This window comes from Gossypium arboreum, chromosome 13 (assembly GCF_025698485.1).
Source record: "Gossypium arboreum isolate Shixiya-1 chromosome 13, ASM2569848v2, whole genome shotgun sequence".
In the NCBI taxonomy this organism is placed as follows: Eukaryota; Viridiplantae; Streptophyta; class Magnoliopsida; order Malvales; family Malvaceae; genus Gossypium; species Gossypium arboreum.
In genome coordinates this window covers 101,134,150-101,206,238 of record NC_069082.1, presented here as the reverse complement: position 1 = coordinate 101,206,238, position 72,089 = coordinate 101,134,150, and the positions used below count along the sequence as shown (strand labels likewise).

The 72,089-nt window shown below is 35.9% G+C and overlaps 3 protein-coding genes and 1 long non-coding RNA gene across 4 annotated transcripts; 1 reads left to right on the top strand and 3 right to left on the bottom strand.

Annotated features, from left to right (window-relative positions):
- Positions 1 to 11,863: 11,863 nt before the first annotated feature.
- LOC108462059 (uncharacterized) lies at positions 11,864 to 13,144 on the bottom strand. The gene is made up of 5 exons (XM_053024567.1): positions 12,863 to 13,144; positions 12,526 to 12,664; positions 12,345 to 12,432; positions 12,122 to 12,236; positions 11,864 to 12,031 (listed from the first exon to the last, which is right to left on the bottom strand). Exons 1-5 carry the CDS (start codon positions 13,142 to 13,144, stop codon positions 11,864 to 11,866), a joined length of 792 nt encoding a protein of 263 aa, XP_052880527.1.
- Positions 13,145 to 33,531: 20,387 nt separating this feature from the next.
- LOC108463117 (uncharacterized) lies at positions 33,532 to 34,122 on the top strand. Its single transcript, XM_017763068.2, has one exon. It carries the CDS (start codon positions 33,532 to 33,534, stop codon positions 34,120 to 34,122), a length of 591 nt encoding a protein of 196 aa, XP_017618557.1.
- Positions 34,123 to 43,864: 9,742 nt separating this feature from the next.
- LOC128286665 (uncharacterized) lies at positions 43,865 to 44,841 on the bottom strand. The gene is made up of 3 exons (XR_008277285.1): positions 44,785 to 44,841; positions 44,650 to 44,700; positions 43,865 to 43,964 (listed from the first exon to the last, which is right to left on the bottom strand). It is a non-coding gene; the product is annotated as an uncharacterized LOC128286665 (long non-coding RNA).
- An 84-nt stretch (positions 44,842 to 44,925) lies between these two features.
- On the bottom strand, positions 44,926 to 48,064 carry LOC108468700 (homeobox-leucine zipper protein ATHB-8-like). The gene is made up of 7 exons (XM_053024566.1): positions 48,030 to 48,064; positions 47,770 to 47,920; positions 47,482 to 47,579; positions 47,248 to 47,320; positions 46,553 to 46,626; positions 46,322 to 46,435; positions 44,926 to 44,938 (listed from the first exon to the last, which is right to left on the bottom strand). The coding sequence occupies exons 1-7, from the start codon at positions 48,062 to 48,064 to the stop codon at positions 44,926 to 44,928; spliced, it is 558 nt and encodes a 185-aa protein (XP_052880526.1).
- Between the last annotated feature and the right edge of the window lie 24,025 nt (positions 48,065 to 72,089).

Below are 72,089 nucleotides of genomic sequence, written 5' to 3'. Positions count from 1 at the left end.
AAAATGTTCATTTTATTATTAATTTAAGGTCTACAGTATGATTGAATAATTGTGTGAAAATTTCATTAAGAAATTTTATCGATAGAGTGTCCAATTTGACTAATAGAACTAAATTGCAATAGGTGAAAAATATGTGTTCTAGAAGTTAGAGGTGTCTAATTGCTATGAAATTTTATATTGGAGGCCCTTAAATGGTAATTAGACCATTATACTTTACGTTGGACAAAAATGGACATGGCTAGGTGAAATTTCAAAGTTTGGAATTAAGGGCATTTTGGTCATTTGGCTAATAAAGACAAAATAAAACAAATAAAAGATGTCATCTTCTCAATTTCATCCTCCTTGTGCCGAAAATTGAAGAATCTCTATAGCAACGATTTTGGCCAAGCTTCCAAGCTCGATGGTAAGTCCGTCTTTGTCCCGTTTTTAATGATTTTTATGTTTTTGAAGTTGTCTCAACCTAATCTAGCTATTTCAAGGACTTATTTGAAAGAAAATTAAAATTTTAAATTTTACCCATGTTGAATATTTTTGTATTTTGATGTTTAATGGCAGGAAATGCATGTTTGGTATTAGGTAAACAACATTTACCAAGTAATTTTTAAAGAAAATGTCAAACAGGGACCTATTTGTAAAAGTTGTAAAATGTGTGTAAAAATGTAGATAAATGAAAAATGTGGGATGTTATTAGCAAGGAATAGGTTAGGCTAGGATTGGGTGTGATGAAATTGAATGAAAATCATTTTACGAACCTAGGGACTAAAATGTAAAAAGCTAAAAAGTTAGGGACAAAAATGTAATTTTTACCATAAGGTGTTTTTGGGATTAACTTGAATAAGGTCATAATTGAATGAGTTAAATGTGGTATTATAGATGAAGAAAAACGAGGTTCTGACTTAGACCGGGGAAAGAACAAGGTTGTGAACTAAATTGAACTATTAGCCATTTTGTACCGAGGTAAGTCCGTACTTTAGAATAATTGTTTTTAAATGCTTTAATATTGCATGAACTGTATGTTTGATTATGTGAATGAGTATAATTCTACGAACGAAATGAGTATAATTCTACGAACGAGTTTGACAACAACTCGACAAGCAAGAAATCTCGTTGAACCTTAGGAATAGGTTAGGATACAAGTGACATGTCACTAGGGTCATTATGTGTTATGTGATCATGTGGTCCGGGTGCTGGTCTTGTACATCCTACCGGTGGCTGAGTATACAAGCATATGTTGATGATACTTGACAGCTTGTGTGAGTAGCATCGTATAGCTATGTCTTGACTAACAGCTTGTGTGAGCAGACCCATTAATAGCTTGAGAGCGAGCAACTATGTGATATGAGATTGAGGTAGCATTGGCTACATATGTGGCACTTAGTGTGCAAATTTCCCGAGTATCCGACATTATTATTCCGAGTGGTTCACGGGTAGGTCAAAGATGAGAATATGTGTAAGTTCATTTCGAGATGGTTCAGGTATGTACGTAAAGCTCATGTTTATTAAATGCTTGAAATGATGAGAATGAGGTAATTTTTGTGATGAAATGAATTATGATACTATGGTAAATTTACATTTAATGATGTTATATTCTCTGAATGTTATATGCATGGTAAGGTTGCTTATTTCTTGCATACGAGCTTACTACGCTATATTGCTTACTCCTATTATTTTCCATATTTTTATAGTGTCGCCAAGCTAGCTCAGAATCAGAGATGCTGAAGACTCGAATCACACTATCAAACTTTCATTTTGGGTATTGATGATCTTAGTATTTTTAAAGTATGGCATGTATAGGGACTTGGTCATTTTGTTATATGTGTCATTATGATTTTAACCAATGTATTGGCTTGTAATTTGTCAAGGGCTTGATTTGATATTTGGCCATGTAAATTGGCTTATTTTGGTTAACATGGTTGTAAGCCTAAGTATATTCATATATGTGCCAATGGCTTTGGTAATATGGTCATGGTATGCTTGGTGAATGATGGAATGTGATTCATAGCATGAATGTGAAATATTTGGAAGTGTGATCCATTAATGAGATGATAAATTTGTGCACAAATAGGTGTCTTGAAGGTAGTTAATTATACCTAGTATATGTGAAATTTGCATGATTGATTTAGGGCATAATAAATGTTGTGAGTATGATAGATGCTGCTATTGTATTGGCATGTGTTGGTCATATTTTTGGATGTTTTGGTTGCCTAAGTATAATAGGTTTTGTGCCATTGAATTTGTGTATGTGTATTTTTGAATAAGGGTGGCAAATGGCTTGGTAAATAGCCTTTTATTTTGTCCACACGAGTGTGTGACACACAGTCTGCCCCATGGGCATGTGTTCTAGCCGTGTGTCCCTTGCACCTTAATTTTGAGAAATAGAATGATCAGAATTGAGCACACGGACAGAGACACGGGTGTGTGTCTCAGCCGTGTGGATGACACGGCCTCAAGCATGGGCATATGTCCTGGGCATGTGAAGTTTGCACCTATTTTGTGAAAATTTAATTATCCACACGGCCTAGCACACGGGCGTGTGACTTGGCCGTCTGACATCAATTTGTTCACGTGTTGCAAAACAGAGAGTTACACGGGGTAGGGACGCGAGCGTGTGTAGCCACACGGCCTGCCCACACGGGCGTGTCCCATATCTACACTGGCGTGTGACCCTTGTTTAGCGGAAAATTTTTCTAAGTTTTGTAAAAATTTCTAAAGTTCTTGGTTTAGTCTCGGACCACTTTCGAAACATGTTTTGGGCCTCGTAGGCTCGTGCTAGGGACTTTATACTTGAATATGAATGGTTTTAATTTGGACGAATATTTATAGCTCGAAGTTGTATGATTGTTTGTATGGTAAGTCCGGTAATGCCTCGTACCCTATTCCAGTGTCGAATATGAGTAAGAAGTGTTACATTTAGTGGTATCAGAGCTATGGTTTAGTCAATTCTCGAACTAACATAGTGTGTGTAAGAGTCTAGCTATACATGCCATATATAAATTTTAATAGTGTGACGACTCCTGACAATTTAAATTGTGTTTTCCTCTAGTAAATAGATCTCGACTGAGAAGTGACTGATGAGTTAAGAGTAATGTGTCGGCTCCTGCCCAAGGGATAGTACCATCTGAAAGTAGACCAGTGACAATTAGTCAAGAGGGAAAGGCTAAAGAAGCCTTCTTCCAAAGGATGAATGAGTGGTTTGCCAAGTTTGTTCAAACAAATTCAGCTACCCAACATCCTTCACCCCCACCTAACCCTCAATTGGTTCCCGTAGCTCCCCAAGGTGTGGAATTAGATTGAACAAGCCTCCAGTCGATCGGGAACAAGGGGCTGAAGAATTTAGAGCAAATGTCGATGATGATCCTGAAAGAGCAGAATTATGGCTTGAGAATTTTATCCGAGTGTTTGATGAACTTTCTTGCACACCGGAGGAGTGCTTGAAATGTGCTATATCACTTCTGAGGGATACGACATATCAGTGGTGGAACACTCTTATATCCGTGGAACCGAGGGAAAGAGTCACTTAGGATTTCTTCCAAGAGGAATTCAGAAAGAAGTACATCAGTCAATGGTTTATTGATCAGAAACGTAAAGATTTCTTGGAGTTGAAACAAGATCAAATAACTGTGATTGAATATGAGCTAGAGTTTGTTAAACTTAGTAAGTATGCTCAGGAAAGTGTTTCAACAGAGGCTATTCTGTGTAAGAGATTCGAAGATGGGCTGAATGAGGACATTAGGCTCTTAGTTGGGATTTTAGAGCTGAAAGAATTTGTCGTGCTAGTCGAACAAGCTTGTAAAGCCGAAGAGTTGAGTAAGAAAAAGAGAAAAGCTGAGTTTGAGGGTAGAGATTCGAGAAAGAGGCCAATGAATAAGTCGTTCAATATTCATCAAAGAAATTGAGGGGTTTATATACTCGATCGAATGCTTCAGCTGGGTATCCCAGCAAAGATCGTGGGAAGCAATATTCGGGTCTTAAGGCCCAAACTATGTAACATCCCTATTTTGGGCCTAGTCAGAATAGTGGTTTTGAGACCACAAATCTGAGTAGAAATAATTGTTTTATGAATGTGTTGAGGTCTATGATATGTTTGCATGATTGTATGAAAGTTTCGTTAAGAAATTTTGTTGATAGAGTGTCCAATTTGATTTTTAGGACTAAATTGCAAAAGTTGCAAAATGTGTGATTCTAGAAGCTTTAAGCATGAAATAGCTATGGATTATTAATTAGAGGTCCTTAAATAGCAAATTGACCAATTTCTATTCTTATGGACAAAAATGGGCATGAATAAGTAAAAATTAAAAGTTTACTAAAAAGGGTTTTTGGTCATTTAGTAATTAAAAGAATAAAAAGGGAAAATCAAGTCAAAATTTGCTCATCTTCTCCATGCCATAGCCGAAATTATCAAGACACCATATCTAGGGTTTTGTTCAACTTTCAAACTTGATGGTAAGTGCATCCTAGCCCCGTTTTTAATGTTCTTTACATTTTTGAAGTTGTTATCAACCGGTCTAGCTATTTCTACCATTTATTTGAGTTAAAGTTGATGCCTAGGGTTTCACCCATGTGTGACATGCATGTATTTTGATGTTTCATGGTAGATTATGAATGTTTGATGTGTGATAAACATCTTTTACTAAGTGATTTTTTATGAAAACACCTAAAAAAGGCTTATTTGTAGAAGTTATAAAAATGGATAGTAGAAATGTGATTTGATGAAAAAGGTGGGCTGGTATAAGCATGATATAGGCTCAACTAGGCTTGGGTAACAAAAAAAATGAATACATTTAATTTTACAAGCCTAAGGACTAATTTGTAAATATGTGAATGTTTAGGGGCAAAACTATAATTTTTCCAAAGTATGGTTTTTGGACTGATTTGAACAATGTGATAATTAAATGAGCTAAATTTTCTATTATAGATCGAGAAAACAAAGTCCGGACCTAGACCGGGGAAAGAATAAAGTTGTGGACTAAATCAAATTAGTTAGCCATATTTTGAATCGAGGTAAGTTTGTGTGTAAATAATGCAACTTATGTTATGTATTTAATATTTTGTTATTGCTTGACTTGTACAATTATCATTATGGATTCGTGTGGCAAAGATTTGATACAGCGAAATTCCCGGTTGAACCTTAGGAATAGTTAGGATACAAATGTCATGACATTAGGGTTATGAGTTTATGTTTAAGACCATATTTGAGATATGGCATTGTTATGAGATTACGTGTAAGACCATATATGGGATATGGCATTGTTATGAGATTTCGTGTAGGACCATGTCTGGGACATGACATCGATATGAGAATCGTGTAAGACCATAGCCGGGCTATTGGCATTGATATGAGATCCCATGTAAGACCATATCTGGGATATGGCATTGGTATGATTCTATGTGTATGTAATTCTCGAGTATCCTTTAGTATTCCAAGTGGTTCAACGGGCAATTTAAAGATCATCTCAAAGATGTGAAAGGTTATGATTATGTTATGAAGTGGTACAAGTACGCACACAAAACTCATGAGAAATGATCTCGGTTAAAGTTGCATTATTGGTAAGGATGCAAATGAGTAAGATATGTCTATGATCACTCGATGATTTTGTGCTAATTTTACATGATGTTATGTGTAAGTTATTGTATGTTTAAAGTTGATTTTTATTTACATGCTAACTTACTAAGCTTAAAGCTTACCCCTTTCCTTTTCATTTCTTATAGTGTCTCCAAGCTAGCTAGGGAATCGGAAGTTGTCAGAGCATCGATCACACTATCAATTTGGTCATTTGGGTATAATTGATTTTGATATTTTGAATATGGCATGTATAAGGGACTTGGTCATTTGTTATGTGTCATTTGATTTGGCCAAATATATTGGCTTATGATAATATTATGATTTATTTTGTATATGGCCATGAGATATGGCTCATCTTGATTATTGGGATGTAAACCTATTCATATATGCATGCATGTGCCAAGATCATACATGATGTAGTTAAAATTGTTTGGCATGGATGAATTGTGAATAACTGGCATGATAATAACTAAGACAAGAATTAAGCCAATTAAGCCATGAAAGTTTCTTTCTCTCTCCTAGGGTTTGTATGTATTTTATGTTGAAGATGACATAAAAATAAGATGATATCTTTTATCATCTTTTAATTAATTAAATTATTTTAAATTTCAATTTAGTCATTGCCCTTTTTCTAAATTTTCATGGATAAGTCACTAAAATATCTAAGTACTTTTCTTTAATGGTCTAATTACCATATAAGAACCTCTAGTTTTGAATTCCATAGCTATTTAATCCTTGTAGCTACTAGAATTTAACTTTTTTCTTTTTATGCGATTTAGTCCTTCTCGTAATTAAGCACATAATCAATAAAATTTTTTTATTGGGATTTTCACATGACTTTTCCAACATATTACGGACCATGTAATAAAATAAAAATAAATTTTATTTTGGGATCAGAATTGTGGTCCCAGAACCACTGTTCCGATTTCACTAAAAATTGGGCTGTTACAACTAGTAAGTGTGTTATTTTCATAAACTCTAAAACCTAAACAAGTTTAGTTCTCATATTTATTTACATAAAAATTTTAAATTTTCCTTGGTGGTGATTCTTTTGAGAGTTGAATGTTTCTTCCCATGTCACTGTTATATTGGCATTTCAACTTTTGCAGGCATTGACTTATGAACGAACTTAACAATTGAATGTAGAAAAACCAGATGCTTCAACTAAGGAGAAAATAATTTGTGAGAATATTGAAAATGTGGATACCTACAATTCTCCAAAGACTGGAATGCCTATTCCCGAAGAACAATGTCACACGATAGAACCTTGCAATAATATGTACATGCCTAATCCTACTATTGCTTCTGCACCAAAAGGTATCTCTTTCTACTCATTTTTAAGCATGGTCTACCACTAACTCCAACTTTTCAATTTTCATAAAGTACACATATTGAATACCTATATCTACTACCTACCCCTCACTATATATATATATATATATATATATATATATTCCTTAAAAAGTATTAATTTTCTTAATCATAGTGTAAACCACCCATAAAACATTGTACCCATGAATACTCCTTCCCATTTACACTTTAAATTCTTAAAGCCAATATCATATCTTACCCTTAAGAACTTCACCTAATAATAATAAAGTTTATAAGTAAGATTATATACATGACACATTTACCTACCTATGCCTTGCTCAATCCTCATAATCTCAGAAATGATAACCTCATCGAATCAACTAAACTTTAGCCTAAGAGCTTTTCTCGTATGCCAAGTTTCTTCTACCTCACGATATAAGACTCACTTCTGTTCAAGAAATCTAAGTCCATTAAGGAATCTTTAGAGCTATCTCTGACGTAGGGAAAAAGCCCTCCACCTGGCTATTATATATATAGATTGATGTTGTAGCCTTTACACCCAATGTAGAAATTATTCCCTTCAGCTAACTTTGCAAATCTAACTAGGTATTGCATCTTGTCGCAGTTGAGATGAATCATATTACCAATCTTTTTAAGTTGGTTTCCACTGATGAGCATTATTGTTTTCCTTAAATCTTAAAATTTGAGACAGTTACTTTCCATAGACAGAAGATTACCCCATGCTCGAGCAATGTTCTAGAATGTTTTGTAGTTCCAAGATTCTAAGGGAATACCACAAGTCACTACCCATGTAGTTCTATAACAACACCAATAATCTATCTCAACGAACCAATCCTTCAAATTCCATCAGGAACAGTCTCCCTGGCATTTTCTTAACATTAATGTCAAAGATTCCATTCTCCTTAACCTTTCATAATCCCCACCAAGCACCTATTCAATTGGCCAACAACCATCATCATCCTTGATGGCTTCAATATCCTCCATATTAAATTTATGAACAACACATGGGTTTTCAATCTCCTTATAGTCATAAATAGTCATCGCTTGAGTCCATTTTCCATTCATCTTCATAATATGCTTTACTCTTTCTCCAAAACTTTTTTTGTTGTTGAACCTTGTAAATCCCACAAATAACTTGCACCTATAAAGCCAAAAGTTTATTTTAAGAAATACAAGTTTTCTTTTAAGTTGTAAATTTGACTATGCCTGGCTTTAAACTGTTTCTGTTTTTTAATCGAGACTTTTTGCTCTTAGGTAGGTTTTTTTTATTTTTTTTATATTTTGTTTTATTTGGAGCTACTTTTTCTTTTTTAGAAATAAGCTATTTCTATCTTGTTATGCTAAGATTTAGTGAATGTTGTTTTATTTTCTTCATTTTATAATAATTAATATTTCAATTAAAAAGGATATAGGATTGAATTTCTTTCTTTGGTTTGGTCCACATAACCATAACACAGTTGAACAAAACCTAGCTTAATTGAAGTTACATTTAAGAATAAAATAAAACTTTCTCCTTAATTGAAGTTACATTTAAGAATAAAAATAAAACTTTCTCCAAATGAAATATATGTACCTATTAAATACAAGATATTGTGATTATAGTTAAGTCACATCAATATGTTTCATATAAACTCCCATGAATTAAGTCCATAAGATCAAAACTAAAAGAAAGAGAGGAAGAATGAGAACTTGAGTCATGCACAAGCAATCAAAATAAGAGAATACATATTTCTATTCAACACCACCAATGTTCCTCCTACCAACATTACCAAGAAAGAAGCCTATTATATATATAAATATATATTTTAGCTAAGTTGCACCACCTGAAAGCATTTTGAATAAAGTAAATTAACAATGCCCCAATAATATAAATAAGAGTGAGAGAAAAATAGATCCATTAAGTTTAACACTAAATTTTCCTACATCAATTTATAATTTTTAAAAATAAAAATGGTAAAATTTATTTCATACAAATAGTGAAAACGATTTTAGTTTTCCAAAAAATTATTTTTGAAGTAAGTGCACACTTACAATTTTATTTTTGGATGGTAGTTTAAGGTTTAAAAATATTTTATGAAAATTGTTCAACGTAAGGTTTTTAATATTAAACTCTTTCCACATATGTTATGTCTAGTTTAGATACCCTAAGGTTTTTTTAGGTAGATTGCCATATTCATTTTGTACTTCTTTCATTTCAAAAGGTTAACTATTTATCATTGTGTTTGTTTTATATAAACTATATTAGTTTATTATATATAGTAGAACAAAGTTATTGTCCTGAAAAAAATTACTAAATGGTTTGAAATTGGTAGTCACAAAAACAACTGGCTATATAATAGAGGCAACCCCTATCTCTACACTGCCTGCTGAAGCTCAAGCTCCTACTGTGAAGAGAGGATACAACAAGGTATCTTCATGAGAATATGAACATGTCAATCTTACTGCTTCAGCTTCAACTGCACCAAAGAGTATCTTTCTCTTTCTACTCACTTTTTAAGCATATTCTAACCCTAACTCCAACTTTCCAACTTTCATGAAATACCCATTTCTACTGTGTATTCTACAATACCCCAAACTCGACATGGAGGTTATGGCTGAATCTGGCGATGTCACATGGAATGGAAGTTAAAAATGAGTTTATCGAGTTAAAATCGTTCCAGTTACTTAGCTTTATCTTAATACAAAGTAAAACGCATATTCTTCGTTACATTTGAAATCATAGCTTTTTAGTAGCAGCTTTTGGAAATGTTTATTTTTGGAAAACTGTTCGTGTTGAAAGAAACCTTTGTTTTTATCAAAATCGAGTTTTTACCATTTAGTCGTTCTAAAACCGTAAAGTAATTAAGAATCCAAAGTAAAAATCCAGAACAATCCAGAGTCCCAAAATTTACATCAAACCCCAAATAAGTAATAAAATCTAAAAATTTACGAGAATAGTCTAAAATTTACGTGTGGCACCGTTGAGTCCTCCGCTACGCTGATCCATCAAGTCTGGGGATTACCTGTACAGATTAAACAGAAAGGGTGAGTTTTCGTAAACTCAGTGTGTAATCCCCACAAAAGTCATGCAGACAAATATACATTAGAATACAGTTATTTACAGTCCGGGCCTGAGCCCATTACAGAATCAATTTGGGCCTTAGCCCATTCAGATACAACCTCAGAATTATATTAGGGCCTTGGCCCATATCAGATATAGAATGCAGATACAGCAAATCAGAATCCTACCCACCAGCCTCTACACACCATCTCTGTCCAGCCCAACACCCTATGTGGGGATTAAATCAATCCACATATCTTTACACACCATGCTGTACCGAAATGTGGCACATAATCAAAAAGTTGCAGCTGAGCTACCAGATAACAGGCTTAAGAGCCTTTCAGATACTTCCCCCAGATATTATCAACCCACCCCGATACAATGCAACATACCATAAATGACATGCATATATGCTAATAACAGAACACACATTCCGTTCAGTACAGATATCATGCTCAGTCAGACACCTTCCAATCAGATCACATAATTAGGGGTTCTAAGTAGAGCTTACCAACCCGACAATAGGTCCACAGTCAACTAGGGCGACCCGTGCAACCTTACAAAACATTTTAGAAAGATGGGCTCACACGCCCATGTGGCCTTCCCATGTGGGTCCACACAACCGTGTGTCCCACACGAACCAGATTGGTCTTGGCTGTATGGATCACACGGCCTGACCTAGAATTCTACACGCCCATGTGGCCTACACGACCCAAATTAGTGTAGCCCGTGTCTCACACACGGCCTACCAGGCCATCACACAGCCGTGTCATGCGCGCATGGCCTGGCTCGTCGATCACACGCCCGTATTCTGTCACACGGCTTACCACACGACCTACCACACGGCCGTGTGGCATCGACAGAATGGTTTTTGGCTTTCGCTAAAACTTTATTTTCTGCATTTTCGAGTACACACCTGTATCGTTTTTGATGTAGAAACACTCTCGAGATATCTAGCACCTATAATTAACCAGTATGTTCCCAATTTAGTCATTTAAATCGTTATTCGATAGAAAACTTGACAAGGTATTCCCACTTAAAACCATTAAAATCCCTTACCTTTGAAAGATCACCAGCGAGTTCGCACTTCCACAACACCAATTGAAAACTCTAGACTTTTTTAATTCACCCTTAAACACAAAAAAACCTCTATTAGCAAAGATTCAACCATCTATCACGAAAACTATACTCACAAAACTTACCGAACGAACAGAACAATGCTGCACACCAACTGATAACAGAGAATGAATCATAAAGAAAAGAAACGAAAGGAGGGAAAACCAAAACTTTCGACTGAAGAGGAAAAAAAAAAGAAAATAAATAGACAAGAGAGTTGGAGAGAAAATCGTCAATTTTTTTTTTTTTGCAGGAGAGAGTTTTGGGAAAAATCGATTACCCACATCCCACTAATTCTCATCCTAACCACCCACAACTCAGAATTCCACTACCACTGGAACTCTAACGCAGAGCCAAGCAAAAATAAAGCTTCCTTGCCTACGTAGGGAATCGAACACAAAACCTTCATCACACCAACACGCATCTTAACCTCTAGACCAGCAGACCCATTTTGATATGATTTTACAAATAACTAAATATAAGCCCATTGAACGGAGATAGGGCTTAATTCCAAAAATAATCAAAATTTTCCAAAGATAGGGCTTGAACTTGGGACCTCTCACACACACCCAGAACACTTAACCACTGAAGCAGATACACAGTTGTGTCACAGTTTAACAAAAATAAAAATAAGAATTTTGGGGCGTTACAACTCTACCCCCTAAAAGAAAATTTATGCCTCGAAATTTACTTGATTAGAACAGATGAGGATACTGTTGACCCATTGAATCCTCCGGCTCTCACGTGGCCTCTTCAATGCTATGATTCTGCCACAGCACCTTCACTAAGGAGATAAATTTCCTTCGTAGAACCTAAATGTCACTATCTAAAATCTGAATCGGCTCCTCCTCGAAGGTCAAATCTAGCCTAACCTCAATCTCCTCAACCGGAACAATATGCATGGGATCAGAGCTGTAGCGTCTTAACATCGAAACATGGAATACATCATGTATGCAATCCAACTCAAAAGGTAGCTCCAACTGATAAGCAACTGGTCCCACTCATTTCAGAATTCAGCATGGCCCAATCAACCTAGGGCTCAACTTGCCCTTACGATCGATCCTCAGAACCTTCTTCCATGGCAAAACTTTCAGAAACACGAAGTCCCCCACAAAATACTCAATCTCACGTCTCTTCAGATCAGCATAAGAATTTTGTCTGTCAGAAGTTGCCTTCAGTCGATCCCTGATCAGTCGAACCTTGTCTTCAGTCTCAGAAACCAACTCAGGACCCAAAACACGTCGCTCGCCCAACTCAGTCTAACATAAAGGAGTACGACACTTACGACCATACAATGCCTCGTAAGGTGTCATTTGGATGCTAGACTGGAAGTTGTTATTATACACGAACTCGGCTAACAGTAAGTACTCCTCCCAACTACCTCAGAAATCAATCACACAGCTCCTCAACATATCTTCCAGTATCTGAATCACCCTTTCAGGTTGGCCATCTGTCTGAGGATGGAAAGCAGTACTGAAATCCAGCCTTGAACCCAAAGCCTCATATAGCTTTCTCCAGAACTGAGACATGAAACGAGGATCTTTATCGGAGATAACTAAAGCTGGTACCCCATACAGTCTTACTATCTCAAAAATGTAGAGTTTCGACAACTTCTGAAGAGAATAATTAGTACGAACCAGTATGAAATGAGCAGCCTTGGTCAATCAATCCATGATTACCCAAACATAATTCTTCTTAGTGAGTGTTAGAGGCAACCCATTAACAAAGTCCATCATTACTCACTCCTATTTCCGTAACGGTAGCTTAACCAGCTGCAGCAACCCCAAAGGCAACTAATGCTTAGCCTTAACATGCTGACAAGTGAAACAGCGAGCAACGAATTCAGTAACCTCAAGCTTCAACCCTGGGCACCAGTACAACTCACGGAGATCTCGGTACATCTTATTCCTGTCGGGATGCATAGCATAGGGACTACTATGCGCTTTCCTCAGAATCGACTGTCTTAAATCCTCATCATTCGGTACACAAATTCGATTGCGAAAATAAAGTACCCAATCACTATTTATCCCAAAATCAGTAGTGTCACCATTCTCAACCTGATGGAAACGCAACCCAAGAGACTTATCCCCCATCTGTTTACCTCTGTTCTACTCGATCCATGTCGGTTTCACCTGAAGTTCAGCCAACAGACTCCCATCATCAAATAAGCTAAGTCGAGTGAACATCACTCTCAGATCAGTTATAGCCCTACAACTCAACGCATCAGCCACCACATTGGCCTTGCTAGGATGGTACTCAATGGTGTAATCATAATCCTTAAGCAGCTTAACCCATCTACGCTGCCTAAGATTCAACTCCTTCTGAGTGAGGTGATACTTGAGGCTCTTATTATCAGTGTAGATAATACACTTCTCACCGTACAGATAGTGCCTTCATATTTTCAAAGAGAAAACTACGACGGCCAATTCCAAATCATGTGTCGGATAGTTCACTTCATGAGTTTTGAGCTGACGAGATGCATATGCCACCACCTTATCATCCTGCATCAACACACTACCCAAACCGACATGTGATGCATCATTGTATACTACAAAATCTTTACCAGACTCAGGCTGTATCAGAACAAAAGCCCGAGTCAGAACAGTCTTGGTCTTCTCGAAGCTCTCTTGACGTGCATTAGTCGACACAAAAGGAACTCTCTTATGCAGAAGCTTAGTCAACAGAGTTGCTGTAACACCCCTTACCCGTTACCGTCGCCGGAACAGGATACAAGGTATTACCAGAACATAATACCTACCATTAAACATAATCGAAATATAAATATGTCTTGATCAATATTAGCCAACTTTAAAGGCTTGTACAAATTAGTCGGTCGAGTATCTTGTAACTAATATTTTAAACCTAGACAAATATGACACGTAACAAAATAATTAAGCCTACTATACATGCCATAATTCAAAACGTTTAGTTCAAATACCCTAAAGTAGGATAGTGCGGATAGATCTTCACGATCCTTAACTCCCGAGCAAGCCGAGAACACTTGGTGCAAAATGTGGAAATTTTGCAATTTAATCCAAAACTTTTTCCTTCCCCGCTCGAGATCAATTCGCGTCTTTCTTGATCTATAATAACACATTTAGCTCATTTAATACTCATACTATTTATTTCAATCCAAAATCACATCATGGAAAAATTACATTTTGCCCCTAACTTTACAAAATTACATTTTTGCCCCTAGGCTCTGGAATTAATTTCAGCCCTTATTCTTATGTTTTATGATATGCTGAACATTTTCTCTTCTACAACCACATCAAATTCTCACTCTATCATATAGTTATGAACAATAGGTATTTTTACCGATTATGCTGCTTTTACTCGTTTTCACTTAAAACCGAGTAGCACAAGTTATTTAACATAATTTAAAACCTCATATTCTATCATAAAACATCAAAATACACAAATTTCACCTATGGGTATTTTTCCAAATATGAACCCTAGGTTAAATTATTACTAGCATAAGCTTAATCGAGCTTAGGGATTCCAAAACGTAAAGAACATTAAAAGCGGGGCTTGGAATCACTTACTATGGAGCTTGAAAATTGAAGAAACCCTAGCTATGGAGAGAGGAGAATTCGGCAGCAACTAAGGAGGATGATGACCAATTTTGTGTTATTTTTCCCATTTTATTTCATTTAATATCCAAATGACCAAAATGCCCTCCTTACTAAACTTTCAAAATTCCTTCCATGTCCTAATTTTGTCCATGAACTTAAAATTGGTCAAATTGCTATTTAAGACCTCTAATTAATATTCCAAAACAATTTCATACTAAAACTTCGGGATGCAAATTTTGCAACTTATTCGATTTAGTCCCTACTTTCAATTTAAGCACTTTAGGCATAGAATTTCATCACGAAATTTTCACACAATCATGCAATCATATCATAAACCCCAAAATAATTATAAAACAATTATTTCTATCTCGGATTTGTGGTCACGAAACCACTATTCCGATTAGGCCCTAATTCGGGTTGTCACAATTCTCCCCCTTTTGAGATTTTCGTCCCGAAAATCTTACCGTAAAGAGGTTTGGGTCTTGTTTCCTCATAGCTTCTTGAGGTTCCCACGTAGCCTCTTCTATCCCATGTCTGTGCCACAATACTTTCACTAAAGCTATACTTTTATTTCTTAACTGTTTAACCTCTCGAGCCAAAATCTTTATTGGTTCCTCCTCATAGGTCATATCCGATCGAATCTCAATTTCTGTTGGAGAAATCACATGTGAAGGATCAGAACGATAACGTCGCAACATTGATACATGAAACACGTTATGAATTCCTTCTAACTCTGCCGGTAAGGCCAACCGATATGCCACTGGTCCAATTCTCTCAGTAATCTCGTACGGCCCAATAAAACGCGGACTCAACTTGCCTTTTCGACTAAATCTCAAAATCTTTTTCCATGGTGACACCTTCAAGAACACTTTATCGCCCACGAAATTCAATCTCTTTTCTTTTTAAATCAGATATGACTTTTGTCGATCTGAAGCGACTTTCAAGCAATCCCGAATTACTTTTATTTTATCTTGGTTTCTTTAACTAGATCAACTCCATGAATCTGCTTTCTCACTAAGCTCGGTCCAATATAAAGGAGTCCGACACTTACGACCATACAAGGCTTCAGACGGTGCCATTTGTATACTTGATTGATAAGCTGTTATTGTAGGCAAACTCAATCAAAGATAGATATTTCTCCCAACTACCTCCAAATTCTAAAACACAAGATCTAAGCATATCTTGAGTACGGATTACTCTTTCTGTTTGACCATCTGTTTGTGGATGAAATGCGGTACTAAAGTTCAATTTTGTACCCAAAGCTTCTTGTAACTTTTTCCAAAATCTCGAGGTAAATCTTGGATCTCTATCGATATTATAGACATAGGTACTCGTGCAACTTCACAATTTCAGCAACATATAATTCGCTAATTTATCAAGTGAGTAATCGTGCGTCTTGGTATAAAGTGGGCTGACTTTGTTAATCTATCAACCACTACCCAAACAGATCCTTCTTTTAGGAGTTAAAGGCAAACCGGTTACAAAATCCATGGTAATCTTGTCCCATTTCCACTCGGCACCATTCTTGGTTGAAGTAATCCTGAAGGCACTTGATGTTCAACTTTTACTTGTTGACAGATCAAACACTTGGTTACAAATTCGAAATGTCCTTTTCATACCGCCACCAATACTGACTTCTTTAAATCATTATACATTTTTGTGCTACCAGATGAACCGATAAACAGACCATTGTGCGCCTCATGTAATATTTTACGAATCAATTTATCGTTTTTCGGCACACATATCCCGTCTCGAAACATCAAACAATCATCTGGTCCAACTCAAAAATCGAGTCGTAACTTTGATTCGCATTGAGTTCTCTTGATCCGCAACTCACTATCATTCTTTTGAGCATCACAAATTAATCGGAGAAATAACGGTTTAGCTCTCATTTCGCTAAGATTGACCCATCATCGACAATGCTAACCCGTGTTCATGGCTCTCAAAGTAAAAAGAAATTTTACGCTCAAGGCGTCGAGAACTACATTTGCTTTTCCCGGATGATAATCAATCACTAGATCATAATCCTTTAATAATTCAAGCCATCTTCATTGTCATGATTCAGATCCTTTTGATTCATCAAGTACTTCAAACTTTTGTGATCGGTAAAAATTGACATTTTCACCGTACAAATAATGTCGCCAAATCTTCAAGGCAAAAACAACAATGCCGGTTCCAAATCATGTGTAGGATAGTTCTTCTCATGCGGTTTTAACTGTCTCAAGCATAAGATACCACTTTACCCTCTTGCATCAACACACATCCAAGGCACATCAATGATGCATCACTATAAATTACTGAACTCCTTTCCCGACTCAAAAGTGTACTAAAATTGGTGCTTCATCAATCGTGCTTTCAATTTTTCAAAACTTTGTTGACATTTATCACCATTCAAATTTAACATTCTTTTGCAACAACTTAGTCATAGGAGAGGCAATCATCGAAAATCCTTCAACAAAACGTCTATAATACCGGCTAAGCCTAAAAGCTTCTAACCTCGGATACATTCTTGGCGGTTTCAATCGACGATCGCAGAAATCTTACTTGGATCCACCGAATACCATCACCGAGACTATATGCCCCAAAATCCGACTTCACGAAGCGTAACTCACTTTTACTAAACTTGGCAAACAGTTTCTTTTCTCTCAAGATTTGCAATATAGTTCTCAAGTGTTCGGCATGTTCAGACTCATCTCGAGAATAAATTAAAATGTCATCTATAAACACTACTACAAACTTATCCAAATATGGCCTAAGATCCGATTCATTAAGTTCATAAATATAGTGGAGCATTTGTTAAGCGAAAGGCATCACAAGAAACTCATAATGTCCATACCTTGTCCTAAAGGCGCTTTTCGCACATCGACTCCTTAACTCTCAATTTGGTAGTAACCGGACCTCAAATCAATCTTTGAAAACACTGTGGCCCCCTTTAACCGATCGAATAAATCATCAATCCTCGGCAATGGGTACTTGTTCTTTATAGTCACCTTATTAAGTCGACGGTAATCAATGCAAACCCTCATTGAACCATCCTTCTTCTTCTGAATAATACAGAGCACCCAGGAGAGAAACTCGGTCTCACAAATCCCTTGTCCGTTAACTTCTACAACCGAGCCTTCAATTCTTTTAATTCAATGAGCCATTCTATATGGAGCAATCGAGATCGGTGCGGTTCTAAGCAACAAATCAATAGCAAAATCTATCTCTATTCGGAGGCAACCTGCAATTCCTCCGAAATACATCTGGAAACTCACAGACTATCGGCACTGATTCAAATTTCAGTTAGGGCAACTCAATATTCATTACATAAGCCAGATAAGCTTCACACCCTTTTCTCATGTATTTCTGTGCAGACATGTGCGAAATCACCATAGGCAATTTATTTGATTCATCTGTTTCAACCCACAGAATTTCTCCATTTTCACATTTCAATTCTAGTGTCTTTTGTTTACAATCTACCTTAGCATTATACAATGTTAACCAGTCCATTCCCAAGACAACGTCAAACTCACCAAATGGTAACAACATCAAGTTGGCTGGAAAACAGTGACCTTGAATCATTAATGGGCAATTCTTGCAAACCTTGTCAACTAGCACATATTGGCCTAAGGGGTTCGACACTTTAATCGTAAACTCGAGAAATTCAATAGGCAACTTTTATTGGATACTAAATTCATGCAAATATAGGAATGAGTGGACCGGGATCAATCAATGCAATAACAATAGTATCATAGAGAGAAATGTACCATAATAACATCGGAGATGATGCATCTTCTCGAGCACGTATAGCATAAGCTCTAGCAGTGCTCTAGCTTCGATCTTGCCGTTAAATCTTTCATCACGCTTTACTACTAGTCCCACCTCCAGATTTCTCGGTGGTCTACCTCTACTAGCGGTGGTATTCATCTAGCACTCAAATCTTTCTTCTTTAACTTTCTCCGGACAATCTCTAATAAAATGCTCATGAGAACCAGACTGAAACAAGCTCGCTCGGTCCCCAACACTCACCATAATGTTGCTCGCCACATTGCTTGACACTCGGGCTTTCTAGGTCGCACATTACCCACACTTGCCACCAAGTAGCTTGAGCTTTAGACCCGAATATGCTCTACCACGATCTCTGTGAATCCCCAATTGAAACTGTCATTCGAGGGTTTGTCTCTTTGGACCTCTTTGGTTGAGATTGAAATGGCTTGCTTATCTGTCTTTTTCGACATCTCGGGCCTCAATAGCGACTTTTCTTCTTTCTTTGTTCAATTCTTCGACTTTAAGAGCTCGATCAACCAATACTACAAATTCTTTCAACTCCAAAATTCCTACAAGCACTTTAATGTCCTCATTCAGCCCATCTTCAAATCTTCTACACATAATGGCCTCGGTGGACACACATTCTCGGGCATACTTGCTGAGTCTTACAAATTCGCGTTCATACTCTTTCTGAGACATTTTCCCTGCTTCAATTCAAGGAACTCCTTCCGTTTTGATCAATGAATCGTGACTTATGTATTTCTTTCTAAATTCTTCCCGAAGAAATCCCAAGTAACTTTTCTTTTGGCACCACTGCAACCAAAGTCTTCCACCGTGGTAAGTCAATCTCTCAAAAGTGATCTGACACACTTTAAGCATTCCTCGGTGTACATGAGAGCTCATCAAATACACGGTAGAATTTTCAAGCCGAATTCCGCTTTCTCAAGATCATCATCGATCTTTGCTCTAAACTCTTCAGCCCTTGTTTTGAATCTTGTCAACCGGAGGCTTGTTCATTCTTACCAAATCTATACCTTGAGCAGCCTGACAGAATCGCCCGAGGTATAGGAGGGGTGGAGGAGGTTGAGCATTTGGATTTGCTCGAATAAATTCAAGATACCAATTGTTCATCATTTGGAGAAAGGCATCCCAGCCTCATCTCCTTGTCTCAATGTCTCAGTCTACTTTCCACAGTAGCGGTCCCTTGTGCGGGGCCGGCGATTACTAGCACATCATCACCGCAGTTCCTTCAGGATCCATTACTATATTAAAACAAAACACGCTTTAAAATAATCAAGAGTCACCACACTATCACAATATTTTTATGGCATGTATAGCTAGACTTTTACACACACTTCATTAGTCCGAGAACCGACTAAACCATAGCTCGATACCACTAAATGTAACACCCTTACCTTCTATCGCGCCGAACAGATACAAGGTATTACCGAACATAATACCTACCATTAAACATAATCGAAATATAAATATGTCTTGATCAATATTAGCCAACTTTAAAGGCTTGTACAAAGTAGTTGGTCGAAATCTTGTAACTAATATTTTAAACCTAGACAAATATGACACGTAACAAAATAATTAAGCCTACTATACATGCCATAATTCAAAACGTTTAGTTCAAATACCCTAAAGTAGGATAGTGCGGATAGATCTTCACGATCCTTAACTCCTGAGCAAGCCGGAGAACACTTGGTGCAAAATGTGGAAATTTTGCAATTTAATCCAAAACTTTTTCCTTCCCCCGTTCGAGATCAATTCCGCGTCTTTCTTGATCTATAATAACACATTTAGCTCATTTAATACTCATACTATTTATTTCAATCCAAAAATCACATCATGGAAAAATTACATTTTGCCCCTAACTTTACAAAATTACATTTTTGCCCCTAGGCTCGGAATTAATTTCAGCCCTTATTCTTATGTTTTATGATATGCTGAACATTTTCTCTTCTACAACCACATCAAATTCTCACTCTATCATATAGTTATGAACAATAGGTATTTTTACCGATTATGCTGCTTTTACTCGTTTTCACTTAAAACCGAGTAGCACAAGTTATTTAACATAATTTAAAACCTCATATTCTATCATAAAACATCAAAATACACAAATTTCACCTATGGGTATTTTTCCAAATATGAACCCTAGGTTAAATTATTACTAGCATAAGCTTAATCGAGCTTCCGGATTCCAAAAGCGTAAAGAACATTAAAAGCGGGCTTGGAATCACTTACTATGGAGCTTGAAAATTGAAGAAACCCTAGCTATGGAGAGAGGAGAATTCGGCAGCAACTAAGGAGGATGATGACCAATTTTGTGTTATTTTTCCCATTTTATTTCATTTAATATCCAAATGACCAAAATGCCCTCCTTACTAAACTTTCAAAAATTCCTTCCATGTCCTAATTTTGTCCATGAACTTAAAATTGGTCAAATTGCTATTTAAGACCTCCTAATTAATATTCCAAAACAATTTCATACTAAAACTTCGGGATGCAAATTTTGCAACTTATTCGATTTAGTCCCTACTTTCAATTTAAGCACTTTAGGCATAGAATTTCATCACGAAATTTTCACACAATCATGCAATCATATCATAAACCCCAAAATAATTATAAAACAATTATTTCTATCTCGGATTTGTGGTCACGAAACCACTATTCCGATTAGGCCCTAATTCGGGTTGTCACAATTCTCCCCCCTTTTGAGATTTTCGTCCCCAAAATCTTACCGATAAAGAGGTTTGGGTCTTGTTTCCTCATAGCTTCTTCAGTTCCCACGTAGCCTCTTCTATCCCATGTCTGTGCCACAATACTTTCACTAAAGCTATACTTTTATTTCTTAACTGCTTTAACCTCTCGAGCCAAAATCTTTATTGGTTCCTCCTCATAGGTCATATCCGATCGAATCTCAATTTCTGTTGGAGAAATCACATGTGAAGGATCAGAACGATAACGTCGCAACATTGATACATGAAACACGTTATGAATTCCTTCTAACTCTGCCGGTAAGGCCAACCGATATGCCACTGGTCCAATTCTCTCAGTAATCTCGTACGGCCCAATAAAACGCGGACTCAACTTGCCTTTTCGACTAAATCTCAAAATCTTTTTCCATGGTGACACCTTCAAGAACACTTTATCGCCCACCTGAAATTCAATCTCTTTTCTTTTTAAATCTGCATATGACTTTTGTCGATCTGAAGCAGCTTTCAAGCAATCCCGAATTACTTTTATTTTATCTTCGGTTTCTTTAACTAGATCAACTCCATGAATCTGTTTCTCACTAAGCTCGGTCCAATATAAAGGAGTCCGACACTTACGACCATACAAGGCTTCAGACGGTGCCATTTGTATACTTGATTGATAAGCTGTTATTGTAGGCAAACTCAATCAAAGATAGATATTTCTCCCAACTACCTCCAAATTCTAAAACACAAGATCTAAGCATATCTTCGAGTACGGATTACTCTTTCTGTTTGACCATCTGTTTGTGGATGAAATGCGGTACTAAAGTTCAATTTTGTACCCAAAGCTTCTTGTAACTTTTTCCAAAATCTCGAGGTAAATCTTGGATCTCTATCGATATTATAGACATAGGTACTCGTGCAACTTCACAATTTCAGCAACATATAATTCGGCTAATTTATCAAGTGAGTAATCGACGCGTCTTGGTATAAAGTGGGCTGACTTTGTTAATCTATCAACCACTACCCAAACAGCATCCTTCTTTTTAGGAGTTAAAGGCAAACCGGTTACAAAATCCATGGTAATCTTGTCCCATTTCCACTCGAGCACCATTATTGGTTGAAGTAATCCAAAGGCACTTGATGTTCAACTTTTACTTGTTGATGATCAAACACTTGGTTACAAATTCGAAATGTCCTTTTCATACCGCCACCAATACTGACTTCTTTAAATCATTATACATTTTGTGCTACCAGATGAACGATAAATGACCATTGTGCGCCTCATGTAATATTTTCGAATCAATTTATCGTTTTTCGGCACACATATCCTGTCTCAAACATCAAACAATCATCCGGTCCAACTCAAAAATCTGAGTCGTAACTCGATTCGCATTGAGTTCTCTTGATCCGCAACTCACTATCATTCTTTTGAGCATCACAAATTAATCGGAGAAATAACGGTTTAGCTCTCATTTCGCTAAGATTGACCCATCATCGACAATGCTAACCCGTGTTCATGGCTCTCAAAGTAAAAAGAAATTTTCGCTCAAGGCGTCAAGAACTACATTTGCTTTTCTGGATGATAATCAATCACTAGATCATAATCCTTTAATAATTCAAGCCATCTTCGCCGTCAGATTCGGATCCTTTTGATTCATCAAGTACTTCAAACTTTTGTGATCGGTAAAAATTCGGCATTTTTCACCGTACAAATAATGTCGCCAAATCTTCAAGGCAAAAACAACAATGCCGCCCAAATCATGTGTAGGATAGTTCTTCTCATGCGGTTTTAACTGCCTCAAGCATAAGATACCACTTTACCCTCTTGCATCAACACACATCCAAGGCACATCAATGATGCATCACTATAAATTACGAACTCCTTTCCGACTCGGGCGTACTAAAATTGGTGCTTCATCAATCGTGCTTTCAATTTTTCAAAACTTTGTTGACATTTATCACCCATTCAAATTTAACATTCTTTTGCAACAACTTAGTCATAGGAGAGGCAATCATCGAAAATCCTTCAACAAAACGTCTATAATACCCGGCTAAGCCTAAAAGCTTCTAACCTCGGATACATTCTTGGGCGGTTTCAATCGACGATCGCAGAAATCTTACTTGGATCCACCGAATACCATCACCGAGACTATATGCCCCAAAATCCGACTTCACGAAGCCGAACTCACTTTTACTAAACTTGGCAAACAGTTTCTTTTCTCTCAAGATTTGCAATATAGTTCTCAAGTGTTCGGCATGTTCGGACTCATCTCGAGAATAAATTAAAATGTCATCTATAAACACTACTACAAACTTATCCAAATATGGCCGGAAGATCCGATTCATTAAGTTCATAAATATAGTGGAGCATTTGTTAAGTCGAAAGGCATCACAAGAAACTCATAATGTCCATACCTTGTCCTAAAGGCGCTTTCGACATCCGACTCCTTAACTCTCAATTTGGTAGTAACCGGACCTCAAATCAATCTTTGAAAACACTGTGGCCCCTTTAACCGATCGAATAAATCATCAATCCTCGGCAATGGGTACTTGTTCTTTATAGTCACCTTATTAAGCTGACGGTAATCAATGCAAACCCTCATTGAACCATCCTTCTTCTTCTGAATAATACAGAGCACCCAGGAGAGAAACTCGGTCTCACAAATCCCTTGTCTGTTAACTTCTACAACTGAGCCTTCAATTCTTTTAATTCAGTCGGAGCCATTCTATATGGAGCAATCGAGATCGGTGCAGTGCCCGGCAACAAATCAATAGCAAAATCTATCTCTCTATTCGGAGGCAACCCAGGCAATTCCTCTGGAAATACATCTGGAAACTCACAGACTATCGGCACTGATTCAAATTTCAGTTAGGGCAACTCAATATTCATTACATAAGCCAGATAAGCTTCACACCTTTTCTCATGTATTTACAGTGCAGACATGTGCGAAATCACCATAGGCAATTTATTTGATTCATCTGTTTCAACCCACAGAATTTCTCCATTTTCACATTTCAATTCTAGTGTCTTTTGTTTACAATCTACCTTAGCATTATACAATGTTAACCAGTCCATTCCCAAGACAACGTCAAACTCACCAAATGGTAACAACATCAAGTTGGCTGGAAAACAGTGACCTTGAATCATTAATGGGCAATTCTTGCAAACCTTGTCAACTAGCACATATTGGCCTAAGGGGTTCGACACTTTAATCGTAAACTCAGTAAATTCAATAGGCAACTTTTTATTGGATACTAAATTCATGCAAATATAGGAATGAGTGGACCCGGGATCAATCAATGCAATAACAATAGTATCATAGAGAGAAATGTACCATAAATAACATCGGAGATGATGCATCTTCTCGGCACGTATAGCATAAGCTCTAGCAGTGCTCTAGCTTCGATCTTGCCGTTAAATCTTTCATCACGCTTTACTACTAGTCCCACCTCCAAGATTTCTCGGTGGTCTACCTCTACTAGCGGTGGTATTCATCTAGCACTCAAAATCTTTCTTCTTTAACTTTCTCCGGACAATCTCTAATAAAATGCTCATGAGAACACTTTTTGAAACAAGCTCGCTTCGGTCCCCAACACTCACCATAATGTTGCCTGCCACATTGCTGACACTCGGGCTTTCTAGGTCGCACATTACCCACACTTGCCACCGAAGTAGCTTGAGCTTTAGACCCCGAATATGCTCTACCACGATCTCTGTGTGAATCCCCAATTGAAACTGTCATTCGAGGGTTTGTCTCTTTGGACCTCTTTGGTTGAGATTGAAATGGCTTGCTTATCTGTCTTTTTCTGACATCTCGGGCCTCAATAGCAGCTTTTCTTCTTTCTTTGTTCAATTCTTCGGCTTTAAGAGCTCGATCAACCAATACTACAAATTCTTTCAACTCCAAAATTCCTACAAGCACTTTAATGTCCTCATTCAGCCCATCTTCAAATCTTCTACACATAATGGCCTCGGTGGACACACATTCCTAGGCATACTTGCTGAGTCTTACAAATTCGCGTTCATACTCTGCTACAGACATTTTCCCCTGCTTCAATTCAAGGAACTCCTTCCGTTTTTGATCAATGAATCGCTGACTTATGTATTTCTTTCTAAATTCTTCCTGGAAGAAATCCCAAGTAACTTTTCTTTTGGCACCACTGCAACCAAAGTCTTCCACCGGTGGTAAGTCAATCTCTCAAAAGTGATACAAAGACACTTTAAGCATTCCTCGGTGTACATGAGAGCTCATCAAATACACGGGTAGAATTTTCAAGCCGAATTCCGCTTTCTCAAGATCATCATCGATCTTTGCTCTAAACTCTTCACCCCTTGTTTTCGAATCTTGTCAACCGGAGGCTTGTTCATTCTTACCAAATCTATACCTTGAGCATTCTGAGAATCGTCGAGGTATAGGAGGGGTGGAGGAGGTTGAGCATTTGGATTTGCTCGAATAAATTCATATACCAATTGTTCATCATTTGGAGAAAGGCATCCCGAGCCTCATCTCCTTGTCTCAATGTCTCAGTCTACTTTCCACAGTAGCGGTCCCTTGTGCGGGGCCGGCGCATTACTAAAGATCATCATCCGCAGCTTCCTTCAGATCCATTACTATATTAAAACAAAACACAGTTTAAAATAATCAAGAGTCACCACACTATCACAATATTTTTATGGCATGTATAGCTAGACTTTTACACACACTTCATTAGTCCGAGAACCGACTAAACCATAGCTCTGATACCACTAAATGTAACACCCTTACCTGCTACTGTCATTTAACAGATACAAGGTATTACCGAACATAATACCTACCATTAAACATAATCGAAATATAAATATGTCTTGATCAATATTAGCCAACTTTAAAGGCTTGTACAAAGTAGTTGGTCGAGTCTCAGAACTAATATTTTAAACCTAGACAAATATGACACGTAACAAAATAATTAAGCCTACTATACATGCCATAATTCAAAACGTTTAGTTCAAATACCCTAAAGTAGGATAGTGCGGATAGATCTTCACGATCCTTAACTCCCGAAACAATAGGAGAACACTTGGTGCAAAATGTGGAAATTTTGCAATTTAATCCAAAACTTTTTCCTTCCCGTTCGAGATCAATTCCGTCTTTCTTGATCTATAATAACACATTTAGCTCATTTAATACTCATACTATTTATTTCAATCCAAAAATCACATCATGGAAAAATTACATTTTGCCCCTAACTTTACAAAATTACATTTTTGCCCCTAGGCTCGGAATTAATTTCAGCCCTTATTCTTATGTTTTATGATATGCTGAACATTTTCTCTTCTACAACCACATCAAATTCTCACTCTATCATATAGTTATGAACAATAGGTATTTTTACCGATTATCTTGCTTTTACTCGTTTTCACTTAAAACCGAGTAGCACAAGTTATTTAACATAATTTAAAACCTCATATTCTATCATAAAACATCAAAATACACAAATTTCACCTATGGGTATTTTTCCAAATATGAACCCTAGGTTAAATTATTACTAGCATAAGCTTAATCGAGCTTCCGGATTCCAAAACGTAAAGAACATTAAAACGGGCTTGGAATCACTTACTATGGAGCTTGAAAATTGAAGAAACCCTAGCTATGGAGAGAGGGAGAATTCAGCAGTAACTAAGGAGGAGGATGACCAATTTTGTGTTATTTTTCTCATTTTATTTCATTTAATATCCAAATGACCAAAATGCCCCTCCTTACTAAACTTTCAAAAATTCCTTCCATGTCCTAATTTTGTCCATGAACTTAAAATTGGTCAAATTGCTATTTAAGACCTCCTAATTAATATTCCAAAACAATTTCATACTAAAAACTTCTAGGATGCAAATTTTGCAACTTATTCGATTTAGTCCCTACTTTCAATTTAAGCACTTTAGGCATAGAATTTCATCACGAAATTTTCACACAATCATGCAATCATATCATAAACCCCAAAATAATTATAAAACAATTATTTCTATCTCGGATTTGTGGTCACGAAACCACTATTCCGATTAGGCCCTAATTCGGGTTGTCACAGTTGCGATCAAGGAGAACCCTTCTATAAAGCGCCGATAATAACCCGCCAACCCCAGAAAGTTACGAATCTCAGACACATTCTTCGGTCGTTTCCAATTCAACACCGCCTCAATCTTACAATGATCAACTCGAATCCCCTCGGCAGAAACCACATGTCCCAAAAATGTTACTTCTCGGAGCCAGAACTCACTCTTACTGAACTTTGCATATAGCTGTTTCTCTCGAAGAATACACCAAAATATCATTGATGAACACTACTACAAACTAATCCAGATAGGGCTGGAACACTCAGTTCATCAAGTCCATAAATGTCGCTGGTGCATTAGTCAAACCAAAGGGCATCACTAAGAACTCGTAATGTCCTTATCGAGTCCTAAATGATGTCTTATGCACATCCGCCTCCTTAACCCTCAATTGATGATACCCTAAACGTAGATCAATCTTGGAGAACACAGAATCCCTTTAAACTGGCCGAATAAATCATCAATCCTCGAAAGTGGGTACTTATTCTTAATCGTTAGCTTGTTTAACTGTCGCTAGTCGGTACACATCCTCATTGTCCCATTTTTTTCATAAACAACACAAGTGCTCCCCAATGAGACACATTAGGACAAACGAACCCACGATCCAACAACTCTTAAATCTAAGCCTTAAGCTCCATAAGCTCTTTCGGTGCCATTCGATAAGGGGCAATAGACACCGGAGCTATACCCAGCAAAAGCTTAATCCCGAATTCCACTTCTCAGCTCAGAGGTAAACTCGGTAGTTCCTCAAGAAAGACATCCAAAAAATCCCTGATAGTTCTGATATCCTTAACCGAGGAGTCCCTAGAATTTAAAACACTTACATAGACCAAAAATGTCTCACATCCTTTCCGAACCAACTTTTCTGCCACCAATATGGAAATCACATTAGACAGAAAATCTCGATATTCCCCAATCACAACTACCTTAGCGTCTTCCTCAGTTCTCAGAACGACCCTTTTGACCGTACAGTCCAGACTTACTCGGTGCTTGACCAACCAATCCATCCCCAGAATCAAGTCGAGCTCCCCAAACAAAAGCTCCATCAGATCAGCCAGAAATACTATCCCTTGAACCTCTAACGAGACATCCCTATACAGTCTACTAACCCAGACAGATTGCCCTAAAGAACTCAATACAGTTACCTCACTATCAGTATTCTCAATCGGAATCCCTAGAGTTTCGAACACAGTGCTAGCTACATAGGAGTGTGTAGAACCTATGTCTATCAATGTAAGATAAGGTACATTATAAATTAAAAACGTACTTGTAATGATGTCTAAAGCGTCTCGGTCCTCTTGGCGATGAGCAGCATAAATAAGAATAAACTGCCTCGCCTTAATCTGCCCAGCACCTCTACCCCGTGCTCTCTGCCCACAACCCATGCCGTTACCACCTCTAATCTGACCATGGCCCCTAGGTGGCTACTGCATTACCCTCGATAGCTATGTAATCCATGAACTCGGAGCTTGCATCTGATCGGCCCTCAACGGACACTCTCAAACGTGATGCTAAGTAGACCCACATCTCAAATAAGCCTCAGTTGTCCTCCAACATTCACCCGGATGGCGTCTACCACAATGCCCACAAGGCAAGATCCCAGTAGGTGCAACAGGGGGCCCAACTCTAACTGGCCCATCAGATCTGGCCTTTTTCTTAAGCCTCATCACAGAACTTGAGGGCTCTCTGTTTTGGCGATCAACACGCTTCACCTCCTCGATGATCTTTGCCTTCTCTGCCAGTGCTAAAAATTCACGCTCCCTCTGCGAAGCTATCAGAACCCTCAAACTGTCCTTGAGTCCATCTTCGAAGCAGACACAACGCTCATATTCAGTCACCACCATGCCTCACACATAGCGGCTCAATCTCAGAAACTCAGCCTCATACTCTGCCACTGAACGATCCCCTTGCGTGAGATTTAGAAACTCACGTCTCCAAACGTCGATGTAGCTTGCCCCCACATATTTACCTTGGAAGGTAGACTTATAGAAATCCCATGTTAGCCGTTCGGCCTGAGTGCCCTCCTTAACGGTCAGCCACCATTGGTATGCTTCATCGCAAAGCAAGGAAACAACCCCTTTCAATTTCTATTCAGGAGTAAATTCCAGATCGTCCATGATTCTTTCAATGGCCTCCATCCAGTACTCAGCCACGTTAGGGGCGACTCCAGTGGCACCCTTAAATAACTCATCCCCCGTTAGACAAGAGTTGTTTCGTAACCGACCCTCCACCCCCAGATCCAGTATTGGGCCCTGCGACCCTCTCCAATATCCTCAGCATAGCTTGGGACAATACGTCGTCCCCAGCCATACAATCTTGAGACCCAATTTCAGTCGCAAGTGACACCGGCGTCTCACTCGTGTCTAAATTAGGCATACTGTCAGATGCCAAGGACTGAGCTCGAGCCCCTCTATAGCCTCTACCTCAGCCTTTCGTACCCCGTCCGTGGATACCTCGTGTACTCATCATAGATTTGAAGTTTATCTACATTAACATTTTATGAATCAGTTACAGTTTCGATATTTATTAACAGATATTTTATACAAAACAGTATCAGAAGTTTAAAGTTTGTTATCGCGAATTGCAGTCTCTATTAGTTTTCCCTACAATCTCAGAGCATACTAACTATAGCATTTCCATAGTATACTAATAGTATTTTTCAGGTAAGACTTATCAAAGTTTTAGAACACTTATAGGATTAGCGTCGGAGACTCGGTGTATCACACATTCAGTCAAATCATTTAAAATATTTGTAAATCAGTTCTTTGAAACAAAACTTTTAAAACCCAAAATCCACAGGCAAGTTTTACAACCTGGCTCTGATACCACTAAATGTAACACCCTAAACTCGACCTAGACGTTATGGCCGAATTTGGCGATGTCACATGGAATGGAAGTCGAAAATGAGTTTGTCGAGTTAAAATCGTTCCAGTTAATTAGCTTTATCTTAATACAAAGTAAAACGCATATTCTTTGTTATATATGAAATCATAGCTTTTTAGCAAAAGCTATTCGTGTTAACAGAAACCTTTGTTTTTAGCGAAATCAAGTTTTTACCGTGTAGCCGTTCTAAAACCGTAAAGTAGTTAAGAATCCAAAGTAAAAATCCAGAACAGTCTAGAGTCCCAAAATTTACATCAAACCCCAAATAAGTAATAAAATCTAAAAATTTACGAGAAATGTCTAAAATTTACGTGTGGCACAGTTGAGTCCTCCACTGTACTGATCTGTCAAGTTTGGGGATTACCTGTACAGATTAAACAGAAAGGGTGAGTTTTCGCAAACTCAGTGTGTAATCCTCATAAAAGTCATGCATACAAATATACATCAAAATACATTCATTTACAGTCTGGGCCTGAGCCCATTACAGAATCAATTTGGGCCTTAGTCCATTCGGATGCAACCTCATAATTATATTAGGGCCTTGGCCCATATTAGATACAGAATGTAGATACAGTAAATCAGAATCCTACCTACCAGCCTCTACACACCATCTCCGTCCAGCTCTATACACCATGTGGGGATTAAATCAACCCACTCATCTTTACACACCATGTTGTACAGAAATGCGGCACATAATTAAAAAGTTACAGCTGAGCTGCCAAATAACAGGCTTAAGAGCCTTTTAGATACTTCCTCCAAATATCATCAACCCACCCCGATGCAATGCAACATACCATAAATGACATGCATATATGCTAATAACAGAACATACATTCTATTCAGTACAGATATCATGCTCAGTTAGACACCTTCCAATCAGATCACATAATTAGGGGTCTAGGTAGAGCTTACGTACCTAACAGTAGGTCCACAGTCAACTGTGGCGACTCGTGCAACCTTACATAAAATTTCAGAAGATGGGTTCTCACACCCATGGGCCCACACGCTCGTGTGACCAATGCACCCAAATTAATCTTAGTCGTGTGGATTACACGGCCTGGCCCAGAATTCCACATGCCCGTGTGGACTACCCGTGTGAGCCCACACAACCCAAATCAGTATAGCTCGTGTCTCGCACACGGCCTAGCTAGCCATCACACAGCCGTGTCATGTGCGCACGACCTGTCACACCACATGTGGCATCAACAGAATGGTTTTCGACTTTCACCGAAACCTCGTTTTCTGTATTTTTGAGTACACACTTGTATCATTTTTTATGTAGAAACACTCCCGAGATATCTAGCACCTATAATTAACCAATATGTTCTCAATTTAGTCACTTAAATCGTTATTCGATCGAAAAATTAACGAGGTATTCCCACTTAAAACCATCAAAATCCCTTACCTTTAAACAATCACCGGCGAATTCGCATTTCCACAACACCAATTGAAAACTCCAGACTTTTTTTAATTCACCCTTAAACACAAAACAACCTCTATTAGCAAAGATTCAACCATCTATCACGAAAACTATACTCACAAAACTTATCGAACGAACAGAACAGTGCTGCACACCAAATGATAACGGAGAAGGAATCGTAAAAAAAAAAAGAAACGAGAGGAGGGAAAACCAAAACTTTCAGCTAAAAAGGAAAAAGAAAAAAGAAAAAAAACAGAGAAGAGAATTGGAGAGAAAATCATTTGTTTTTTTCTGTATGAGAGATTTTTAGGGAAAACCGATCACCCACATCCCACTAATTCTCATCCTAACCAACCACTACTCAGAACTCCACTATCACTTGAACTCTAACACAAAGCCAAGCAAAAATAAAGCTCCCTTGCCTACGCAAGGAATCGAACACAGGACCTCCATCACACCAACACACATCTTAACTTCCAGACCAGCAGGCCCATTCTGATATAATTTTACAAATAACTAAATATAAGCCCATTGAACGGAGATAGGGCTTAATTCTAACAATAATCAAAATTTTCCAAAGCTAGGGCTTGAACTTGGGACCTCTCACACACACCCAGAACACTTAACCACTAAAGCAGATACACAATTGTGTCACGGTTTAACAAAAATAGAAATAAGAATTTTGGGGCATTACATATTCAAACACTTGGCAATATGATTCTGAACTAGAACACATATCTATATCTAGTACTTTTTTAGAGTTATTCAACCATTGTTTTTTCTTCATTCAGCAGGTAGGCGTAGAAAAAAGAGAAAGATGAAAATAGTGGTGAGTTTAGAAGTAGAAGTCAGCATTAGAGTTGAACAGAATGATGAAATTGCCTCCATAGATGTTCCAATCAATGATGAAGCTGCCCCGATAGATGTTCCAATCATTGATGAAGCTGCCCTGATAGATGTTCCAATCACTTATGTTGAGATTTTAGTGATCTTGGCCACTAAATATGATCTTTCTCATTATATACTCCGCTACTTTCATGGAATAATACACATTTAAACTATGCGTATATTATCAGGAGTTTGGGTTTGTAATAATTAACTTTAAGATATTACCTTCATTGGATTATTGGGTGAAATTTTTATTGGGATGTTTTGTTGGATTTTTAACTCAAGGAAAAGGAGTGGTATCCTCTCCTTGTTTTAAGAAATACTTTATTTAATAGATATATTTTGTTATCAAAAATTATTGTTAAAGTTTTAAAAAATTTCGAGAATCAATCACGTGTATGAAAGTTTTAGCATCTTCGTAACTCCCAAAATTAATATCTTATTAAATATATGTTATCATAATTTTAAAGAACACAAGTTCAATTCAACATTTTATTATATTTGAGAAAGTAGTCGCAATTTTGATAAAAAATTATTTTGATTTATTTAAGAAATATTTGAAACAATCAGGATATTTTATGCTTAAATAGACTGTTTCTGTTTAGTTTCTACTCACAAAAGAAAAACTTAATGCCACGAACTTAATACATATATAGGCCAACCATCATAACTTAAGTTTTACTACATTTCTACACAAATAGACCTATATCAAACTAAATGATATTTCTATAAATCCATAAAATCTAATATCTTACTAGATCAAATGGAAAAGTTACATGACAGGTATGGTAAGAGGAGCATATTATCTCTTCTATGCTTACATGTCACCCCAGCATAGTTGGCAGAACTAGGCAGCTGAAGGAGCATGGAACAAAAGCTTTTATTCTATTTATTTCTTATCCATTACAAAAGTTTGGGAGCCGCTCTTGAATTTTCTCTTCTTTCCAGGTGTTGTTATAAGAGCCTAAAAAAGCCCTGAAATGCAGCCACGTTGAATCAGAACGTGGTCGAGTCAATGCAAACGCGTCGGTTTCTCGACTACTACAGGCAACGTGGACTATGCACAATGCGTATCGTTTCTTCCTCCTCAATTTGAAACCATATCTTCCAGTTCTTTAAAGCAACCCTCCATTAAAAACGCAACCCAGCTTGAGCATCCCCGTCTAAGACAAAGATGAGGAACGGTTTGGTTTTGAGTCTTCTTGTAGTTAGTTCACTGGCGATGGCTGCTGCCGTTGGAAGGGACGATGTTATATTGAAAGAAGGCCATAGGGTCATAGTTGTTGAATATGACCAAGATGGCAAACATAAAACCAAAGTCTCAATCTCATCCCCGTCGCTGCACCAGCAAACAGACCAAGGGGAATATTTTGGCACGGAAACTATGAAAGATGCCGCATCTGCGCTTCCCAACGTTGGCCATGGCATTTCACAAGGAAAATCTGGCTCCGGACGACATTCATCTGGGGAAATTATCTGCGATGCTTTCGAGAAATGTACTCCGAGGGTCGCCACTGCCCTTGGTAAAGCCAAAGATAAGGTCTCAGACACCGCACATGAAGCTAACAAGCTTAAACAAGCAGCTTCAGAGACCGCACATGAAGCCAAAGAGAAGGTTAAAGACAAGGCTTGGGAAACCACGCAGGAGGTTAGAGAGAAGGTTTCAGAGACTGCACGCGAAACCAGAGACAAGGTCGCAGATACAAAGGGAGCTATCGGCAATGCTTTAGGCAAAGCAAAAGGGGCAGTTGTGCAAAAGGGCTAAGATGTTAAAGCAAGGGCGAAAGAGTCCATTGATAAGGCCAAGGAGGCAGCGACAACAGCAAAAGACACGGCCAAGACGATGGGGGCTGATATAGTGACAAATACATCAGAGCAAGTGGAGAACGTTCAGGAAAAGGCCATGGAAGAAGCAGGCCGAGCTGCGAACAAGGTTAAAACTAGTGCAAACAAGTTTCTTGATGGTTTGATGTACATGACTTCAATGGAGGCATTGAATACAGTGATGGGTATAGCGAAACTTACTTGGATTAGCTACAGCATATGGGATGAGTGTGTGGGTTATGTTCATTTCCAACTATATCTTGGCAGGACAGCTACTAAGACAGCAGTTTGGGGTGGTGCATAGCAAGATATACCCTGTTTACTTCAGGGCAATGGCATATGGTATAGGGTTGGCTTTCTTGGCAAACTAAGATAAAAATTGGAAATTAAGATAAAAAATTATTTTTTAATGAGAATGCATTTAGCACAATTTGGCAGTACAATATTTTTTAAAGAACAAAAAAAAAAGTGACCAAACCATCTTGCTTATTTTTTTTTTAGTGACAAAAACATTAGGAAGAGCCAAAAAAAACAGTAGAAAAAGGTCAAAATTGTTAAAAATATTATCATAATTATATGAAACTTTTCTTATTTGGAAAATTTTAATAACTAAGGAAAATTATTTACTATTGAACACTTTTCATCGCGTTCTTATGATAAAAAATATAAAGATACTCAGTCAATTAGTGATTGAGAAAGATTAATTTTGTAGTAGAAATCTTTCTTGAAAAAGAAAGTAAAGAATAATTGCACTATTATTATATTGAACTCTCCAGAATGGAAAACAATCTTTGTGTGACATGAAAATTTAGGTTCAATATTTAATATCTTTAATTGTACTTCTAATTACCAAAAAATCTTGTATCTAATTAAATTAGATTCTATTTGATGAAAATTTATTCATTTTGAATTTAATAAAGAAATGGAATAAGAAATATTATGGAAACATAAAACATAAATATTTTGGATAAAACATTTCATTAAATATATATACTTATTTTTTCTAATTGATCTATTATCTTATTATTTTCCTTTGACAAATTAAAAAATTAAAATCCAACATAGACCTTGAAAAAGGTATGCATATTGTGAAAATAAAATAAAGAACATAAAAATTTTTATGTGAAAATCTTTTCGAGCAAAAATCACGGGCAGTGGAGAAGAAAATTCACTATGTCGAATTCGAATTATTACAAGAGGAATAGACTGTGTATATTTATAGGCTTGTGAAGACTGAAACACCTTATTCTAATCAATATCAAATAGATAGAATTTAATAAGGTTTAAAAAATCTTATTCTAAAATAAAATAAAATAAAAGTGTAATTTTATATGGATTCTTCTTTTATTTTATTTTACCACTGTATTTTATTTAAATAAGGATTCGGGTCACTTAATTCTAACAATCTCCATCTTGACACGAATTCTCAATGAACAAGTTCTTTATCACGAACTTTCAACGAACAAATTCTCCACCTTTTCCATAAAACCCCTTAAGGGTTTAACATCAACAACGAACACCAACCAAGTCTAAGCAATGTTCAAACTTGGTTATAGGAAGTGACTTAGTCATCATATCTGCAGGATTTTCATGAGTACTAATTTTGCTCACAACAATATCACCACAAGCAATAGTACCACAAACAAAATGATACCGAACATCAATGCGTTTTGTTCTCTCATGAAACATTTGATCTTTTGTAAGAAAGATGGCACTCTGACTGTCACAAAATACTGTGTTGTTTTGAAGGTCTTTATTGAGGTCACTAAAGAGTCCCTTCAACCAAATAGCTTCTTTACAAGCCTCAGCAATCGCCATGTACTCAACTTCAGTGGTAGACAAAGCGACTGTAGTTTGCAAAGTGGCTTTCCAACTAATTGCACAACCTCTGATTATAGAGACATAACCTGTGAGAGATCTTCTTCTATCAAGGTCTCTAGCAAAATCAGCATCAACATACCCAATAGCTCCATCTCTAGTTCTTCCAAACTGTAAGTAAACATCAATAGTACCTCATAAGTATCTTAAAATCCACTGAACTGCTTTCCAGTGTTCTTTACCTAGATTCGCCATGTATCTGCTAACTACACTGACTGCATATGATAAATCTGGACGTGAACAAACCATAGCATACATGAGAGATCCCACTACACTAGAGTATGGAACATGTGACATGTACTCAATCTCATCATCTGATTGTGGAGACAAAGCCGATGAAAGTCTAAAATGGGCTGCTAAAGGAGTACTAACAGGCTTAGCACTCTGTATATTGAACCCGCAAAGAACTTTCTCAATGTACCCCTTCTGACTTAGGTACAATTTACTTCCTTTACTATCTCTGAGAATCTCCATACCAAGTATCTTCTTTATTGGTCCTAAATCTTTCATCTCAAATTCTTCACTTAGTTGGGCTTTGAACTTTCTTATCTCTCATTTATCTTTTGCTACTATCAACATACCATCAGCATTAAGAAGTAGATACACAAAAGAACCAACACTTTTTTTCTTAAAGTAAACAAAACTGTCAAAACTACTTCTTTTGAAATCATGAGAAGTCATAAAGGAATCAAACCTCTTGTATCACTGTCTTGGTGACTGTTTCAAACCGTAAAGGGACTTTTTCAGTAAGTAAAACATAGTCCTCTTTTTCTAAGAATGTAAAACCCTCTGGTTGTTGCATGTAAATATCCTCCTCAAGTTCTCCATGCAAAAATACAATTTTTACATCTAACTCCTCAAGCTCCAAATCATGCATGGCCACAATACCAAGCAAAGCTCGAATCAAACTATGCTTAACAACTAGGGAGAACACATCTGTGAAGTCCACTCCTGGAATTTGACTGTAAACCTTTGCAACAAGCCTTGCTTTATATCTGGGTTCTTCAACTCCTAGAGTCCCTTCTTTCTTTTTAAACACCCATTTACAACGAACAGCCTTTTTACTTTTAGGAAGTTTCACAAGATCCCATGTTCTGTTTTTGTGGAGTGATTCCATCTCCTCTTGCATAGCAAACATCCACTTTTCTGAGTCTTCACAGCTAGCCGCCTCAGAATAATTAGATGGCTCTTGATTCGCATTTATATCTTCAGCCACATTTAAAGCATAAGCAACTAGATCAGCCTCGGCATACTTCTTTGGAGGTTTAATTTCTCTTCTAGTTCTATTTTTGGTGATAGAGTATTGTGGTGAAGAAGCAACTCTATTATCAATTTTTGTACTGGCTTGAGGAGTCGACTCTGTATTAATCTGATGCTCCACCTGCTTTTGATTTTCTTTATTGGAAGAGTCTTTAAGAGATAAGTTAGGTAGCATAGCAGTTTCATCAAAAACAACATCTTTGCTAATCATAACTTTTCTATTTTCAAGACACCATAACTTATACCCTTTTACACCAATTTTATAACCAAGAAAAACACATTTAATTAATCTCGATTCCAATTTTCCATTATCAACATGAGCATACGTAGGACACCCAAAGATCTTTAAATCAGAATAATTAGCAGGATTACCACACCATACCTCTTGTGGAGTCTTTTTCTCAATTGCAAGGGATGGGGATCGGTTGATCAAAAAACACGCAGTAGAGGCTGCTTTGGCCCAAAACGACTTTAGTAAGTTGGCATTTGACATCGAGCCTTTTCCATGATCGTTTTTTTCATTCATTCTGCAACGCCATTTTGCTGTGGAGTATGGAAAACTGTCAAATGTCTCACAATCCCTTCTAACTTGCACAATCTATTAAACTCATCAGAACAGAACTCTAAGCCATTGTTTGTGTAGAGGTATTTTATTTGTTTTCCCGTCTGTTTTTCAATCATAAATTTTCAATACTTAAATGAAGAAAACACATCACTTTTCTGCTTCAAGAAGAACGCCCAAACTTTTCTGGAAAAATCATCAATAAAGGTTAGCATATAATTAGCTCCACCTCTCGAAGACACTCTGGATGGCCCCCACAGAGCAGGATGAATATACTCCAATGTTCCTTTTGTGTTATCGATTCCTTTGGTGAATCAAACTCTCTTTTCCTTCCTAAAAACACAGTGCTCACAGAAATTCAGTTTGCAAATTCCTTACCCATCAAAAGTCCTCTTTTGTTCAATTCTGTCATGCCATTCTCACTCATATGCCCAAGGTGCATATGCTAAAGTTTAGTAATATCATCATCTGACAAGGAAGAGGAAGCAACAGCTGCATCAGCAGTAATAGTAGAACCCTACAAAACATATAACTTGGCAGTCTTTCTCTGCCGTTTCATCACAACAAGGGAACCTTTGGAAATCTTTAAAACCCCACTTTCAGCTGTGTATCTGTACCCTTTTGAATCAAGATTACTCAATAAAATTAAATTTCTTTTCAATTCTGGAACATGTCGTACTTTACTAAGTGTTCTGACAACTCCATCAAACATCTTAACTTTAATTGCTCCAACACCTGCGATTTTGTAACACCCCTTACTCGTATCTGAGGCCGGGCTAAGGTACGAGGCGTTACCAGACAAACATACAAACATTAAACTATCCACACGAGTCATAGTCACTTAATTATTTATAATTCGAGCTACAGAGCTCCAAATTAAGATCTGTAAATTTCCCCTGAAACTAGACTCACATATCGTTCCACCATAAAATTTTCAAAACTTTTGGTTTAGCCAATTAGTACAATTTATTCATTAAAATTTCCCTTGTTTCACTTTCTAACAGTTCTGACCTCTCTTCACTAAAAAATAATTATCTCACAGTACAGAACTCGGATAATGTTCTTGTTGATTTATCTTGAAAATAGACTCATTATGGATTTTAAAAATATAATTTTGAGCCTCTAATTATTTTTCTCCAAATTTTTGTGATTTTCCAAAGTCAAAATAGGGGATCACGTAATCATTCTGAATCAGTCTCACGAAAACATAAATATCTCAAAATATAGAACTCCTTTGCTTTCTATGTTTATTTTATATGAATATAGACTCATTAATATTTAATTTGATATCTCATTCAGTCTCTGATTCAATTTATACTATTTTTGGTGATTTTCAAAATCACGTCACTGCTCTTGTCCAAAACAGTTTTATTGCTAATTCACTCTTTCACACTTTCTTTGTATTAACCTCATTTTAACATACATATCACAAATCATTTTCACCACATTTTATACATCACAAGTATAGGCCCATGATCACAAGGTCACCATAAAATCATCCTCATGTATAACTTACTTGTTTATAACCTTACCACATCCTGGTCACTTAATGAACACATCATTCACATAACCAAGTTCCTGCACATATTCATCACAAAACTCACAAAGCAATACATAGAGAGTCTCCCGTTGAACACTTCGGATCAATCCTCAATATTGGTGGTTTCAGCACATAGCTCCACCCATCATATAGTTCGGCTCTCTTGTACACATGGTGAACACTTAGTACCACCCATGTGACCTAGCCAGTTTATCTCGTAGCTCTCTTGTCTACATGGTGTCCTTCACTTGGAACCACACATGTGACCTAGCTACATATATCCCGTAGCTCTCTTGTCTACATGGTGTACACATAGTATCACCCATGTGACCTAGCTACATCATAATGTCTTGTAGCTCTCTTGTACACATGATGTGCACTCAGCACTATACATGTGACCTAGCTACATACCATCTGTATCATCCAATCTTTCCGAAGGTTCAATCGGGATTTCTCTCTCTTTTCCAACAATTTCACCAATCAAGTAATTATCCACAAACATATTTCCAATATTTTTATAAAATATCATAATACAAGTAATAGTGATGTATTACTTACATATAAACTTACATCTCATTTAATATCAACGCAATAACATTAAATTACACATTGTCTTATTAAAAATCATATGAACTTACAATTTCCCATAATATCCATAATCAAGAAATCACATTTATGTATGATAATTCAATGCACTTCATGTACCATAGACATATTTTAAATCAATTCATAAACTTGGCACCATAATCATTTAATTTAACATAATTCAATTAATTCACTAAATTTAACTTTCAAATATAAATTACACATTATTGTTGTATTATTATCATACCAACTTACATACTTTCAACACCTCGGAGATCATAGTAAATATATCAATTTTACATTGAAACATGCATAAATTAATGCTTATTATACATATGAACTTACCTTGATATTAAAACGGCCATTTTACCAACTTTCCCAATTTTGGATTTTTCTCTCATTCTAGGTTCAAATCTCGTTTTCCGGGATCTAAAACATCATATTTTACTTATTTAATTAATGTACTATTCAAAACAGTACTTAACTCAAACTTTGGAAAAATTACAATTTTGCCCCTAAACTTTTGCATATTTACACTTTTTCCCCTAGGCTCGGGAATTAAAATTCATCCCTTATTCTTATGTTTTATGACATGATGATCACTTTTCCCTTCTATGGCAACATCAAATTCTCACTCTATCATATACTTATGACTATTAGGTATTTTTACCGATTAAGCCCTTTTGCTCGTTTTCACTTAAAACCGAGTAGCACAAGTTGTCTAACATAATTTAAAACCTCATATTGTATCATAAAACACCAGAATACACAAATTTTACCTATGGGTATTTTTCCAAATATGAACCCTAGGTTGAATTATTGCTAGCATAAGCTAAATCAAGTTCTGGGACTCCAAAAACGTAAAGAACTTGAAAGCGGGTTAGAACGGACTTACAATTGAGCTTGGGAAGCTTGAAAACCCTAGCCATGGAGTCTCCCTTGGTATACACGTCCATGGTAAAGAAGATGAGCAAAATTGGCTTTTAATTTTGTATTTTAATTCATTTTACCCCTAAATGACCAAAATACCCTTACTACTAAACTTTTCAAAAATTCCATCCATGTCCAATTTTTGTCCATAATTGCTATTTAAGACCTCCTAATTAATATTTCAAATCAATTTCATACTAGAAAAATTCTAGAATGCAAGTTTTGCAACTTATTCAATTTAGTCCCTAACTTCGAATTAAGCACTTTATGCATAGAATTTCTTCACGAAATTTTCACACAATCATGCAATCATATCATAGACCTCAAAATAATCATAAAATAATTATTTATATCTCAGATTTTGTGGTCCTGAAACCTCTGTTCCAACTAGACCCAATTTTGGGCTATTACAGATTTTACACAAAGCATTATTTCTCATCAAAACAACACCTTCGGACACTATTTCGTAAGTTGTAAACCAATCTCGATTGGGACTCATATGGAAGATGCAGCCTAAATCAAGTATCCATTCCTCGCTCACTTTAGAATTGTTGACTGAAGCGACTAGAAGTTCACCATCGCTGTAGTCTTCTACAACATTAGCTTCACCAAAATTTTTTGGTTGTTTTCCCTTTTGATTCGCAGCCTCACTTTTAATCTTGTTCTGTAGCTTATAGCACTCAAATTTAATGTGTCCTATCTTCTTGCAGAAGTTACAAGTTTTACCTCTATTTGAAGACTTTGATCTACCTTTAGATTTATCGCGAGGATTCTGTTTCTATGTCCTTCTACGATCATCATCAGCATTCCGATCTTGTCATCTACAAACAATGAGACCCTCTCCCTGAGAGTCGGGTTTAACCACAAGATGTTTCATCTTATCATACAAGGTCAAAGAATCATAAACCTCATCAACTGTGAGAGACTCGTGGCTATATAAAATCATGTCTCTAAAGGTTGAATAACACGGGGGCAACGAACAAAGTAGAATCAACCCTAGATCTTCCTTATTATACTAAACCTCCATGGCCTCCAAGTTTGAAAGAATTTCTTTAAACACTGTTAAGTGTTCGTGTACATGCGCACTGTGATATCCCGAATTAGGGCCTAAACGAAATAGTGATTTCGAAACCACAATTCTGAAGTAGAAAAATTTATTCCGATTAATTTTTCTAAACCTGGCTCTGATACCACCAAATGTAATGCCCCCTTACCCGAGACCATCGCCGGAGTCGAGCATGAGACATTACTAAACTTATTTTAGCATTTAAACAAGTTCAAACAATTCTCGTAGTAAACTGTCCATCTGCGTCACAGTCACTAAAAAAATCATATCTTGAGTTATGAAACTCGAAATCAAATTCCGTAAATTTTCCCTGAAACTAGACTCATATATATACTTACTAATTTTTTTCTATAATTTTTGGTAGGACCAATTAGTACATTGTATTAGTTAAATTCTCCCATGTTTCAGGGTTCGGATACTCTGACCCCTGCGCATTACGAATCAATTTGCTTCTTGTAAAGAGATCCAATGACCATGTCGTTTGTTTCTCTTAAAAATAAACTCAATAAGTAATCCATAAATATAAATTTTGAGTCCTAATTATTTTTACACAATTTATGATGAATTTATAAAGTCAGAACAGGGAATCCAGAAATCGCTCTGACCCTGTTTCACCAAAACGTAAATATATCATAAAATACAATCTTTTACCTATTTTGTTTCTTCCACATGAAAATATATTCATTAAGATTAAATTCTATCTCTACTATTTTTAGTGTTTTTCAAACTCACGTCACTGCTGCTGCGTGATTCTTTTTATAGCCAATTTTACCATTTTATGGATTTCCATAGATTAGTTAGCACATAAAGCATACGTGTTATCAAATATAATCTTGATTAGCCACTCCAATAGCTAATCATTCTCAAATATTTCCATGCCATCCATGAGCCATATCATAAGATTATATACACAAAATGATTATAATGCTATACATGCCATTTTCCCAAAATATACAAGTCATTATACCGAAATAGTTTGTTGATAGTGTGAGCACGCCTCCGACCGTTCCCGATCTCCTAGCCAGCTTGAAAAAACTACAAAGAATAGAGAGGAGGGAGTAAACATAGTTGCTTAGTAAGTTCACATGTAAATAGCAAGTAACATAACCATGCAATAATATGAAATCCACATTTGCATAATATCGCCAAAGCATTCATATCATATTTCTCATTCATGATCCTACCATATTATTGTTATATTGAAGTCTCAACCCGAGGGTTAAGTACATACCTGTACAAATTTTCTCATTCACCCACTACAGCAAAACAGGTTTTTAGCGGCGTTTTTTTGGGCCTATAGCGGCGCTAATAAGCGCCACTAAAACTATTTACGGCGCTTTTACAAACGCCGCAAAAACTGCCGCTAAAGACGACGCCGCTAACATTTTGTGGCGTTTATGAAAAAAAACGCCGCTAAAAGTCATGACCTTTAGCGGCGCTTTTCTTACAAACGCCGCTAAAAATTATGACCTTTTAAAAAATTATTTTATTTTAATTAAATAATATTTATTTCTATGTTAAATATTATATTATGTTTAATTTTTGAAATTTGAAATCTAAACTATATACTTTTAAGGATAAATAAAAATATTAATTAAATTAAATTTTCTATTAAAATTTAAATTTCAAAACTAAATATAAAAACTAATGAATTTAAATTTAATACATAAACATTGATTCAATATGTAATTTAATACATAAAAAATAACACACACAAACACACAAAGTATTACAATTTCTAAAACAAAATTCATCCTCATGAGAAAAGAATGCCAATTCATCATCACCTCTCATTAATTAAAGGAAAAAAAAAAAGAAACAATATACAACAAAAGGCTGGTTCAAGCTTATGTGAAGCCAAAGTATTGCCATGCCTGCATATAACTTAGAGAAGTCCTTTGATGCTTTCAATTCAACCGCCAGAAAATCCAAAACACCGAAACAGAAAGCCAAAGTATGCACCTGTAAGCCAAAGTCAGGCCAATAAGGAAATCACTTATACGACCCTCAAAGCCACATATGTCAAAGAACATTATCTAATCTCTTTGAATTATGATATGGAAAGATAAATTTTTAATAATGCCACCATAATGCAAGAATTAGAATTTGTTTCGACAAAAGTCATTGTTCATGTTATTAATCATGTGCCTTTGCATGTACATGCGTTGCATCTAAAACCTACATAGTTTAAATAAAAAATATCACCAAATCCATGGCCTATCCTTAAACAATCTATTATTTAGATATGTAAACAAGTCAAACAGAAAGCAGCTCATGGCAAAGCATTTTCCTGATCCACTATGTTAGTTGTTTTTATCTTTATTTCTTCCCCGAGTTCAATTTTAAACCTCAAAATATCTAAATATATTGATGCTCAGAATGCTTAATATTGCGGACAACCAACACAATAGTCTAAAACTAGTTTATCTACTATGAAAAAAATACTAAATTGTAAGTTACATAGAGAACAATTTCAATTATTTTCACTTCAGAAAGCACCAAAAGAGTTGAACAACCTGCCTAAATTTCATCTGTTAAGGTGGAAAACCTCAGTTACACAAAAGCCTCTCTCAGCCTTTTTGAAATAAATAACTAGCAACTACTATGAATCTTATAGCAAAAATATATATAAGAACAAGTATCTTACCTCTGCAACAAAAGGCCATAATTTGCTCAATTGCTTGTTCAACCATTTTGCCTAAAAGGACAACATAGTGTAAGACAGTAAGCAACTACACTGCATAAAATCTTAACACCAAAATGGAAACACCTTTTTCTACACCTAACACATGCAAATGTATCTAGTCTTTGATATGCATATTTTATGCCTTGTCGCATAATGCTCTGACCTAAACAAGATAACACGAAAACAGAGTTACAACCAATTATAACCTAGATGAAACAGGGAAGAAAAACGAGGACTTCAATTGATCAACCTGAGAACAAAACAATACAAGTAAAACGTAGAAAAGTCTTGCAAATACACCAAGTTCTTTCGAAATCAACTACATCAAATAAATCAAAAGAATATATAAATGTTTTAAATGGAAGAGAAAAAAGCTGATTTTTTTTCATTAATTATAACTAAAAGTTCACACGGCGATAGAAACTAATGCTATTGGAATAATATCTTAAAACAAATGTAATATAATAAAATTTGCTATTCAAGTGATGGAAATTAACTAATTAGATCTGCTATTCAAGTGATGGAAATTAACCTCGCGATCAAAATGACCTTGCACGAGAAGTGCGAGGATCTAACAAATCTCTACGATTTGTAGCAAATTAAATATAACACCTTTGCGATATCAAACCCATCAAGCTCTATTAGTAGCTGATTCAAAGTAGTTTCCGCTCTGAGTCGTTGCATTATTATACATGTGGTCATTGTTTCCTTGAAAATCCTGACGTCGATCGATAGAAAGAAAGAGAGAAAATCATTTACATATGATCTTAAAGACAGCTATGTTTTTCTCCTCTCCACTAAATTCATCTATAGTTATCTTCCTACTCATAATTGCAATGATAATTGGCCTGTAAAAGGTACCGAATGTAGCCCATTCTTAGTGTCTTATAAAATACCATAAAAGATAACCAAGGCAACTATATTTCCATTTCCAATCACTTGATTTAAATCAAATGTAAAATATCAATCATGAAACTTTTAGCACAAAAAAGAATCAATTAATGAGAAATTTCAGTACTTGCAAAAAGGATGCAAAGTTAAGTCAAATTAAGAAAATGGCAATGCCTTTTTAACTGATCTTATTCAGCATTAAGCTTCCAGTTATCCAACAAGGTGGTTGAGATTTCAAAATAGCTGGGTTACAATATCAGACAAACCTTTTGGTGAATAAAACACTATTAAAACCAGTAACAGAGAGTTGGACAAGCCGATTTGTCAATTGCTTGCCTTGATTTATGCACAATTCCTAATTGAATTTTTGTTTATCATTTAGGTAGAAGGTCATGGCATTCACTCTTCCAATATATGATGTTGACAAATCAAGATTGAAAAGGACAGAAATGAGTTATAGATATGTACTTGGATCCCGAAAATAGAAATGCTTTTCTTTATTTTCCTAATAATTTACCACTATACTATTTATTATGCTATTCTTTTCTTGGATTTATATCAGAAACAGGTCTTGGGAGTTGAAATTTGTGGGGATAGCGTATGTACTCACATGTTCAGTATACCCTTAATAATTGGGTATGGTGAACAATTTAAATACACATACTAAGGTCTCTGGTTTTGTCCAAATATTCACATAGACTTAGTTGGAAAAGTAGGATAAATTTGATATTAATTAGCTTACCTGCATATAAAGCAGTTCAATGGTTCCACCATTTCCAGTGGACAACACGTTTGTAACATCCACAGCTCAGCAATCACGATACCATGAAGGCCGATCTTTAAGGATTTCAGTGACCTACATGAAAAAGAAAACATATATTGATCAGTCAATTCTTCTCCAAATTTGAGCCAAGAAACGTATCTTTTCAGTAGAAAGCAAAAATGAACTTACTCTTGTAGGATCTAGTCCCACAAGTCCGCATGCACGTGCTGCCACACCACTGCAACCATGAGAAATAGCAACGATTCAATAGAATCCGGACCGAGCTACACAGTAAGAAAGATATTAGCAAGAGCAGCAGTAAAATTGGCGAGCATTTGGAGCTAAGATTACTATTCATCAAACAAGAAGTTTTAACAAGGTTAGCTCTTTTTCTTAACTAGCATAATGATATTGGATTACTATTTAATTCAAGTTATGTTCTACAAAGGGAGCAAAAAACAATAGATCCATTTGAGAATATCATATGCATGTTTGAGTCCCAAGGTACAATCTACCTGGAATCTGTATGTAATGATTTAAGAAAGATAACAGCATGCTATTACCTAACAATTGGTTCTCCAGTTTTATCTTTATCAGTATTAATTCATTATTTAAAAAAATATGTAGATTAAAAAATTTTAAAGGTAAAAAGAAAAAGAAAATCCAACTCATATGAGAAACAGGGAAATATTAGTAACCAATAGAAAAATGAGAAAGTGGGGTTGTCCTCGATATTGACATAACAAATATGGGTTAGGATGTTGCTTAGAAGATTAGCAAGATTTTATGCTTTGTTATATAAATAAGAATTTATCGATAATGACAATGAATAATGGACTACATTAATATAGTTTAATAGTATTTTACAAAGAATAAAAGAATGATGACAGTAGAGAGAGAGTTACCTTCATCCCAGGCATTTGGACCCACTCGATAGCAGTTCCGATGGCTTTTGAAAGAAACTCATTAAAGTTTCCTCTGCAATGTACAAAAGTCGGAATGCAAAAACAAAAGCACATAAGGCGCACTAGCAATTATCTGACAACAAAACAAAGATTCAATTTCATAGAAAGCGAGGAATGAAAGGGACATAACAATGGGAGTGTATAATGGTGACAAAATTTCCTACTACTACTAACCTGCAGGTGGCATCCCTTAGCGGATGTTGAGGAGTCAAATGGTGTTGACCGCTCGTCACTACTGATTCACAACTTGTATCCGTGGTAGCTAAAGTCGTCTGCAACCACAACAACAACCAAAAAAAAAAACCACTGCAATTAACAAAAATTCCCATATTTGAAAGCAAATCAAACACTTTCAAGTAAAGGGTATAAAAAAATTATAATATGATTGTACTGTAAAGTCCTCTTCTTCTTCTTTTTTTCCTTTAAAATTATGAAACGTGAAAGGGAAGATGAAGTTCTTACATTTTGAGTCTGTTGGCGGAAATAGTTGTTTTCATAAATAAGCTGTGAAACTTGCTTTTGTAACCTATCATTCTCCTCCATCAACAGTTTATTCATAACTGTCAACTTCCTATTCATAGCTTGGGCGTGATGCTTCTTTTCGTTGTTTTCTCTACATACGTGATTAAAATAAACAAAATTCAACAACCACATAAAATCATCAAAAATGGCGAGAACCATTGAACCGCTTTATATGCATATAAGACTTTATACAACACAACCCCACCTTCAACGCCGCCGTCTGGTTCACTGCCATCTCTTCTATCTCAGAGTCTAACTGAAACCAAATCAAGGCTAACTGCTGGAGAGTTTCTTGATTGAAAACAACAACGGAGGGGTGAGATGGGGGTGTTTTGAGAATATGATTTTAGGGGGAAAAATTAGGGGTTTCAGAGGGGGAAAATTTGGGAATATAACCGTGCCCTTCTGAGATGATTTATTTGTGGCGTTTTTTATAAAAACGACGTTATTGTTAACATTTTGTAGCGTTTTTCATAAAAACGGCGGTAAAAAATTATTTCATTTTAAATAAAACGACACTGTTTTGCTCTGTTAAAAGTTTTTTTTTTTAATTTTATTTTACTTCAAAAAAAGTTTTTTATTTTATATGTTAAAAATTATTAGTTAAATAATTTTATAAAATATTTATTATTACTATTTTTATAAATTAGTTTTTATAAATAAAAAATTAAGTACTCTGAAAATAAATATCGTGTATTTTAATAAGAAAACAAATAATAAATGGCTGTAATTAATTATTAAGTTAAAATTATCCAATGTAAGCAATTAATTTCTCACATATCAAATTTTTATTAAAGATTGAGGCGTTAATCATGATTTTATATTATTCTTTTCGATCTAATCTCCATTTCATTAAAGATATTTCTTCCTAACTAAAATATAACTATTTTGCTAGAATTCGATGTGGAATGATTTTTGTTTTTGTATTTCATTTTTATTTGTTATAATCTGGTCCTATCCAAAATAGATAGTTACCTATCCATCTCAATGATCATTACTTTTTTTATTTATTTATCAATGTTTTTTAAATCTAATATTTAAATATATCAAATGGTTTAGATTAAATATTTTTAAATATAAAAGTATTAATTGATTGTAAAAATTTCATCATTTAACAAATCTTAAGTAAATTTTAAATCCTAAACCATTTAATATATATAAAGTTTATCTATTATCTCTTAAATAATTTAAACTATAATCATAATTTTAATATATTAAAATTAATATTAGCTTTTACAATTATATAAGAAATTATTTAATATATAAATTAAAAATACTAATTAATCTAAACCCTAAATTCTGGCCCTAACCCCTAAACCTTAAACAATAAAACATAAACCCTTAACCTTTAACCCCTAAACTTTAAACCCCAACCCCCCTAAAACTTAAACCCTAACTTTTAACCCATAAACCATAAACCATAATCCCTAAATCCATAATACATAAACCTTACAATAGTAACTCATAAACATTAAACCCTTAACCATATATCGTAAACCCTAAAATATAATGATAATTAATTCAATATTTTAAAATTAATACTATCTCCTAAAATATAATGATAATTAATTCAATATTTTAAAATTAATACTATCTCATTTACAATTATATAAGAAAATATTTAACATATAAATTAAAAAACAATTAGTCATATACCAAAAATCTTTAAAATTATTTTAAATAATAGTATTTTAATTTTTTCCATTTTTGTGGCGTTTTAAAAAAACGCCGCTAAAGATCGAGCATTAGCAGCGTTTTTTAAAAAGCGCCGCTAAAGCCACTAAAATTTCAATACAAAACGATGGCGTTTTACAAAATTATCTTGCGGCCTTTTTTTTAAAACGCCACTAAAGATCAAGCATTAGCGGCGTTTTCTAAAAAGTGCCGCTAAAGGTATACATATAGCGGCGTTTTTAAAAAAGCGCCATTAATACTCGATCTTTAGCGACGTTTTTAGAAAACGCCGCTAAAGCCACCAAAGGCTCAACACAAAACGACGACGTTGTGTTAATTTTTTTTGCGGCGCTTCATATAGCGGCGTTTTTAAAAAAGCGCTGCTAATACTCAATCTTTAGCGGCGTTTTTGAAAAGCGCTGCTAATGCTCGTTCTTTAGTGGCGTTTTTCATTCAAACGCCGCTAAAAACGCCGCTAAAAACCTGTTTTGTTGTAGTGACCACACTTACCAACATGTCACCTTCATTTTAGGTACTCACCTTATCCACTTAAGATTTACCCGTTGAACACATTGGAATATGATTCGAATACACGGATTTCATACGCATAAGTGCCATACCCGTAGCTAGGCAAACTCAATAGCCTACGAAAATTATGTAGCCAAGCTACCATGTAACCCGCCCATAAGTGAACTCGGACTCAACTCAACGAGCTCGGGCATTTGCATCCATAAGTGAACTCGAACTCAACTCAACGAGTTCGGATGCCTAGTTAAATCTCACGAACTCGGACTCAACTCAACGAGCTCGGAACTCAAATATCTTAGTGACATGTCACTTGTATTCTAATCTATTCCCAAGGTTCAAATGGGCTTTTTCCTTGATCACACATCTTTGCCGTCTTCCACGGAATATCGAAATCGATACTCGGTAACAATTCATATTTAACAAGTAGCACACATAATTTGCATATTACTCAATAATAACCACAAAGCATAATATTTCATGATATTAATCATCATATCATATAAATAACATAAAATTACATAAAATGAAAATTATGTTACCACATTTACACCTGAACTTATCTTGGTACAAAATAAAGAAACAATCTTTTCCTTTTCCCGATCAAGGTCGATTCCACATCTTTCTTGGTCTAAAATAACATATTTAGCTGATTTAATACTCACATTTATCAAAATAGTCCTTAACTTTAACTTTGGAAAAATTACGATTTTGCCTCTAAACTTTTGCATATTTACACTTTTGCGCTGTTAGTCACGAAATGAACCAATCCGGATTAAGTCAACCTATGCTTAAAAGTTAATTTTTTTTCCAAAATTATTATGTTTTATAACATGCTGATCATTTTTCCCTTCTATGGCAACATCAAATTGTCACTTTAACATGTAGTTATAAACATTAGGTATTTTTACCGATTATGTCATTTTACTTGTTTTCACGTAAAATCATTTAGCAAAAGTTGTTTAACATAATTTAAAGCTTCATATTCTACCATAAAACATCAAAGCACATTTCATCTATGGGTATTTTTCCAAATATAAACCCTAGGTTAAATTATTGCTAGAATAAGCTAAATCAAGTTACCGGGACTGCAAAAACGTAAAGAACATTAAAAACGGGGCTTGGAATCACTTACCATGGAGCTTGGAAGCTTGAAACAAACCCTAGCTATGGAGAACCCTTGAAATTTCGTCAAAATGAAGAAGATGGACATATTTTGCCATCTTTTTCCTTTTTTTAATCTTTTAATTACCAAATGACTAAAATACCCTTCATTAAAAACTTTGGTTATTTCCACCTATGTATGTCCACTTTTGTCCATGAAAACCTAATGGTATAATTACCATTTAAGGACCTCTACTTCAATTATGCTCTTCAATTAAATCCTTCAACATCTAAAACTCATATTTATCAACTTTTGCAATTAAGTCCTAATAGGCAAATTAGACATGCAATTCATGAAATTTTCTATCGATATTCTAACACATGCATCTGATCACTCAATAAATTATAAAAATTAATCGGAATAAATTTTTCTACTCCAAAATTGTGGTTTCGAAACCACTATTCTGTTTAGGCCCTAATTCGGGATATCACACGCACCTTCCTCCAAACGATGAGCATAAAGACGCTACTTCATATGCAATTTGCTTATTAGAGTTTTCGACATACATATTTGTTCTAGCCTTTTCCATAATGCAGCGGCGGTCTTCTCTTTCATCACATCCTGTAAAATTTCGTTGGACAAATGCAGATGTAATTGTGTTAACCTTACGCTTCTTCTCTTCATCTGTTAATGTCGAAGGCATCTTATCTATCCCTAGCAAGGCATCCTCCAGACCCATCTACGCAAGAACTACTTCCATCTTAATCTGCCACAATGCAAATCTAGTGTTGCGATCCAACAACGAAATTTTATACTTCAAAGACGTCATTACCGTGATCGAGATGAACAACCTGGAAGCTCTGATACCAATTTGTGAAAATAAAATAAAATAAAGAACACAAATTTTTACGTGAAAACCCTTTCAGGAAAAAACCACGGGCAGAGGAGAAGAAAATTCACTATGTCGAATTCGAATTATTACAAGAGGAATAGACTATGCCTATTTATAGGCTTGTGAAGCCATATTCTAGTAAGACTGAAGCATCTTATTCTAATCAACATCAAATAGATAGAATTTAAAAAGGTTTAAAAAACTTTATTCTAAAATAAAATAAAAGAAGTGTAACTCTATATGGATTCTTCTTTTATTTTATTTTATCACTGTATTTTATTTAAATAAGGATTCGGGTCACTTAATTCTAACACATATTATAAACCTAAGAAACAACCATACCTTAGACCAAAACAACAAAAGAAAAATATTAAGACTCTACGACAACCAACTATAGCTAAAAAGGTACATAGGAATGGTGGACCCAAAGATCTTATCAGTGGAATAATGAGGTAATCTTCCTCAAGGAGATGAAGAAGCATTGCAAATCCACCTTGGTCCCAAAACCCTATGTTCTCATGCACAATTCAAACTGACAGCTTAATCAATGAGAAACCAAAAAAAAAAAAACTTAGACTAGATCAATAAGACACGTTATTTAAGCAAAGATATAACTTAAATCTTGGCGAATATGCTTCAACAAAAAAACTTGAAAAGGAGAGTCATCCACTTCAGGTGCGATGAGCAAGCAAACAATAAAATTACCAACTATAGAAACATGAGGCGGTTGAGCCTGGTACCAGCCAAGAGTAACTATAGAGAAGGCCTTGAATTAATCCCCTTCCTATTTATTCTCTCCATAAGCTAAGTGAAATCGCTTGAAACTAAGGTTGAGGGGGAAGAGGAAATTGAAAGGAAGAAACTCAAACTATAGCTTAAAACAACATTAAGACTATGCAACAACCAACTAACATTTAAATTCTAAAAAAAAAAAATCCAACGAATATTTATAACCTAAATTCTAAACTAAAATCTAATTGAATATATTAAAGCCCAAAATATAAATCATAGGGCTAAAAATAAAATAAATCGATCCATAACCTAAATTTTGAACTAAAATCTAATAAAATCTATTAAAACATAAATCTAAATCCTAGGGCCAAAATTAAAATAAATTCAATTCAAGACTAAATTTTAATTGAATCTATTAAAACTTAAAATTCCAAAATTCCAAAGCTAAAAAATAAAATAAAAAAATCTAAACTCGAAAATCTAAATTTGAAATCTAATGAACCTAAAAGATCTAAAATCTAAAATCTCAAAATAATAAATCTAAATAAGATCCAAAGTTAATACCAAACTCCAATTAAATCTAAATTATATTAAAACTCAAATTCTAAAACAAGTTGAATACATATAAAACCCAAATTCTAAAAAATATAATTATTAACAGTCCATCAAAGTATTCTAAAAATAATAAAAATAGTAAAGTAATCAAAAGAAATTCATAAAGAACTACTCAATAAAGAATAAACACAAAATAATCATAAAAGAAGCAATAAAAATAATCTCATATAAGGAAAGAAAATGGATTAAATAAAATTACAGAATAAAAATAATTGAAGACACTCACATAATAAAAATAAATACATCATAATAAACTAAAAATAAAATAAAAATTAAATTAAAAGAGAAATAAAATAAAATTTATTTGAATAACATTTAAATTTCATTTTTTTTTAAAATAAGTGAAAGTAAAAGGACTTAATTGGTAATTTTCCAAGCCAGAATTTCAAAATTTGAATATATAAAAATGTGCAGGGACCAATGACGCGATTTTAGAAGGCGGAGATCCTTAAAAATTAAAATAAAAATGTGAAAGGATCTTTGTTGTAATTTAAAAAGCAGAAGGCCTTAAAAATAAAATGAAAACACAAGGGGACTGTGTAGCAAATTTCCCATTTCCCCCACTATTTAAACCTAATTCTTTTCATATTTTTTAATTTTTTCAAAATAAATCCTTCTTTGATTTTCTCTTTACTCTCTCTTTTTTTGTTGGCTAGCTTTGCCCCTAGTGAACTGAAAAGCTCATTAGTCTTCGGCAATAAAGCACCATATATGGTGACCGATAAAAGATATCATTTTTAAAGCTTTTCTTTTTCTTTTCCTTTTTTATTCGTTTTTAATAAGAAAAAAGAACCTTTTTTTTAGTTTTTTGTTTAGATCGACTGGGGATTTAGGGTTTCCTCGTGGTTAAGGCTTAAGTTTGATTATACCACTTAATCAGAACCTTCCCACCTCTTTATTTTGAAGAAAAAAGGAAAATGGAAAGAAGAAAAAGATAGAAACAAAAAACCTTTCCCCTTTTTTATTCTTTAGTACATTTGGGCATTCATAGCATCCTCGTGGCTGAGGACCACTGGTCCAATGAAGCCACATTCATCTGAGCACATATCATTTATTGTATATGCATGCACTCTTTGAAAAGAAAAAAATATTTGTTACCTTGAAAATCTTTCTTTTTGTTTTCTTGTATTTCTATCTTTCTTTTGGTTTATTTTGTGTATTGACTGACTAAATGTAACATCCTAATCCCGATCAGAAAGTTGGATCAAATCCGAAGCAACACAACGATCGTCGAAGCAATTCACTCAATCAATTGTTCAGTCATTACCAATTAACACGTAAATTTTAAAACTTTATGACACAAATAATAAATCATTTAACAAGAAATTGAAATAATCAAATAAGTTCCAAAATAAAGATCAAAGCACCCAATTCGACCAAGTAACAAATCCTAAGAACATGCCTAGGCTAATGTAAGTGTAAAAAATTTTCACAAAATAAGGATTACGAAGACTCCTTGATGACAATGCTCGATCACAAACATGCAAACCATAAATAACCTACGCATGGAACAAAAACTCAAACATAAGCTTTTTACAGTTCAGTGGTATTCTACCAAAATCTGGAAAAATATCATATAAGTAAACTAAATTACAAGAACTCAAGCATTATAATAGCAACATTTAATTCTAAAAGCTATTCAATAAAATGAACCACAATAAAAAAAGACCAAGCATAAAAATCATAGTATCACTTTAATACGACAAGGTAACATATAAATTAACCATTACACATTCGACACCATAAAGAACTAATTAGCCCAAGTAACCATTTGTGGGAAAAATATGTCAAATACAAGAGTATCCATCTGAACCTCGTAACTATACGATATAACGATACTAATACTCCAGTGCGTTCAAAGCATGACTTAGCCAGCCAGCACACCAAATTCGCAAAGCGCAATGATACGATATTGGCAAGTGCATATAACAGCCCACATTAACACATATTTAAAGAGTTTTATAATCTATGACATGTCAACTATACCTGGATAGCTTTCGTATAATGTTTACAAGAGTCGAGAATAAATATAACATTCATTTTCAATTCATGACCACATGTGTCGAAACCATTTTTTTGAAAAGGGGGATCAACTTTGGTTTTGAAAGTGAAAATTAAAACGGGAGTCGCCACCGATCTTTATTTGGTGTGATCGGATCACCTTTGTTTTAACAAAACTAAAATGGCATTTTGGTCTACGAAATTCAAGAGAACAAGTTCGGGAGTCAGTTACGTGCGAGGAAGGATTAGCACCCCCAACACGCCCAAAAATTGGTATCGAATTGATTAGTTAGTGTCTTAATGTCGAAAATTAAAAATCGGGAACGAAGTTAAAATATGATTCTTTTCTATTAATATCGATTTTAAAATTCTTGAATTAACTCAAAACAATTTGTTTAAAGATTTCCTTATCTCGAGATATCGGAGTATCACATCTCGTAAGTTAGGACACAATACCATGAATTCCCGAGCACAAGGTCGTCTTTTAATTTAAATGAGAGTTTTGTGTGTTTTAAAACTCGAAAAGGATATTTAGCTATTTAGAAATAATGAGAAAATCGAAACCCCGTAAGTTAGGGCACAATTTCTCGATATCTCAAAATGCATAACATTGCCTTACTTTGAAATTTAGAAAACATGAATGAAATTTTAAAGGAATATCTGACTAATTTGGGCAAGCAGAAAATCGAAGCCCAACACGTTAGGGCACGATTTCCAAAATTTCCAAATGCCAAACATTGCTTTGGTTTTATAAAGTCGGCTCAAAACGCATCAATTTGATTTGAAAATAAATTGGAAGTTTTCTTATTGATAAATTGAAAATTTCAGTTGCGGTACGATACTCACAAAAATTTCAATTATACAAATGAGTGACAATATATGAAAATAAATAAACATAAAAAATAAAACATGCACAACAGTAATAAACTCACGTCATACATTATGCAAATGTTTACATTGACATTCAAGAACCTATGTACCGAAGAAACGATTTTCCAAGGGATATAGAACCAATTAACACAAACAAAATGCAACAAATTTTAAAACGATGATAAACATGCTTGAAATCAATGATGCTAAATCAAATAAGAAATTTGAAACCATGATACATGCAACAAATTAAAATTAATTTAGAAAAGATTTTATGATAGGTAGCCAATGTAACAGTTTGAAATATGGAAAAAAGAAATAATATATAAAATAATAACATACAAACAAAACTTATAATATGTACTATATGAAAGGAAATTTAAATTTAGTAATATACAACACAATTTAAATGGCGTATACTAACCCAATAAAAATTATACTCATGGAATAAAATCAAACAAAAAAGAATTAGGCATACATGTACATAAAATAACATATAAAGGCATTTACACTAGCTATCAGAATAATCTAAACAATACAAAAATATAAAACCATTAATTCTAATGTGATGCACTACATCAATATGCAATATAAAAGCATATACGAATGAATATATATATACAATCGATCCTTCTCTAAAATCCCCCCCATTTTTACAATCGGATCCCCCTCTTATAGCCATTTCAAAATGATATTTTAAGCGTCTTGCTACTGCTCTTGTGTTGTCAGCTTCTGTCTTGGTGTTTATTTTATTTTGCAGGGTATGGAGGAGTTGGTGGGAGTGTGTGATGCCTGGGAATGGTGCTGCAGAGGCGTGGGGTGGCAAACATCGCGGGGTGGCCAGGGTTCTTTTTTTCTTTGCTATTTTTTATTATTGAGTTTTACGGGGTTTGAGTAATTGGTTGTATTTGGGCCAAAATTGGCCTACAACAGCTGCCCCTCTTTGCTTATTGCCGTGTAATGGGAATAGAGCAAAGACACAAAGAAAGGCCAATTTTGCCCAGTCTCGTCGAGTCTTGACTTCCTTGGTACTCCTCTTGTTCAGGTAGTTTCCAGTCTACCGCATCTTGTAGCTTTGGCTCAATCCCTCGCAACTTCAGAGTTATGACTTGTGGCTTCAATCTACTGGTATCTTCAGGGATATAAAATTCATTGTGATCTTGCTCTTCTACTGTATCTTCAGGAGGATAAGATCTACAGCTTCAATCTGCTCTTTTATCGCTTTAGTAAGATAAGGCTTGTGGTCTTCCCTTCTGCAACTTTAGAAAGGCAAGATCTGATATCCTCGATCAACTCCACTGCAACTTCAGGGAGTCAAAACTTGCAACTTTGACTTGCTCCTATTGCCATTTCAAGGAGACCAAATCTGGTGTCTTCCATCAGCTCCAATCTTTATTCTTTACTCGGCATGTGATCCTGAGCTCAACTCATTTCTCGCAATATGAATTGACTCTTTAAAAACAGACATTAAAACAGAAATTGAAAATAGCTCAGCACGCGAGCCAAGGCTCAACTCACTTCTCGCAATATGAGTTGATTTTTGAAAAGAAAATTTGCAAAACAGATTTTGAAAATACCTTGGCATGTGACCTGAGGCTCAACTCACCTTTCGCAATATGAGTTGATTTTTTGAAAAATATAAATTGAAAAAAATAGAAATTGAAAATAGCTCAGCACGTGAACCAAGGCTCAACTCACTTCTCGCAATATGAGTTGATTTTTTTGAAAAATATACATTGAAAAACAAAAATTGAAAATATCTCAGCGTGTCCTGAGGCTCAACTCACCTCTCGCAATATGAGTTGATTTTGAAAAACATAAATTGAAAAAACAAAAATCGAAAATACCTCAGCATGTCCTGAGGCTCAACTCACCTCTCGCAGTATGAGTTGATTTTTGACAAACAGTAATTGAAAATACCTCAGCGTGCCCCGAGGCTCAACTCACCTCTCACAATATGAGTTGATTTTTTTGACAAACAATAATTGAAAATCTCACCTCTCGCAATATGAGTTGATTTAGAAAACAGACATAAAAACAGAAATTGAAAGTGACTCAACGCGTGAGCCAAGGCTCAACTCACCTTTCGCAATATGAGTTGATTTTTTTGAAAGTAGAATTTGAAAATACCTCGGCGTGCCCTGAGGCTCAACTCACCTCTCACAATTATGAGTTGATTTTTTTGAAAACAGAAATGAAACATCCACATACCAACAGATGTCATCTGGTAGAGCTCAAGTGTCTTTTCCTTGATTCAGTATAACTAACATTGTATCCTTTTGCTCCGCTGGAGTACCTGTCTATGTCATTCATGATGCTATCATGATATGCACATGTTTGTCTTAAATTCATTTATGCCTATATGATTATGCTATGAGCTTTAGGCATGTTTGTCATATATCCCTTTTTCGTCACGATTTTTGATGATCCGCATTCATTGCTTCGACTCTTGACTTTCTCTTCAGTACCCGTACCCGTCCTCAAGCTTCACGAATAATCTGTGTTTCTCAGATATCACTCTTTTGCCCCTGGTTGAACTTTGTCCTTACTTTGAGACTCTTGTATTTATCAAGTTCTTATCCAGGTAATGCTTAACATCTCTTTTGTTTAGAGTATGTCGTTTCACTATTTATCATGTAAATGAACCACATAATGAGATGCATGAAAATGGTCAGGTATGGACAAAAGGATACCTCACATTTATTCATTTCAAATGTAGCAAACAAAGAAAGTTAACCAATGATAGTAAAAGAGTGTCATAAAGAGAAAAGAGATTGCATTCAACGAATACAAATGCTCTAGATATTCAATGCATGAACTCTTCCACGTTCTTCAATCAAGAATCTTTTCGAGTATGGCTTCTTGCGTAGAAGATTTCGAGCTTTTAGAAATGCTTCAAATACTGTAGTCTCACTATTTAACCCACCGTTCAAAACGCCTTGTTCTTTAAGCCCGGGTTTGCTTCATTAGAATGCCCTTTCGGGTTTTCATCCTAATCTTTTGTGTTTAATCAAGACGCTCTTTTCGAGTTTTTCACCTTGATCCCTTTTTTTTCTTTTTTTTAAGATGCCCTTTTCGGGTTTTCATCTTGGTTTCCTTTTTCAAGAATAATATTTCTTTACAGCATCTGAGTTCACTAGATTCGGTAACTCTTTCCCATCCATCTCGGTGAGAATCAAAGCTCCGCCCAAGAATGCCTTCTTTACGATGTATGGTTCTTCCCAATTCGGTGCCCATTTTCCTCACAGGTCTCTTTGTATTGGGAGAATCTTTCTCAGCACGAGTTCTCTTTCGTGGAATTCTCTTGGTCGTACCTTCTTATCATGAGCCGCGATCATTCTCTTCTGGTACATCTGTCCATGACAAATTCCCTTTAGACGTTTTTCTTCGATGAGGTTTAACTGGTCATATCGAGCTTGAACCCATTCTGCTTCCTCTAATTTCGACTCTATTAAGACTCGTAGAGAGGGGGTCTCCACTTTGATAGGTAGAACAGCTTCCATTCCATAGACCAGAGAGAAAGGAGTTGCCCCCGTAGATGTTTGTACAGATGTGCGATATGCATACAAAGCAAATGGCAGCTTCTCGTGCCAATCTTTATATGTCTCGGTCATTTTCCCAATAATCTTCTTAATATTCTTGTTGGCCGCTTCAAGAGCTCCGTTCATCTTTGGGCGATAGGACGAAGAGTTATGATGCTTTATTTAGAATTGCTCACACACTTCTTTCATCATCTTGTTGTTCAAATTCAAGGTGTTATCTGAAATGATTCTTTCAGGCAAACCATATCGACAAATGATTTCCCTTTTCAAAAACCTGCAAACTGCAGTCTTTGTCACATTGGCAAACGATGTGGCTTCTATCCATTTTATGAAGTAATCAATAACCACAAAAATGAATCGGTGTCCATTAGAAGCTTTTGGGGAAATTGGCCCTATAACAACCATGCCCCACATAAAAAAAGACCACGGAGAAGTCATGACGTGAAGGGGCAAAGGGGCTACATGAATTTTATCACCATAAATTTGACATTTGTGGCATTTTTGTGCAAAATTAATACAGTCGCTTTCCATCGTCAGCCAGTAATATCCGAGTCTCATAATCTTCCTGGCCATAGTAAAACCATTGGCATGTGTCCATAAATTCCCTCATGGACATCTTTAAGTATTTTTAAAGCTTCAACAAACATCTCGCATCTCAAGAGCACTGATCTTTTCCTCTTTTTATGCAGGATGTCCCCATCAAGAACGAATCCGCGCCATTCTTGATTGTTCTTTTGTCATTCTCGTTTGCTTGTTCGGGATACTTTTGATTCTTGATATATTCTAAGACATCATGGAACCATGGCCATCCATCTGGCTCTTTTTCAATGCTGAAACAATGTACAGGGACTTCATATATGCTCATTTGAAGAGACATTATTTCTATTTCTCTGTTTGCTTTGAACATTGAAGCCAAAGTGGCCAGGGCATCAGCCAATTGGTTTTCTTCTCGTGGGAGGTAATTAAAAGTTATTTCTTCGAATTCTTTAATTAACTTCGCCACTAGATCTCTGTATTTAACCAGTTTCGAGTCTCTCACTACCCAATCTCCACGAATTTGGTAAATCACCAAGGCTGAGTCTCCGTATACCTCTAAAGTTTTGACGTTTCGTTCAATAGCTGCACGAAGTCCCATGATACATGCCTCATATTCCGCTATGTTATTAGTACAGAAGAAGTTCAGCCTGGCCGTGAGTGGGTAATGGTTCCCTTTTGGCGATACTAAGACTGCTCCAACCCCATGCCCCAATACATTCGATGCACCATCAAAGCTCATCTTTCATGAATTTTCTTTTGGTGACTCCCATTCTTTTTCAGTAATGCACATCAAGTCTTCATCTGGGAAATCAAATCTCAATGGCTCGTAATCCTCCATTGTTCGAGTTGCTAAGAAGTCAGCTATTGCACTTCCTTTTATCGACTTTTGGCTCACATAGACGATGTCATACTCTAACAGTAAAATCTGCTATCGTGCCATTCTTCCTGAGAGTGCAGGTGATTCCATCATGTACTTTATTGGGTCCAGCTTTGATATTAACCATGTTGTATGATACATATATTGCCTAAGTCTCCGAGCTACCCAAACCAGAGCACAACAGTATTTTTCAATAGACGAATACTTTACCTCGTATTCAGTGAACTTTTTGCTGAGGTAGTAGATCGCCTTTTCTTTCTTTCCTGACTCGTCATGCTGCCCCAGTACGCAACCCATTGAATTTTCAATCACTGTCAGATACAAAATTAATGGTTTTTTCGGAGTTGGCGGTACTAGCACTAGAGGACTAGACAAATATTGTTTTATCTTATCAAAGGCCACCTGGCATTCTTCATCCCATTCTCCCGGGTTATGTTTTCGAAGAAGTCGAAAGATTGGGTCGCATTGGTTGGTAAGTTGAGCAATGGATCGGGCGATGTAGTTTAACCTCCCTAAAAATCCTCTGACTTCCTTTTGCGTGCACGGAGGTGGTAACTCTTGAATGGATTTTATTTTATCTGGATCAACCTCGAGGTAGCCCAGCAATTTTCCCGAGGTAGCCCCAAACGTACATTTGGCCAGATTGAGCTTTAGCTGAAACTTTCTCAGTCTGTCAAACAATTTCTTCAGGTTTACTACATGCTCTTCTTCCCCTTAGGATTTAGCAATCATATCGTCGACGTAGACCTCTATTTCTTTATGCATCATGTCATGAAATAACGTCACCATAGCCCTACGATATGTTGCCCAGTATTCTTTAACCCAAATGGCATCACCTTGTAGCAGTCCCACATTATTCGAAGGTAGTTTTCTCCATATCCTCGGGGCCATCTTGATCGATTATACCACGAGAATCCGTCCATGAAAGAAAACAATGAATGTTTTGCTGTGTTATCCACCAACGTATCAATGTGTGGTAAGGGAAAATTATCTTTAGGACTTACTCGATTCAGGTCACGATAATCCACGCACATTCGTACTTTACCGTCTTTCTTTGGTACCGGGACTATGTTAGCCACCCATTCTGGGTATTTGGAAGCTTGTAAGAAACCCGCATCGAATTGTTTTTTGACCTCTTCTTTTATCTTTAACAGCATCTCAAGTCTCATCCGTCTTAGCTTTTGCTGAATGGGTTTGCATTCCGATTTTAATGGGAGTTTGTGGACCACTATCTCTTCATCCAATCCAGGCATGTCCTGGTATGACCATGCGAATACATCTTTGTACTCGCAGAGCAAAGCAATCAAATTATACCTGGTGCCCCTTGAAATAGAAGTCCCAATCTTCACTTCTTGCTTCCTTTCTTCAGTTCCCAAGTTTATTGTTTCAACAGATTCTTGATGAGGCAAAATCTGTTTATCCTCTTGTTCTACCATTCTTAGCAAGTTAGGAGACGAGACATAGTCTTCAGCATTTTCTTCGGCTTCGAATTCTCCTAAACAAACAGCCTTCTCAAAATCGATTTTAGGACTCGTAACGGGTTTGTTCATGCTGTTGACATCTGAGCACCTGAAAGTTGAATGGAAAAGGAAACTATAGAGGGGCATCCAAGTATTGGAACCAACAAACGAAATGTTATGGCATGGCATGAGGCAAATGTAAGGATTGGCTATGAAATGAGAAAATGATTATGAAATTACTGACAATGCAAAAGATCGTGACAAAATGCATATTCATTAATATTCATTTAAATGATAAAGAGTGAATGCAAGCTCTTACAAAAGAATTCTATTATATCCTAGGACACAATAGAGGGTTCATGTTTGAGCATTACTTTGAAGACTTATAAACTACAAGAAGGTCCTCGACAGTCCAATTGTTTAACCTGAAACCCAGGGGACAAGGGCGTATCCTTGGGACGTCTTTACTTGTGTTAGCTCCTTTGTCAATGACATTTATACTAATATTCTGAAAACCCTTTTCGATCATTAACATTGTGCCTTGTGTATTATCCTGCCCCGGGTATATCATTCCCGCAGACGTAAATGTTATTGACAAAAGAGGGAATTCCATAGGCTCCCATTCTGGTTCTCGCGATCCTTCTTTCTTGATCTTTCTTCCACTGCCTTCTTCTTTGACGCATGTCTGGCTGGAAACCTAAACCCTATCGGGCCTTGTTGTGTACTGGCCTTAGAGCCCTAACTATTCCTTGCAGATATATCTCTAAACCTCTTCTCGCTCGAGCTCTCCTTCTTAGTCAACTTGATACCCATCCTGGTATTTCTCGACAATTTTGGCTCGGGAATTTTATTTCCCTCAACGACAAATGTGGCATTCACAAACTCAAGGGATCGGAAGGAGCATTCTATAGCATCTTTACTTACTTCAATGTATGGTGTGTCGGTGGAAATAGATGCTACAATGTCTTCTTCTCCCTCAACAGTGACCAAATAGCCATCCATGATAAATTTTACCTTTTGATGGAGGGATGATGGGACCGCTCCAGCAGAATAGATCCAGGGTCTTCCCAAAAGGCAGTTATATGATGGTGTAATGTCCATGACTTGGAACTCGACATTGTATATGTAGGGACCCACTTCTAGAGGGATCTCGATTTTTCCCATGACCTCTCGTCTTGTTCCATCGAATGCCCTTACTGTGGAATGGCAAGGCTTTAGGTAGGACAAATCCATCGGAATCCTGGAAAGTGTGGCCAAAGGCATGACGTTGAGTGCCGATCCATTATCGATAAGCACGTTCGGTATTATGTAACCCTTGCAGCGGTTGTGATATGTAAAGCTTTCACAGAGCCTCTACCATTGGGCGGTATTTCATCATCACTAAAAGAAATGAAATTATCCGCGTTTAAATTATTCACCCATCTGTCAAGCTTCTCAACGGATATATTGTTTGCCACGTAAGCTTGATTCAACACCTTTAACAAGGCGTTCCGGTGGGGTTCTGAATTTAATAGTAGAGACAATATCGAGACTCGTGCTGGCTGCTTGCTCAATTGTTCCACGACGTTATACTCACTATGTTTGATAAACTTTAAGAATTCCCGTGCTTCTTCCTCATCCACCGGCTCTTTAGTTTTTTGTTGTTCGGGCGGAGTTTCGTGCTTAGCTTCAGCCTCATACATTGGTGCCTTTCCTTTTTGTTTCAAATCACTATTCTTCTTCACTGGTTCGACTTCTTTCGAATAACATCTCCCACTGCGAGTGAAATGACCTACTTCTCCAACGTTTCCAGTTACAGCTTTGGATTTTTCGTCTTCAGGTGTGACGATATTGACGTCGTATTTCCATGGTACTGCTTTATTATCCTTGTAGGGGAAATGAGATGGTACTTCAATTATCATTTTTGGTTTCACCGGTTCCTTCCTTGCATCGTAATAAATTACGAATGGTCGATCGGCACTATACGGAAAACCTAATGATTGATTGTCAGAAGCACATACTTCTCTCTCATTGGCCTCTCCTTTATTAATGATCTCAATCTCCTTATTATCTATCCGGTCTTGCAGTAACCTTTTAAATTCCTCACATGATTGAATGTCGTGCCCTACAATTCCATGAAAATCACAAAAAACCTGACATTCTTTTCTGAGATTGTCGTTGGGGCAACAGAACAATCCCTTCTTAACCAGTACCTCCCAGATTTTCTGCAGAGGCGTCCTTATTTCTTAAACACATCTTCTGACTTGCCATTCATCTTCTTTCCTCACTGTGCTCATATTTCCTTCAGTATGGTTAGGGAATGGGTTCCCGGTTGTACCGTCAGTACCATCAAATCGCAGAATACCCGCATCAATGAGTCCTTGAACTCTCATTTTGAAGGCAAGCGCGTTTCCGTAAGTGTCCACGGTTCCGTGGTACACGCAACTAGCGTTTGGGTCGTACCATTTCGGGTATGGGGGCCTCAAGGGTGCCATATAATGCGGTGATATCAATTGCTTCTCCAAAAGTTTTGGGTACAGTTCCCCATATGACACAGGAATAGGGGTAAATTGTGGTCTCTTGGAATTGGGTTTTGCTGGCCTCTGCTCATTTTTGGGTTGGCCTTGGGCTGGTATTGTATTTTATGGGAATGTGGTGGTTGGTCTCGGGTTACTTGTGGCGTAAATGGGGTAAGAAGAGTAAGGAGGCGGTGTTTGGTAGTAAGGGGTTTGAGGAGGATAATAAAAATTCGGAGGTGGATAATTTCGAGGTCAGGGTTGGTTTGGATACGGACTCGGGGTATAGCGGCTTCCAATTCCCACTATATGGGCTTCTGGTTCTTTCTTCTTCATGGGCGCTACCCTTCTTGAACTTTCTTGACCTTCTATTCTACCGCTCTTGACGGCGTTCTCTATAAGCTCACCGGATATTACAATATCCGCGAAGTGCTTCGTGGTACTTCCCACTAGTTTGTCATAAAACGGTGTCTTTAAGGTGTTGATAAAAAGGACGGTTATCTCCGTTTTCATTAGTGGGGGTTCCACTTGGGCTGAGACGTCCCTCCATCTCTACGCATACTGTCTAAAAGTTTCTAACGGCTTTTTCTCCATCATTTGTAAAGTCATCCGATCAGGCACCATATCTAATACATGCTTGTACTGCTCACAGAATGCTGACGCCAAGTCTTTCCAAGATCGGATCCTTTCCTTACTGAGCTGGTTGTACCACCGAAGAGCCGATCCTACTAGACTATCTTGAAAACAATGTACAAGTAGCTTATCTTCATTCACGTAACCGGTCATTTTTCGGTAAAACATGACAAGATGTGCTTTTGGACATCTTGTCCCATCGTACTTTTCGAAATCAGGCACCTTGAACTTCGGAGGCAGGATTAGGTCAGGTACCAAACTGAGTTCTTTAGCACCTAGTGCAGAGAAGACTTCAGTGCCTTCTATTACCTTAAGTCTTTCCTCCAAGCTCCTATACCTCTCTTGAGCTTCGTGATCATCTATTTTCAACTTGGCTATTTCAGCCGGATCATCTAAATCTAGAACTACAGGATTGGCAGGGGTTGCTCTGAGATTTGACATAAATGTTCCTTACCCTAGATGAGCAAATGGCATAGGTCGTTGTTCCAGGCCTGTGGATTCCCCTTGAGTATATCCTATTTGTGCCACGTGGGCATGCGGTGGAGTGAATCCTAGGGGATAGAGTGGATCCTGGTCATGATTAATTCTTGATTGAGGTTTCATACTGTCAGGGTTCTGCATGGGTCCTTTTCTTTTGACCAAAACTGACATCATCTCCATCATTCTAGCCATTTGATCTTTCTGTTCAAGTGATTCCTCTCGACATCTTACTATCAAATCCCTCATTTCTTGCTATGACTTAGCCAGTTGTTCTTGTAATTCCCTCTGGACTCTTTCCATCCTTTCGATTCTTTCATTGAACTCAGCCTCCATTGCTCTAGCTTGTCGACGCGTTTTATACGAATGGCGTGGTTCTACTAACTGAATTCACATGCAATCGACTAAATCGAAGCTTGAAATTTTCGCACATTCATAATTACATATTCTAAACAATAAATATTACGTTCAAACATTTCGGTGACTCGGTTTAGCGGTCCCGAAACCACTTCCCGACTAGGGTCAATTTTGGGCTGTCACATATGTCTTTCTTAAAATATTGTTTCTTTAAAGTGTTTTTATTGTCTCTCCATCTTTTACCTAATGCCTTCTTGATATAATCATCGGAGACTTCTAAAGCAAATCTCTCCTAAAAAAACATAAGTTTAGAATGTAAATATAAATGAAACTTAAACCAAAGTATTATAAATTGCATTAACATTTTGTTACCTTAATATTAGCGAGAGCCTGATTTTTGTTGCTATCAGGCATGTGATGCCATGATTAAGTAGTTGATGGGCAACATATTTGCATTTCGTGCTAAAATACCCAAATAGCTTGCTAAAAGTCGAGCTTGAGATCCAACAAGTGACCATGAGTATTTCTACTTACTTTAACACGCTCAGCGGGATCTAAGTCGTATAAATCTCTAAGTAGCGTACGTCCTTAAACTCTGCGCGTCCCACCACTTTCAGCTGAAAAATGATATACTATTATTATAGTAAAATTGACAAATAATTCAATAATAAAAGTGAACACATGTAAAATGAAGATAATATTACTTTGAAATTCTTCAGGCTCATCAAGTGTCTCCGGCACATTCGAAGATCCAACAAGCTACTGCTGTTCACTATTTCTTTCTTCCGAATTTGGAGTATTCTAGACAATACTTAAATCTCGTACTCTTCTTCTCGCATTTTCCCGCAATACACATAAAATAATTAAAGTTTTAGTAACAAATTACAACAATAGTAGTACATATAAAATAGTTAAATTATATAACATGACAAAGATTAAAATTATAATATTACATATAATTAAAAAATTGTAAAATCTTACTACATCATTATTTGTAAATATCTTCATCCACATCATGTCGAACCCATTGATGTTGTGTATTAGTACTAGGGATATTTTCATCTAAGTTTTGTTCTGGAAAAGGTAATGTTTCTGATCTTTTGACGATGTCATCTCTACTTCCATTACCCATGTCAAACAAGTCTCTAGGGGTGTTCCGGAGTACAACATACCAACCCTCATCAGTTGGATCTTTCGAATAAAAAACTTGTTTCACTTGAGAGGAAAATACATATGGCTCGTCCATCAATTGTTGTCCATGTGAATCAAGCGAGAGAAATTCACCATTGTAAACCCAAATTGATCTTTTTAATTCCTCGGCGATATTAACATCGCCCAATCACACCGAAATAAGATAACTTTCCATCTACCATAGTAATCCAACTCAATAATGTCGGTAAGAAGTCCATAATACTCCACATTACCCTCAACCGGATTACTATCCCTAGCACTAGCATAACTTGTAATTGAAGAATTAACAACAACTCCACAATTTTGACTTCTCCTCATTCTCTCGCGATACTTTGTATGAAATCTGTATCCATTGATGAGGAAGGCACTATATCTTTTATTACTCTGTTAGGACCTTGGGAAAGCCATTTAACCGTCATTGGCGTCCTTCCCTCCAAACCTATTGAATCGAAAGTAAATTAAATAATTAAAATGTATTATGTAAAAACATTCTTATTTGATTAACTAAATTTCGCAATTATATGTAACTTATTAACTTTAGTTACATACCGTTTGACTTAACCATTCACGAAAAGATTACATGAATAACTTATTAATCTCTCGATGTTGTAATCTTGAGGCGTGCGAGATCTCAAAATTTGTTTGTACTAACTATATTAAAAACAAGTTTAATTGGTTAGAAGATAAACAAATCAAAGCGCGAATATGTAAGACAATTTTATAACTTACTTGCATAGCGGTTCAATTGAATCGTGGTTAAAAAGTACATATCGATGTGCTGTATCCACCATATATCATCTAATTCTACAATTTCAACTTTGCCGATTGGTTCTCCATAACTTTGAAATAAATAAGTTTCGCCAAGTCATTATCATTGAGCCCAACATTTCTACTTAGTCTATTCAATCGTGTTTGACATCTTCTAAATATCTAGAATGAAAGGTCATGCACTCTTACGCCAAGTAGCCTTCACAAATTGATCCTACGGATAACGCTTATTGCGACAATATGACTTCAATTTGCTTAGGAACCTAAACACGATATACAATATTTATCAAAAGTCGTAACTAAATGTATAGAGGTGAATGAATGAATACTTGAGAAATAAATTAGCACCTTTCTATAGGATACATCCATCGATAAAAAACCGGTCCACCAAGGATTGCTTTGTGAGGGAGATGGATTACCAAGTGCACCATAATAGTGAAGAAGGAAGGTGGAAAGATCTTCTCTAAATTGCATAAAGTCAAAGCCGCTCGATCCTATACTTTCTCAATTTCTTCGACATTCAAAACTTTGCCACAGATAGCTTTCATTATATTGGATAGTTCAATTATACAGGACGTTACATTTTTTGACATACAGCACCGTAAAGTAATTGGGAGTAAATCTTGCATCAAGATGTGGTAATCATGTGATTTTAATGAATATAATCTTCTATCTTTGAAACTCACACATCGAGATATATTTGTCGCATACGCATCTGGGACCTTTATATCCTTCAACACCATGCAGAAAACTTCTTTCTCTTTCTTTGACATTGAAAAAATAGAAGGCGGAAACCGATATTTCCCATTCAGAAGTACTTGAGGATGAAGATCACGCCGGATTCTCATGTCAACTAAATCAAGACGACTTTGAAGATTGTCTTTTGATTTTCCATCGACATTTAAAATTGTTCCAATTATGTTCTCGCAGACATTCTTCTCAATATGCATGACATCAAGATTGTGGCATAAAATGTTGTGCTCCCAATAAGGCAACTCAAAAAAAATACTCCTTTTCTTCCACAACTCCGCCTCATTAGGATCATCCTCTTCGTCAGATTCATCATCGATTCATCCTCGATCTTCTCCTTGTTTGCGTGATAGGTGGTTGATTCATCTTCCGTAACTAAAGTTGATATCTTTTAACATAAACAAGATTTCAGATCCAACGGTGCGCTCAGAGCTCCTCTGTACTCTTGATGCATCAAATAGAGTCCTCTGAAATCTAAATTTATGATTTTCATCTAACCACCGACGATGGCCCATGTAAGAGAACTTCTTCCCATTATACAACCACTTCGAACAAGTTTGCGCAGCACAACAAGGACAAGCATAACGTCCTTTAGTACTCCAACCCGATAAATTAGCATAAGCCGGGAAATCATTAATTGTCCACAATAAAGCTGCACGTAAATTAAAGTTCTCCTTTCTCAATACATCATATGTCTCAACACCCGACCATAATTGTTTTAACTCTTCAATAAGTGGCTGCAAATAGATGTCAATATCATTTCCGGGACCTTTCTCTCCAAGGATAATCATTGATAAAATAAATGAAGATTGCTTCATGCAAATCCATGGAGGCAAATTGTAAGGAACAAGCACTACAGGCCAAATCTTCGTCTGAAGTACTCATGATTTTAAATGGATTAAAGCCATTAGCTGCTAGCCCAAGCCTCACATTCCAAGGATCGCTTGCAAAGCTTGGAAATTTACTTTCAAATGATTTCCAAGCTAAAGAATCCGCAGGATGTCTTAATAATCCATTATCGGTCCGTTGATCATTATGCCACGTCATAGATTCGGCTGTCTTTGAGGACATGAAAAGCCTTTGAAGTCTTGGTATCGGGGAAAATATCGCAAGACCTTGGTAGCTTCTTTCTTAAGCGTGCCCCACCTTCATCCGTATTCACATCTTCTGTTTTACTATTCATCCAACGAGACTTACATAAACATGACAAGATTGTTGGTTTTTTGATCACCCAAGACAACATGCGGTCATTTAAGCAACTATGAATTTTATCGTACCCAAGGCCCAAATCTTTTATTAGTCTCTTCATGTCTTGACAAGACGGGGAATTTTTACAAACGGAAACATCTCTCTTAGAAACTCTAGCGACATTGTAAAAGAGTTTCGGTCCACCTCCCAAACATTTTAAATGAAATAGATGAATGCGAAGGACAATTTGAATATTTTGATCCTCGTAAAGTTCTTCATTCATTTCATTAAGTAAATTGTAGAACTTAGTCGCTTCTTCATTTGGCTCCTCATTAGGTGCACTTGTTCCGTTTTCAAAAAAACATTTCCACCAATATTACAATCCTCGGATATAATAAAGTCGGTGGAAGCGATTGCTCACCATGACTACGCATATTAAATGCATCCCGCAACATATCTTCCATGTCATCTTGTCTAACATACTGATGGTAATCAGTATCTGGATAAGTCGGATTAATCGTTGAAGAAGTTCCACTAGATGTACACTCTCCATGGAAAATCCATTTTTTATACCCCCGAATAAAGCCATCAACAATTAGATGTTCGTAGACAACTTCACGAAAATGCCAATAGATGTTGCCACACTTCTTACACGGGCAAAGAATCATATTCTCTTGGCTTGCATTTTGAAATGCAAAATTTAGAAAAGTTTGTACTCCATTTTGATAGGCATTGCTTACCCTTGACAATTTCATCCAACTCCTATCCATTTTGTAGTTCTTGAAATCTAAAGTTGACAACATATTACGCTTACTTAAATGTTCTCAATTGATTTAAATCATATCATTATACTAAATATCAAGTCTCTAATGGGTATAAACTAATTTAGGCAAGTTGCGGGATTTTCGACTATAGATTTATGTATTATGTAAGTTAAGTAAATTTTGTAAACTAGTTATGTATGATATGATATATATTTAAGTATTATGTAAGTTATGTAATTTATGATATGATATATATTTATGTAAATTATATATTTATCTAAGTTATATAAGTTATGTAAGTTATGTAAATTATGATATAAAATATATTTAAGTATTATGTAAGTTATGTAAGTTATATATTTATCTAAGTTATATAAGTTATATAAGTTATGTATGTTATATAAGTTATGTAAGTTATATATGTTATATAAGTTATGTAAATTATGATATCAAATATATTTATGTATTATGTAAGTTTTTATTTCACGATGTGGAAAATCACATGGATAATACATATCAAATATCAAGTATCTACAGGTAAGTAGCGGGATTAAATAATATTTAATTAAATAATATTTATAAAATTATTTTAATTAAATAATATACATGTCATTCGTTTTATTTGACAAATCACATGTGCGGTTAAAATAGTCCACACTTAATTTAATTTATGTTTTACAAGTCATCTTTTCTTAAGTACATATTAAAGCATTGTGTGGACATCCGTACTTAGCTTAAAAGCTATAATTTAGTTTGAATAAAAGTTTAACTTAAATGGTAAAACGGACGATAATATTTGTAATAAAG

Coding starts and splice junctions, on each gene's coding strand:
- LOC108462059 (XM_053024567.1), bottom strand. CDS start 13,144: ATGGGGGATAAGTCTCTTGGGTTGCGTTTCCATCAGGTTGAGAATGGT. Junction 12,433..12,525: donor GGGTTCAAGGCTGGATTTCA/GTACTGCTTTCC, acceptor TTGATTTCTGAG/GTAGTTGGGAGGAGTACTTA. Junction 12,237..12,344: donor ATGACACCTTACGAGGCATT/GTATGGTCGTAA, acceptor TCGACTGATCAG/GGATCGACTGAAGGCAACTT.
- LOC108463117 (XM_017763068.2), top strand. CDS start 33,532: ATGAGGAACGGTTTGGTTTTGAGTCTTCTTGTAGTTAGTTCACTGGCG.
- LOC108468700 (XM_053024566.1), bottom strand. CDS start 48,064: ATGGCAGTGAACCAGACGGCGGCGTTGAAGGTGGG. Junction 47,580..47,769: donor TCCGCCAACAGACTCAAAAT/GTAAGAACTTCA, acceptor TTGTGGTTGCAG/ACGACTTTAGCTACCACGGA. Junction 46,627..47,247: donor TCCAAATGCCTGGGATGAAG/GTAACTCTCTCT, acceptor CTTACTGTGTAG/CTCGGTCCGGATTCTATTGA.